Here is a 71641-nt window from a genome sequence, read left to right on the forward strand (position 1 = left end):
TCTGATTTCTGGAAAATAAATAGACTTTATATGGGAAAGGAGTTTATATGGGAAACAGTTGTCTCTGTTACGGCTTCACACATTACAGCCAGCCGACTGCAGTTTAATCTTCCATTTTCACAGGTGTCAAAGACGTTGACGGGCACCAATTGTGGGATAAAATCACTCTCAATAAAGAAACAAAGCAGAGTGTGGTGGGGCATGCCTGTCATCTCAGTAAGTGAGAGACAGAGACAGGAGGATTACAGGTTCGAGGCCATCCTGAGCAACTTAGCAAGGATCTTAGCAACTTAGGTCTCAGCAACTTAGCAAGATCCTGTTTCAAAATAGAAAATTGAAAGGGGCCGGGCGAGTATCTCAGAAGTAGAATGCCCCTGGGTGGCTCAATTCCCAGTCCCACAAAACACAACAAAACAAAATGAAAGAAAAAACAGTAAATAAAGTGTGCTGTCTTTGGTGGAAGTGGGAGTGGGGTGGGTAAAGTTTTTAATGTGTCAGATAAGGTCTTCCTTTGATTTTTTTTTTTTCTTGCTGTGCCAGGGATGGAACCTAGGCCCTTGTGCATGCTAGGCAAGCACTAACCACTGAGCGACAGTCCAACCCTCTCTTTGACTATGACTTCTGCTGCTGCTGCTGTGGCTGCTTCTCCTTCCTCTGGTGGTTTTGAGGCTTGAACTCAGGGACATTCTAGCTTCAAGCTACACCACCAGCCCTAGTATATTTTTTATTTTGAAACAGGGTCTTGCTAAGTTGCTGAGGGTTGCATTAAATAGCTGAGGCTGGCCTTGAACCTATGATCCTCCTGTGTCAACCTCTCCAGAACTAGGATTATAGGTGTGTGCCACCATGCTCAGCTCCTCCCTTTGACTTCTTAATGAAGGAATGTCTTCTTAAATGCCAAACCATTGGCCTAATTCTTAATGAGGGTGTACATTTAATTTACTTTAATGCACCACAGCTCTGAGGCCAATTACTTTTTGACTCACTTTATTTTTCTCAGGGCATAAAGGAGGATAGCTCTCCAGCATGCAGGCCAGGGATATCCCATCCCTCCAAAATGGTTCACCCTAGTCCCACCCTGCCAACCAACCTTCCTCCTCCAGCTCCCAACAGCACTTGGTACTTTTACCAACATTATTTCTATCAGTACAACAAATCTTTAAAGTAATTCTTTTTTGTCTGACAGGTAGGCCCATTCGCTTATAGCAATCCCAGCCATGTTCATGAGCCTGCAAACATGGCGTGTGCTCAGGATGCAGGCTCACAAAGAGGACTTGTGGTGCACTCCTGTAATCCCAGCACCTGGGAGGCTGAGACGGGAGGATTGCACGGTTCATGACCAGCCTCAGCAACTTCGTGAAACTCTCAGACACCTAGTGAGACCCTGTTTCAAAACAACAACAACAAAAATAAATGAGTAAATAAAATGGCTGAGGTTGTTGCTCAGAGACAGAATGCCCCTGAGTTCAGTTCCTAACAACACACACACACACACACACACACACACATACACACACACACACACACACACACACACACACACACACACACACGGGCAGGGGCAAGACTGTAATGAGCAGCAATAGCGTAGAAGCACCGGCCAGGCGCTGGACTAAGGGCTTCCAAGAGGCCTGTATTTGATCTTCAGGCCAACTCTGCAGGGAGGAGGTGGGTTGTTTATTGTGAAACTTGGCACAGCAAGGTTCGCATCCTCGCTCTGTTGCACAGCTGGCTTTGACTGCTCACAGGATTTCTCTGGTTGTTTTCTTGTGCTCTGCTCCGTATCCTGATAATAACCTTGAAATCTATGCCAATCTGATTGCCTGGAGGAAATATCTCTTGAAGATAAAAAAGAATTTTAAAAAGCCCTCTTTCCTATTTTGATGCAATCACAAGAAAGCTTGATTTCTCCTCGTGGGCCGTGTGTCTGGAAAGGGCATGAGGTGCGGGATAACTCCCCCTTCTCCCCCCATGTGACCAGGATGGTGGGGGGCAGAGTGCAAGCCCGCAGCCAGGAAGCAGGATCGGCCTTGGGAACCTCACGAATGCCGTGTAACAGAAAGAATACGCATTTGGGGATTCGACCAGACTCTGAATAGCATCCTGCCGCAGCTGCTGTCACCCTGGGCACATCGCTCTTAGCTTCTGTTACCCTAGGAAAGAAAAAGCAAAAATGGTGGTCAGTGAAATCTCAGCCTGTAAGAAAGCCGGGTCAGAGTCCTACACAGAATGCAAGTCCTTAGAGACTCATCCCTCCGTCCAGCACCAGCACTGCTGGACAGGAGCAGTGGGGTATTTTCTCTCCCGTACATGCTTGCAGCCTATGAAAAGAAGTGGAGGAATTTGCAGCTGGCATCAGGAAATCTGTGCCTGCTGCTCCAGGCCCCACAGTCATTCTGTCCCGGGCACCTGCAGCTTGACTGTGTATGGTCACAAGTTAAATTTTCCTGCCTCCCCAGACTGTGATAGTTTTGAAGACAGAGTGACCCTTGAGTATCAGTGGTGTCCCAAACTAGCAAAACATGCAGTAGGTTTTTCATCTCTGGGTGATTCAGAAAGAAAGGCTAGAGCCTGCTGTGCGCTCCGAGATGTCTGAAGATAACCGGGTGGTTTGTCCATCATTCGTTCCCTGGGGGGCAGGCAGGGAGCGTCCAGTATGTCGGGTCGGCACAGCGGCCACTCACAGTTGTGCTGCGGAAAGCTGACGCCGGGGGCTCGAGGAGCAGACCCTCGGCTCTGACCCTCTCACGTGTGGATCTGCTCTGTCTCCTTCCTGGTTCTTAGGACAATCTGGTTCAGAAAAGAAAAGATGAAACCAAGTTCACAAGAAGTTCGCCGCGCCTGTTGGTGTTTTTCCGTAGAGCTTACGCTTGGCCAGCCTCCAGGGAGGACTTTGGCTGAACCCGTTAACCAGGGGAAAAGAATCACAAATGTCTGGGGTTTGTTGACCAGAAAAATCCCCTGTGGTGACAGATGACCACATCCCGCGTGGCCTTCCTCAGAGAGACACGAAACTCTCCCCCCAGGCCCAGCTGTTGCTTCAGCTCTGTCCACCGTGTGTCCAAGGAATCTGCTTCCTGCCGGCTTCTCAGATTTAATGTAAACGCTAGACTTCCATCTCCAAAACGAGAGAACCAGCACACCCACTCGTTCCCATTCTTCCAGTGGCACTATACAATAATTTTAAGTTATACTTATATTCAAAGTTAACACTGTCCTGAGTACCCTAAACATTTTCCCCAGCTAAGGTTTGCAGTGCACACTGGTAATAGCTCCTTTGTTATATAACTGTTTTACTCCGAGTTGAAAGTGTTGAAAATTATGTTAAGTTTTGACTCCAACTCTTCACCAAAGTTGTTAATCTCCTCTTCAGAGTTAAAACACACCAGGTAGGCTGGGCGTGGTGGCGCACGCTTATATTCCTCGCGTTTGGGAGGCTGAGACAGGAGAATCGCACAGGTTCGAAGCCAGCCTTAGCTACTGAGTGAGGCTCTCAGCAACTCAATGAGACCCTGTTTCCAAATAAAACTATAAAATAGGTCTGGGAGTATAGCCTGAAGGTAGAAAGCCCCTGGGTTCCACCCCCAGTAGCACCAAAAAAACCAAAAAAATAAAACCAAGTAATCTGCTGATTTTATTTTATTTTTTGCCGGTACTGGGGATAGAACCCGGGGGCATTCTACCTCTTAGCTACGTCCCCAGCCCTATTTTTCATTCTGTATTTGGAAACAGGGTCTCACTGAGTTGCAAAGGGCCTCACTAAGTAGCTGAGGCTGTCCTCAAACCCCGATCCTCCAGTCTCAGCCTCCCAAATGCTGGAATGACAAGTGTGCGCCACCATGCCTGGCTGCATGCTTACATTCTATTGAGATCTGTGCTGACATATCTTCTCTCTCTCTTTCTTAATCTGAGAGTTCATTTTTGTTCAATAAATAGGCTGTTGTTTTTCATGGGTGCAGTTATTGGTCTCTTTGAAGATATAAATGATGACTTTCTGGAAGCCTGTCCTGCTGTCTGTGCTGTCTTGGGGTTTCCTCTGCATCCCCAGGTTTGATTCCAGTTCCCAGAAGTTGCTACGAATCAAGTTCAGTTCTCTGGAGAAGAAGCCTCCAGCTTGTTGCCCCGGGGTCTAGGCTGGGCCGCCAGTGCCAGCGGGCGAGCTTGGCTGGAGGTGCCTGCCTGGCGGGGTGGGAGGCACCTAGGACCCCAATCCCTGCAGCGCCAGCCCACCTCCTGCCTCTTCCTGCTGTCCACTCCCGGGCTCTGAGTCAGGTACCACTTCCTGCTGCTGCTTTTCCTGTAGCTGCTGTTTTTATTATTATATTATTTTATTTTAATTTCTTCCTCCCCATCCTTCTCCTTTTTCTCTCTGCCTAGCTCTCTTTCTCTTGCTCTTCTTTTTATTGCTATTTATTTATTTATTTATGGTGCTACTGGGGGGGGGTGGAACCCAGAGGCTTTCTACCTCCAGGCTACACTCCCAGACCTATTTCATATTTTATTTGGAAACAGGGTCTCACTAAGTTGCTGAGAGCCTCACTGAGTAGCTGAGGCTGGCTTCGAACCTGCGCGATCCTCCTGTCTCAGCCTCCCAAGTGTCGCCACCACGCCCAGCTTTTTTTTCTTTGTTGTTGTTGCTTTTTAAAAAGCTTTGCCCTTGAGGTTTGGTTTTCTTGTTTTTGTTTGTTGCCTGTCACAAAATATCTCTGTTGCAGTGAGTCTGGGGGTGGGAGAACGGAGCAAGGTGTCCAGCTCGCCATGTCTGCGTGGGTGGCTACTTCATTTTTCTACGTTTGGTGAAAAGAAGCATTGGGCATAGCTTCTGTGAACTCCCCCTCCTCCTTTTGAATGTTGCGTCTCTGAGGTCAGCTCGTCCACCCCACCGAGCCCGTAAAAGGTAGGTGGTTGTGGAATGTCCACATGAGTAAAGGAAGCCAGGGAGCTCAGAGGAGGGGCCAGCGCATGCGCGCGGCCCGGGGCGCTCCGGAGCAGCGGCTAGTTGCAGATCAGGTTGAGGTTGAGCTCCCATGTTCACAGACTCTTGGGGCCTAAACTCAGAAACTGGGTCTTGAGTCACCGATATTTTAACTAGGCAATGCGTCACCCCTAGCCTTCTGGTTATGTGAGAAAAATACAGCTCTAAAGCATGGTACTGTAGCACAGTATCTGGAGTATGGTACTAGAGTATAGTATCTCTGTTGCTCACAGCTGAAAGTATTCTTCATAGATGTTCGGCTCGTGAGTGGGGGAGGTGCCCACATGGGAGTGTGGCAAACATCAGCCGGGGTCCCCTTGGTGGTGACAGGGTGACTCCTAGCAGCTCCCAGGGCTTTCCCACCCTCCAGAGACCGCCCTTGAACCCCTGGAGGCATGGGGGGGGCGCTATCCGGCAACCTCTGACCTCTCCTCAGCCCCAAACCTCACCTCTCGATTCTCAAGTGCTGTTTGAGGAGCACAGGGTCAGCACAGATGACGGAGGCCCCTTCCGATCCCTCTCCATGGGCTGCCCTCTTCCAGGAAGCGCTTGTCCAGCACAGGAAGTGGACCCACCCCATAGAGTAGCACTCGGTGATCTCTGGATGCATGGTGCACCTCCCTGCCCTGCCGGCAGCAGTGAGTTTACTCCTGACCCTGCTGGGGGTGGAGTGTGGGGACCCCAGAGGCAGACACAGGGGGCTCTGGGAAGCCTACAAGAAGAGCAGAGGGGGCTTTTTCTGGGGAGAGTGGAGTCCCCTGTCACTGGGAGGGACGGAGGGCAGCCTGGTAAAAAAAAGAGCTACCACGCCCTGCAAGCTCGTCCTGCAAACCCCAGCTTTCTAAAGGGCGCAGGAAGGCAAGGGAGTGCCACAGGGCTCCACCAATAAGACGGCTCGTCCCCAGGGTGGGCCCTCCTCCTGACACCTGCTCCTCTGTGCTCGTTTCCCTCAGCGCTTCCCCTCTCATCCCCAGCCTCCTCTCTGCACAAGGTGCCCTTTGGAAGCCCCATGGTGTCTTCCATGCACCTCGCACATGGTGTTATTATTCTGAAGTCCAATATTCAGGCTCCTTGTCCTCTACTGGAACCAGGCTGTGGGTCCTTTTTGAGAGTAGGCCTTGATCTCTGTAGGCCAAGTGTCTAAGAAGGTGAGGAGCCTCGCTAATGTCTGCTGAAGCCATGAACTGCCCTGCACTCATTAGGCCCTGGGGCCTCCTACAACAGCTACCAGGCCAATGACCAATGGCCAAAAGAGGTCATGCTGGCACTTACTGCCAGGTCTCTGAGCCCACAGATGTTCCCCTGGGGACCTGTTAACAACTGGAATCGCCCTACAGCTGATGTCCATCACAGGAGGAGCTCAGCACCCATTGCAGCCACCGGCTCTCAGGGTCCCTTTCTTTCCTCCTACTCTACTCTAGCAGGTGAACGGGCCCATTAATTAGACCCCTTGGGCCCAGCTCCCAAGCCCTGAGTCTCTGCTACTTTACTAGCAGAGAGACCCGGAGAGCAGACCCTGCAGCCTGCTCGCTAGGCCTGGGCTCCACCCACAACAGACCTTCCCCCCTTCCTTACATTTCAACCTCTTCCTCCCGGCTCTCTACACTCAGGCCATAATTAAATGCAAACAACTCTTATTTAACCCACTTCCATTCATTGACCAAAAGCTCCTTTCTAAACATTGTTCTGTATTTTATCATACCCGAATTTTTTTCCCCCTCTCTCTTCCTCTCTTTCTTATCTGTCTTTTTCTTGGTACTGGGATTGAACCCAGGGGCATTCTCCCTCTGAGATATACTCCAAGTCCTTTTAAATTTTTACTTTGAAACAGAGCCTCGTTAAGTTGCTACGGTTGGCTTTGAACCTGTGATCCTCCTGTCTCCACTCCCAAGTACCGGGATCACAAGCGTGCACCACCATGCCTGGCTCATACCCGAGTTTCTCAAAAGGCCTCCCGTGTCTTCTCACCGGATGGAGTCCTCTGCTATCTCCTTTTCCTCTCTCCTATGCTCTGCGTGCGCCTAGCCAGCTGCTCCCCCGGGTGACACATTCTTTCCTAAGAACCTTTCCGAGGTGACATTGTGGCATTCAGTTCTGATACGGTATGTGTTGTTTGGGGGGCAGGCAGTGGATATGGGGGAGATGATTTTGCTTATGAAGATGTTACTCAGGCTACCTGAATGGAGCTGATGCATAGGATGTGGAGACAGAAGGCTGGGTTACCTGGAGCTGAGGACGGACGCGGTGCTTGCTGCTCTCTTCCCGAGCTCTGCCGGCGCCTTTGCATGAGGGCTGGCTGCAGTCAACTTGCTTCCCCAGGAGCAGGAGAAGGATGGGAACGTAAACTGGTTTCCTTGTGCTGAGTTAGGGAGTGGCTGCAGGTCAGCTTTAATAAGAACAATGCTTTGCTGCTCAAAGCAGTATTTGCAGGTGCCAGGAGAGGCTCCTTGCCTTATTTGTAGCCCTTTGTGACCGACCTGCTGGCGCAGAGCATGATTGCTAACCATGTATCCTTCCATTTCTACCAGCAGAGGGCTGTAAATCACCAGCAAACACACCAAGTCCTCTAGGCTCTGACAATGTGAAATGAGCTCCCCCTCCATGCTGTGAAGAGCACACTCAGGTTCCTAAATGTTACCTTTTATATTTATATATTTGTTTTTTTCACTTCCCAAGAAAAAATATTTTTCTTTATTCGGTCAAAGAAAATTGCATGGCACTTGTTTTCTGTTAGGTGTTTGGCTGAAAGTTCTCCTGACTGGCCATGAAGCAATAATGGGACACCCTGTCTCCTTTTTCTGGACTGTTTGATTCTGTTTTCATTTTTTTAGTCCACATATGAAATCTTTAATTTCACAAGTTGTTTTTCTCCTCAAATGCTCATTTAAAAAAAATTTTGTCTGAGTTGAGACATCTGTACATAAGCCAAGGACTATTCCTGTGTATAACAAAATCTCCCCCACCATCACCAAGGAAACAAGCCACATTTCAGCTCCATTTTCAGTGTCCATGGTATTTCTTAGCAGCACCCCAAGCTCACCAGCAAAACTCAGCTCTGCCTCCCACCCCTGCCCGAAGTGCACCTGCTGCGCAGTGCTGCCATCCTGAGAATGGCGTGGGCGAGGTTCTCAGGGTCCAGGAACGTGGAGCTGACCACTGGGCTACCCGAGTGAGCCACAGTGCTGAGCAGGCCAGGCAGGTCCAGAAGAGCATCACTCCTGCTGTACTGGCTTCTAGGGGGAGGGGCAGAACCTGCCTGGGGCACATGATAGAGCTTTTTAAACATTTTTTCTCTTAACTTCTGGGAACACCTTTTGGGGGGGGGGCTAGCTCGGCTTTTTTGTTTTAATTCTTTCTGGTAAAAAAGGTGAGATGGAGTGCTGAGCTACTCTCTACAGTGAGATGACTCTGGAGCTTCGAGCTTGGAGAGTGAGGTCCCAGGAGAGGAGACAGCGAGGAGATGTGAGGGGAGGGAAAGGGGGTCCCAGCCAACGGGACTGAGCATCAGGGCGGCCGGGGAAGGTGCCCAGGGCAGGGGCAGCCAGGACTTTGAAGAACCACCGAGTATGCCCTTTCTGTTCCAGGTTGCCCCACCCCTCCACCTCGGTGATCCCCCAACCTGCAGGGAGCCTTTGCTACATCAGCGAGTTTGTTGAGGTGGGTCTGGTGGTGGAGGAACAGGGACCCCGCTCCACACGGAGGGCAGTGATGTGGGGACACACGGCAGGGAGGGGCCTTGCTGTCCAGAGGCTGTATCCCAGCCAGCCAGGAAAGGGAAGGGACCAGAGACTCTCAGCAACCTAGCAAGACACTGTTTAAAAATAAGGGGGGGGGGCTGGGGGTATAGCTCAGAGGTAGAACGCACAATCCCTAGTACCACAAAAAAAAAAAGAAAGAAAGAAAGAAGGAAAGGAAGAAAGAAAAAAAATAACTATCCTTTGTACCCACTGGTGAGAGGACCTGCCTGGGATGGTGGAAAGGGGGCTGTAGGAGCGTAGTTATGACAACGGGGGGGGGGGTTAGAAGGGGTGCGCAGTGTCATATCTCCATCCTGAGAGAGCCTGTGCTTTTTTCCCCCCCCTGCTCACCCGTTAGGAAGCCGTGGACGCTGTCCCTGCAGGTCGTAGCTGAAGTGAGCAAAACTCTGAAAGCCAATTTTTGATTCCCAATGTTCCCAGTGGACTGGATGGAGCAAAGCAATACAAAAAAGCGGGACCTCCAGCCTTGGGGTTTTATAGTGCCCATAAAACATGCCTTACAGTTCCTGCCCAATTTTATGCTGTTAAGCTAAACATTTGACATCATATGGCACTTTAAACACATTGATTTACGGTATGGCCGCAATTGCATCTGTAATAAAAAGTCCAAAGTATGGGTTTTAAAAGTAATCTACTGTATTTATTATTGACATAAACAGTTACCCGCCGTTCATTTGAACATCATCTTAGATTTAACTCATGTATTAAAGATATTATGTTTCCTACTCAGCAAGGTCACCACCAAGGTGAAAGCTGTTTGTGGTTGAAAATGGAAACGATCTAATGTATAATGATAAATGTTTAAAAATAAATGAAATATAGGGTTTCATCTCTGTATGTTCCTGATTAATAATCATATTCTGTTCATTTTTTTAAAGGTCCACTCGCAATCCCTGCTCTTCAACCTGGCAAGCCACTAATCTATTTTCCATCTCTATAACTTTGTGATTTCAGGAATGCTGTAACTGGAGTCATCAGTTTGCAACCTTTGAGCTGGGCTTTCTCTTCACCCTCCGTCATTTCCCTGAGGTCTGTTTAGCTTTGTGTGGTCTGACTCATGTTTGCTTCACCAGGGTAGTTTCCACTAGGATGGCATAATTCAACTAACTTAAAAATTACTTCAGTATGAACCAAATAGGGAGTCTACGTCCCAAGGAACTTTATAACAGGAGAACATATTTATAATTATATATATATTTATATATATATTTATATATATATTTATATATATGAATATTATATATATTATATATTATATATATTTATATATATTATATATTTATATATATTTATAGTTTATATATATTTATAGTTATAAATTTAAAATTTATTTATATATATTTATAGTATATTTATAGTTATATATTTATTTATAGTTATATATATTTATAGTTATATATATTTATAGTTCATGTCAATGAGTGAGAATTTTTTTTTAAATTTTCAGACAATGGTACAGTAAGTTTGTACAAAAATATACTTTGTTCACCTGTGAGGTAGTTGGTGGCATAATTAAAAAAAAAAAACCCCACCTTGTTTCCCTAATGCTGACTTAAGAGATGTCTTAGTTAAATATTTGTGAGAAAATGATGAAAACTGGGAAAATTATTGTTTTCATTTTACATTGTAGAGTTTGTGTTTTTTTATAAGAATGTGTACATGGCACTCCATGTGTACATGGTAAGCCCAAAATTCATGTGAAAACAAAAAAATCTTCACAGACCAAGCCAGGTGTGGTGGCACACACCTGTAATTCTAGCACTTGGGAGGCTGAGACAGAAGGACTACAGGTTCGAGGCCAACTTCAGAAACTTAGCAAGACCTTGTTTTAAAATTAAAAAAAAAAAAGGGAGTGGGGATATAGCTTGAAGGTAACACACACACACACACACACACACACACACACACACACACACCTCTCTGAAAAATGGAATTGTATTTTCTGTCATTAAGGGAAATATAATGTGGCTTAGGATATTGATGATAATATATGGAATCTCCCCATTAATAAGATGTGTCTTGAGATACTGATGATTATATGTGGAAAATCCCAATTAATTAGATGTTTTAATATTGCTTTAATTTCATCCTTTAAAATTCTCTTTAGGCTGGGCGTGGTGGCGCACGCTTGTAATCCCCGCGCTTGGGAGGCCGAGACAGGAGGATCGCGCAGGTTCAAAGCCAGCCTCAGCTACTTAGTGAGGCTCTCAGCAACTTAGTGAGACCCTGTTTCCAAATAAAATATAAAAAAGGTCTGGGAGTATAGCCCAGAGGTAGAAAGCCTCTGGGTTCTACCCCCAGTACCACCAAAAAAAAAAAAAATTCTCTTTAAAATTTCATCCTTTAAAATCCTTCTTTTATTGGTCATTATGATAGGGTAGTGTTTTTTTTTTTTTTTTTGCTGTCTGTATAGCACTTTGAAACTAAACAAAGGCATAGAGGCTTATGAGCAACCACTGTCTTTGGGTCATAAAATTGTTTTTCTTTTTTCTTGAGCCCAGGGGCATTCTAATTCTGAGCTACACTCCCAGTCCTTTTTTGTTTTTTTAACAGGGGCTTGCTAAATTGCTGAGGCTGATTTCAACTTTGCAATGCCCCATCTCAGCCTCCTAAGCACCAGGATTCCAGGCGTGCACCACCCTATCTGTCTGGGTCATAAAATTTTAATACTGGAAGGAATTATAGGTACTGGGTTAAATGCTTTCATTTTTATAAATTAGGAAGTTAGTCGGGGAGGTGGTTTGTCCTTGGTGATGCAGAAGTTAATGGTGGGGGAAGGCTAGAGCTGGCCGCCTTTGGACAGGGCAGCAGAGGTCAGCAGCCTTCGGGAGGCAGAAGAGCCACTCCTCTTTAGGGGATGGGATGAAGGAGCTGCCTCTCATCCCCTGTGTTCCTCACGAGTCAATGCTTCTAACTTCTCTCTCTCTCTCCTCTTCTTGACTAGGAGGAGAGGGTAGCCACAGCTTCCTCACCTGGACAGGGGTGAGGGGACTTAAGCCCTGTTCCTTCATGGTTGGAACCTCACTTTGGAAGGTACGTAAGACGTTGGCTAGACACTGGTGAGGGTCAGAGTTGCTCGATGCTGTGCTGTTAGTATATACCTGTGTACCATGTTTCTCCTTTCCAAGTAAGAAGGCTGTAGTTGGGGCTTGGAGCCTCAGTGTTGTAATCATCTCTTACATTTTCACAAGGATTCCTCTGTTATAAGGTGTTTTCTTCTATATAGTCTCAATTAGTTATTACTTGAAGCTGCTAAATTTTGTAGCCAGAAATTCCTCCTTCTGGCAGTGTACTGAGGGACAGCTAGGTGCGGTGCAGGCCCTGGGGTGACCCGACTAGACTGCTCTTGGCAGCGTTCTTACATTTCCCAGAAATCTCAGGCTCACAGTTCCTCATTCTATCATTTCCTACCTAAGTAGCTAGAAATTGATCATCTGTCCCGTGGAAGTATTGAGAGTACCTACCTTCCAGTGTTACTGTGAGGATTAAATCAGATAAAGTGCTTAAAACTGGGCAAAAGTGTGCCAGCGCCCGGCACACAGTAGGCACTCAGCAGTGTTACCTGTTATGACCAACTGGGAACAGTTAGTATACATTCACGTATACACACTGTATACATGCGTCAGCCCACTCACTGCAAGACAGCACCAGGCTATAAGAGCAGTAGTTCCTTCAGGACCCTTGCACTGACTTTCAATCTCAGCTTTTGAAAATACTCTTCCTGTCTAACAGTTCTGAGTGACCTGAGCAGCTCCTACCCCAGAGCTCGGCAGACCTAGTGAGCCTGGCGGTAATGATGAGGTGACTCTTCCAAGTTCAGTGTCACCTCTACCATCCATAGAACTTAGTCTCCCCTTTAAAATAGTCCAGAATTGCCGGGCGTGGTGGCGCACGCTTGCAATCCCCGCGCTTGGGAGGCAGAGACAGGAGGATCGCGCAGGTTCGAAGCCAGCCGCGCGCGCTGGCTTAGGAGACCCTGTTTCCAAATAAAAATGTAAAAATAGGTCTGGGAGTGTAGCCCAGAGGTAGAAGGGCTTCCAGGAACCCCAGTACCAAAAAAAAAAAAAAAAAAAAATAGTCCAGAATTTACAGAGAAGACTGTAGAGTCCCTCTGTCTGGAGCAGACAGCCCAAGGACAGAAAGTTAAGAATGCTCAAATTAAAACACACGCACACATGCTATAGGGCCTCACACCCAGAGTCTGGCCAGTCCTGTGGTTACAAGCCATAAGCAGTGCAGTGGAGATTTAGGGAGCCTGGTATGAGGAGAAGGAACTTCCAGGAGCTGCTTCCTGAGCACCTTGGAGCCAGCTCAGGCTGCCTCACAAGGGCCAGGGCAGGGAGTGCAGCCAGACCCTGGGGAGAGCTCCCCAGGGCAGGGAGGAGCCTCAGGGTCTCTTAGCCACACTTGGCCAGGACTGTCGGCAGGACAGGACTCATGTATTCTTCATCAGTTCTACTAATCTTGCTTATGTTTACTAAACGTTGAGCTTATTCAGAGCAGAGTTTGGTTATTCTCCACCAGTATTTAGTGGTCTTTAATAGGAATCTGAGTACTGGGGATAGAACCCATGGATATTCTCACGTTGAGTGGCACCCCAACCTCTTTTAGTTTTTTTTTTTTTAATTTTGAGATGGGATCTTGTTATGTTGCTGAGGCTGGTCTAGAACCTGCCACCCTCCTGCCTCAGTCTCTCAAAGAGCTGTGATTACAGGTCTGCTCCTGGCCTAAAAATCTTTTTAAAATATATCCACAATTTTATTTCTGACACGACTCTACTGATAAAATATATTTAAAAATCTCATCCAGATGACATTTAGTTTTAATAAAAAATGCCGTGCCTGATATTGACAAGTAACTCCCCTGTAATTGGTGGACTTAACTTTTTCTTTCTTTTGGATAGGAAATGTACCTGCTTTTTTGAAATAACAATGACAACTAAAGATGTAGTTTAGTATTCTAGAATTGCTAAGACCTCCCTTTCCCTTGAACCTACAAAGACCCTCCAGGACTTTCTGCTGGAGAATTAAGAGATTCTCTGGCCTGTAAGAGATCTTGAGCTTATCCTGTCAGTGCGCCAGTGCTTTAGGAATTCCTTGGAGGGCCAGCTGTAGTGTTAGGAGGGGGGCTGTGAGGGTACAGATGTTTGCAAGTCATGCTCGAGACTGTTGCAGGTGACAAGCCATCATCTCCGCTGGAGAGGGGTGTGCTCAAGTGTGGACCTGTGCAGACAGCACATCAGAGGACAGACATATTAGTATTTACATTTATTGAAGAGCCACAGGGTTGCATTTTCCTTTCCATTGCTATGACTTGTGCTCTTAATTTAGTCATCAGACCCAAAAACCATCACACACTTTGTTGAAATCAGAACATACTAACTGGTTTCTCTAGTGCTTTAAGAATCTTTCTCCTGTTAAGGATGAGTCTTGGGCTTTTACAAAGGAATGTGACCCTTGGAAAGTCCTGCCTGCAGATTTAATGAACACCCAGGGTGGTGTTTAGAGTTAATGTCCTAAGATATACAAACTGAAGAATGTGCCGGAATGTATCTCATAAAGTAGCCCTAGGGTGACATCCACTGGCCAAACGCCATTAGTGGCTTTGTAGAGAGCTGCGCCCCTGGTGCCAAGTCCGAGGACATTCCGAACAGATCCTCTAAACATCTGAATGCCTCTATGCGACAGTAAATGATTTCTACTTTAAAAAATTTATATCCGTTACTGTAGAAGTATGTTTTGTGCTATTTTTGGAAATCCATACCACAGAAGCCAGTTCAGATTGGCAAATACTCAAAAGCTTGACATTCTTTTGGTAGGGTGTAGAAAAACAGGCTTTTAAAATGCAAAATGCTACAACTCCTATAAAAGGAAATTTGGCAGTACCTAAGAAAGCCACCTACGGATTTACATTTGACTCGGTGATCCCACTTTAGCCTAAAGATTGCTTCCTACAATATAACACACAAGATGAATTATTCACAAGATTGCAAAATTACACATGAGATTAATTGCAGCATGATTTGTAATCATAAAATACTGGAGATTTAGCTGGATGTGGTGGCACACGCTTGTAATCCCAGGACTGGGGAGGCTGAGACAGGATTGCAGGTTCGCGGCCAGCCTCAGCAACTTAGTGAGCTCCTGTTTCAAAGTAAAGAATAAAACAGGGCGGGAGGTGTAGCTCAGAGGTAGAATGCCCCTGGGTTCCATTTCCAGTAACACACACACACATATACACACACACTACTGGAGATTTACTCAATCAAATATAGAAGAGTGGTTGAATAAACTATACACACAGAGTGGTACTATGCAAATATCACAGGGAGGGCTGATATGAGCTGGTAAGAATGAGGGAGATCTATGTGAACGCATATGGAGCAATTCTCAGGATATCTATATCTCTATATAAATGTTTTTGCTGTATTGGGGGCGGAACCCAGGGCCATTCTACCTCTGAGCTACCCTCCCAGCCCTATTTTTTTTTTTATTCTTTATTTTCAAAGAGTCTCACTCAATTGCAGAGCCTCACTAAGTAGCTAAGGCTGTCTGTGAACTGCGATACACCTGCCTTGGCCTCCCAAATGCTGAGATTACAAGCATGTGCCACCATGCCCAGCCTCAGGATATATTATTAGCCAGAGAGAGACAATTTTTAACAACTGACACCATATCAGTGCTGTTTTTGACCTAACAAAGGACATCATTTTTTTTTTTTTCTGTACTGGGGATGGAACCCGGGGCATTCTACCTCCAAGCTATACCCCCAGCCCTATTTTTTATTCATTATTTGGAAACAGGGTCTCACTGGGTTGCACAGGACCTCACTAAGTAGCTGAGGCTGTCTGCGAACCACAATCCTCCAGTATCAACCTCTCAAATGCTGGGATTACAAAGGTGTGCCACCATGCCGGGCTAGACATCATTTAAATTTTAAATGCTTAAAATTTGGGGCGGGTCAGGAATGGTGAGGACAGTAGGAAAGGCATTTCAAGCCAAGCAGGACACCCAGCTCTCCTGGCACAGTCCCTAATGCCATTTATTGGGGGCAGGCTGCTTCTCTTATTGTATAAACATATATAGAGGTCAGCCGGGCGTGGTGGCGCATGCCTGTAATCCCCGCGCTTGGGAGGCTGAGACAGGAGGATTACACAGGTTTGAAGCCAGCCTCAGCTACTTAGTGAGGCTCTCAGCAACTTAGTGAGACCCTGTTTCCAAATAAAATATAAAATAGGTCTGGGAGTATAGCCCAGAAGTAGTCTCTGGGTTCCACCCCCAGTACCACATACACACACACACACACACACACACACAAAAAAAAAAAAAAAAAAAAAAACACCCAAAAACAAAGAAAAACAACAATAACAAAAAACCGTATTTAGAGGTCAAAGCAGATGATAACCATGTGCTTCTGGGCTTGGATAGATGAACTGGACTATGCATCACCCTGCCATGTTGCTCTTTCCACTGCTTGGGTAGCTGGCAGGGGCCAGGCTGGCAAGTTCCTTCCCTCCACGACTTTCTGCTGATCATGACCCGGGTGTGTGTTGGATTTTAATCTCTGCCTCACTTCTAGCAGCTCCTCTTTGTTCTGAGCATGGTGCCAGGTAGAAAAACCCTACTGATTTCCAAACAGTAAAATCTGCTTCTGCAGGGAACTGATCCTTTTTCCTTCCCATCGCCGTCATCCCAAAGGGCTGTGTTTACTGTTCTGTTTTTGGTCCTGTTGTCTTTCATTTCAGATTTCTCTGTATTTTTATAGGGCTAACTTTATATATAATTATTCTATTTAGCTGTGACACTCTTTAATTTTTTCATTTAGTTAAGTACAGCATCTGGGGCAGAAACAGCCCCCGAGCTGCAGGGAGCTGGCCCAGAAACCTCCAGCTGTGTACAGCAAGTACCTTGGTACTGGGGTGGGGTGCGGAATCTTGGTACTGGGGTGGGGTGTGGAATCTTCCTCCAAGGGCATTTCTCCTGTGCCAGCCACTGCTGGAGTTGAAGATGGCACAAGATTTTAGAGGAAAATATTTAAGCTTTCAGTCAGTAACAAGGATGAACTGGGTGCTGAGACAGTAAATCCAAAGCAAAACCCACAAGAAGCCAGGCATGGTGGAGCAAGCCTGTAGCAATTTAGTGAGCCCCTGTTTTAAAATAAAAAATAAAAAAAGGACTGAGGAGCATAGCTCAGAGGTAGCATGCTCCTGGTTCGATCCCCAGTATCCCCCCAAACCCACACAAGGAACACTTACATTTACTTCCTGTTCCTACAACAGTTTAAATTTGCCTTAAAATAGTCCTTCAATCTTTTGTCTTTTTCCTCTTCAATATGTAACTTACATATACATGGGCATTAGTTTTACTCTTAAATTTTATGCCTTCGTTGATTGCTTTGTGTGTAATATGCCAAATAAATTCAACAGTGGAAATAGAAACAGTTAAAGTTGCTCGAAAACAAATGTAGGAGGTTGCTGGAAACTGTGGCCCAGGGTGGCCTTGGACTCCAGGGCTCAATCCAAAGACCTTCCCGGCTGCTGGTAACGGAGGTGCCACCAGGCCCAGGTTTAAGGCTGTGGAAAACCTTCTATGGGGAGCAAACCCCTGAAGTTAGGAATAAAAAGTTTAACACTCAAAAACTATGTTAAAAAAAAACAACACCATAAGCAGAAAAAAAGCTGCAGCTCACATCAGCAACAGAGACAATCTCGTCAATTAGAAAAAATCCCAAAGAGAGAGTGTGTGTGTGTGTAAAGGTCATAAACAGACTTCTTAGGCAAACGTAAATGGCTGCTAAACACCTCGAAAGGCTAGACCTCCTTCAATATAATGGCCATGCAAACTCTTGCTAGCCAATTCTACCGATTGGCTTTTGAAAGACCAAAAGCATAAGCCATGGTGCCGGGCTCTTACCTGCCTTGCCGGCACAAGTGTTAAGTAGAAATAACTTTTAGAAGGAATAACTAGGCACTAACAAAAATTAAATACACTTGTCCTGTAGGCCAGGTTGAACAGTGAACACATGTGCCTCGATCATGGCTGGGAGACTCACTGCATCACTGAGAACAGGGATAAAGTAGCGGAAAGGACCTAAACCCGGCATTGAGCACCCACACGTGGACCCGGGCGGCGCTACAGCACGTTCTCGCGAGAGCGGCGTGTGTGGCCTGAGCGAGCCCGGATGCGAGTTGCCAGGCGTCACGTGACCGCGTCCTCGCGAGAGTTTCCGTTGTCGCGTGAGCGCGACCCGCGACGCCTGTCGAACATCACGTGAGCGCCACGCCCACGTGACCGCAGCCCCGCCCGCGCGGCACACTCGCTTCCTGTTCAGTGGTGGAGGTGCGGCGGCGGCTCGCGGCTCTCACTGATGGAGGAGGAAGACGAGGAGGCGCGGGCGCTGCTGGGCGGCGGCCCGGACGCCCCCCGGCCGCTGCCGGCTCTCTGCGATCCCGGCCACCTGGCGCACCGGCTGGTGGTGCTGCTGCTGATGTGCCTGCTCGGCTTCGGTGAGCGGCGGGCGGGTGCCCCGGGCCTCCCGGCTTCTGCGGCCCACGCCTCCCGGGCCTGTGGGCTGCTGGCTCGAGGCGCCGGAGCCCGGTGGGCTGAGCTGCGAGGGTCCCCCGTGCCCCAGACCGAGATAATGGGCGTCCTCAGATCCTCAGTGTCCTTGATGTTCAGACTGCACCTACCATCCCCGTTCCCCCAAACTCCAGTATCCCCCTTACAAAAATGAATGGTTTCCCAGACAGGCTTGATTTCTCATCCACCTGGAAAGATGTGTTTTGCAGATAATTTCAGGAGGGGGTGTGTTTTCGTCGTCTGCCCTGCCAGACACCCTGGGTGGGACTCTAGGTAGGCTCGCGGTGGTGGTTGGCTTCTCTTACGAAATCAGAGGACTCTGAAAAAAACTTTCTTGAAATAATTTTAAAATGTTCCTTCCAGTGCTACAGTTTCAAATTGTCAGCAACGTTTTAATGTTGATACTAGCTTGGTATGGAAGAACTTGTCTTTCAGGAGGCTAGCTGGAACCTGTGTAATCAGATTTAGAAAGATTGTAATGTAGGAATTTTGTTTTAGCAGGCACCAAGGATGCTTTGGTTTCTTTGTAACCGTTTACTCCTCTTTCTCCCCCTTTTTCTTGAAAGATGATGCCCATCCATGGGATTAAAACATGGCATTGAGCTGGGTATGGGGGCTCACGCCCGTAATCCCAGTACTTGGGAGACTGAGACAGGGGGATCACAGGTTTGAAGCAAGTAGTTAGACTCATCAACCTAGTGAGACCCTGTTTCTAAGTAAGAAATAAAATTGGGCTGGGGTTGTAGCGCGAAGGTAGAATTCCTCAGGGTTCAATCCCCAGTACACAAAAATAAGTAAAAAAATAAAAATATGGCATTGAATCACTTATAAGCGATTAAAGTAGAAACCAGAATTCTGAAGGTTTAGTAACAAAAAACCACCAACAACAGAATTCTATAAAAAATTTTCCTTACTCAAGCAGACTTATTTGTATGCCTACGTTTCAGAAGCCAGATTCATACTTTTCTAATGGCAATTTTTGTTCCTTTGAATTGGTAGTTTTGTATATTTGTAGAGTTAGTGGACAAATGGAGGTAATATTATCTTGGCTTACCAAAGACTGTCAGTTATTCTAGCATTAAATCCCAATGCTTGAATATCAAATCTCTTCCTATTTCTCTTTCTAATCCCATAGGAGACTTTAAATTTTAATTTGATTCTTTAGAACTTAAAGCTTTATTTTTCTCCATTCCTAGCAGTGTATTCATGAAACTATTTGATCTTAGGTATTTTGTTTGTAGAATCAGAATTTATTTCAAATACTGGTTTAGTTAGAATAGGTCAGTATCATTCTGCTCTCAAGATAAGTGCTGGCCTCAGCAAATGTTAGGAAACTGCTGAGGATGGTTGTAAAATTTTTAGTGTTTGTCGATAGCTTCAAGGAAAACAAGTCTGTTTCATAAAGCTTTTAATAAAACTAAATCAGTGAAGAAGGATGAAAGTAAAGTGAAAAACCAAGTGATTGTTGTCTTTTTAATTCAGGCTCCCAGTTTTTGTTCTACATGCACACTACAGAATTGTGGAATTTTTTTTTTCTACAACTTAGAAAATACTGATAATAAGAAAGTGATCCAAAAATATTTCCATAATGTCAGCCCTTGAGCCCATTGTATAGACACTTAAAATCATCTCTGAGTAGTAATTGCAATTTGGAACTTTATGTGGACACTATTACTACTTGTATTTACTTGCTCTTTCCTTCTCTAGGCAGCTATTTTTGCTATGACAATCCTGCTGCCCTTCAGACTCAGGTTAAGCAGGTAAGTTAATCGTTCATCTTTGTGTTTTTTTGCTTTGGAGAGCGGCATGCTCAGGCTTTGGCACTCAGGTGGCCAATGTGAACCAGGCACTGAGTCCGCTGTGACATCTGTAGACACCAAATCCCCAAACCCAAGGAGTATTCTTAACTTGAGATGAATTGCCACAATGAATTACTTTATAGCACTTGTGACGTGACATTATTTCATACCTAGATAAGTAATTATGTGCTATTTCTGTAGTATCGCCCCAAATATTAGTTTTTGTTTGACTTTCCTCTTCTATTGCTTAATCATCTGAATGACAAATGATGTGGGATTGTTTTGCTTTTTTTTTTTTTTTTGTGGTACTGAGACTTGAACCCAGGGGCAGTTTATCTCTGAACTATATCACCAGCCCTATTTTTTATTTTTTTATTTGGAAACAGGATCTCACTAAGTTGCAGAGGGCCTCACTAAGTAGCATTAGAATCTCTGTGAACTTGAGATTCTCCTGTCTCAGTCTCCCAAGTACTGGGATTATAAGTGTGCATGACCACACCCGGCTAGGTTTTGCTTTCTTAAATGTTTTTGTTATTTTTATATATGTGTTTTGTGCATATTAATATTCTTAGTCTGGTTTTGAAATACACATGCGTGCGGGCACACACACACACACACACACACCACTGAGCAAATGAGGAAAATGAATAGATTGGTTGTCTTCTATATGAAAGAGAAAGTGCCTAGGAGTTGGCAGGTATTGGAGCTGGAGAGGTTAGGGTGGATATTTATGGGCTAAGTTTTTTTCTGTTTGAGAGGAGTTTTCAATGCAAGCAATAATGAGGGAATAAGAATATTGGAGATAAAAGCCGACTGAGGGAGTCCTCATAGCAGTGTGTCTGATCCTGGCATCCATGAAGCCCCTTAAATGGCAAGAAGTTCCCAGGTGTGACGTTTTCTGGGGCAGGAGCTGTAACTTTAATGGGATTTTCAAGGAATTGATTAACAGATGGTTAAGAAACAGAAAAATGTAACTATATTTCAGATTGTCATATTTTAATTTGCTACTAAGTGTGTTTGGAAAAAAATAGTTCTGTTTTCTTTCCATTTAGGACATGCAGGTGAATACCACAAAATTCATGCTGCTGTATGCCTGGTATTCTTGGCCCAATGTAGTTTTGTGTTTCTTGGGTGGCTTTTTGATAGACCGAGTATTTGGAATACGGTAAGCTCGAAAATAAAAATTCTCACCTATTGCTAAATCTCGCCTTCTTATTAGGAAAATGCAGGTCTAAGTGAAGGTGTTTCTAGAAAGAACTGAATGAACCTGTGTATTGACTGAATATCTGCATGAGTTTTTAAAAATGATTTTTATATCTCTGGAGTCAGTTTTTGAAGCTCAGTTGATACATCAGTTAAGGTCAGGACTAGTAAATCCTACTAATGGAATAAGGCAGCTCAGTTCTGGAGTTAAATTATGCTGATACTTGAGACAAACCAGGGGCTGAGTCCCTTTGTTGTCACTTGTTCAACTTTGTAACTGTTCTAAGTAATTTGTGAGCTTCAATTTTCTCATTGCTAAAATGTGGGTAATAATTCCTACCTTGCAGGCAGGTCATGAGGGGTAAGTGGGAAATGGGTGTACAGTAGTTGGCCCATAGGTAGTATGTACTTCCCTCAGCTGAGATTTTCTACTTCTGCCTTTCTGTGGCCATCAACTTTTTTGTGGACCGCTTGTATTAGATGCTGAGGAAGGAAGAGCACTAAGCTTTGTCACTTTTCATCCTATGGTTGTGTGTGTTGTTAGTGGACACTTAGAGGTTCACTGAGAATACGTTTGGAAGGTGGGGATGAAGATGATGAAGCGTATTCAAACCATGTCTGATGGGTAACAGTTGAAGAAACTCTTAAATGCTTCGACATGAGGGCTGCTTTTAGAGTTTTTGAGAGGAGTATAAAAGAAGAGCTAAATATATATTTTAGTTAGTGTCAAGTGGTAGAATTAGCTTGAGTACTCCAGAGGAGCAGATGCCCTTAGTGTGTGATGCAGAGCCTGATTAGGGTGACAGGGGCTGATGTCAATTGTCTCGGGATGATAGTGAGTGCTTTGTCCTATAGAATACTCAGAAGCACATGGTATGGCCATTTCGTGAGGCTCTTAAGAGGGGTTTAGGTTTCAGAAATGCATTTTGCTCAGGTGACCTTTAAGGACTCCTCTAATAACATCATTTTATTACTCTGGGGGACATTGATTGTTACTCAGATTGTAGAATTGGACTTGTATTAACATGGTTTAATATTTACCCTTTTAAAAGTAGTTTTTAGGTATGGAAATTATAACCACTTAAAATTACTTACTGTGGATTTCCTTGGAATCAATCTGAGACTCTTAATAGAAATTTTATAAAGAGTTTCTGTTTTTAAATAGTCTTTACCCTGGGAACTTCTTGAAGATTACTTATTAAGTTTTAAGAGATAACAGTGTAAACTAATACATGCCATTAAAGAAGCTTCTGGAATCTTCTCAGCAATGTAGACGTCTGTAAATTTCCATTCAGCCAGGGAAAGTTGCTGACTTCGGAGGCAATTGAGCATTTCCTTTCCTTTCCTTGGAGGGAATGCAGAGTGGACAAAGAAAATGAGAATGAATGATTAGCAAAGGACTTTGTGGTCACTGATAGTAATGTAAGAAGCAACTAAGATGTTTCCCCTTTCTCTCTTTCTCAAACAGATGGGGCACAATTATTTTTAGCTCCTTCGTTTGCATTGGACAGGTAAGGGAAGCCAAAATATATATTATTTAGTAGTGACTTGAATTTTTTTGTAATTAATTTCCTTGGCAAAGGTATGTTTAATGAATGCCATACTTAATTAAGCAGGGCACATACATGCATATGTGGTATAATATAATTAAACTTTGAAATCGTAAGTTATTGTTTATCTTGAGTAACTTGAATTTACTTTGATTTAGTATTAAACTGTTCAATATTAAACATTATAGGTTGTTTTTGCTCTGGGTGCAATATTTAATGCTTTTTGGCTGATGGAATTTGGAAGGTTTGTGTTTGGGTAAGTTCCACATGATTTTATTTATCTTGGTATGTTAGGGATTTTTTGTGGGGGGCAGGTACTGGGGATTGAACTTGGGCCTTACACATGGTAGGCACATAATTTAACAGTTACACCCCTAGCCCTTTAGTAAGGATTAAAAACAAAACACATACATAAATATATGTGTGTGCGCATGCATGTATATATATAAAATCTCTTCTGAGGAATTACTTCAAGTACTTGAAATCTATCTACTATACATATACAACTGTTTCTTAATTTTTCTTTAAAATACACAGTAATTTTGTTCACTGTAGGGTTTGGATAGCAAATTCTTCTCCAGAAATGATATTTCTCCTGGGCTTTTTGCATGTTTAGTTGTATTGGAGACTGACTTAAGCCTCACTCAGAAAAGCACAGACCTTCAGTTTCTAGCTGGGCCATTCATGGGCATCTCCCTCTCCCTTAGGGGTGGTGAGCAGGCCTGTTTGCCCCTGAGCTGGAGTCTTGAGAGGGCACGGTGCCAGTACTGGCCGGCTGCTCTTTGTGAGTCTCACTGTTCACTAAGTCCATCTGAGTCCGGCTGTGGGCTGCCTGCCTTGAGTGTAACAGATGACAGACTCTTTTTAGTCTTTATTCTAAAAACAAAGTATTTAAGCTTTTCACAAGCACCAGAGACATGTAGACATATACGACATACTTCCAAAAGTGCTCAGAGAGAGGAAAAACAAAACGTATATAAAAGCATGAAAAAGACTCAGAGACTAAAACGTGGTCAGTAATGGCCTCATGGATGAGTTGGGCCAATGCAGAAGTGTGGGTTGTGGATTCCTAGAGAAAGAAGCTTTTAGAACCGTTATAGAATGGTGAAGAATACTCATTCTTAGATTGTGGAGGAAGTGAAGTTCCTAACTGGAAGTTTGCAGGTAGCAATGCTAAATATGTGGGACCTAACTGAGGGAAAGTTAAATGCAGGCAGCAGCACAGTGACGAAAACGCAAGGTGGACGTCGGGGGTTGACAGTGGAGATCTGTGTGTGGGGGCCTGAGAAGTGTGAACGTTTGTGTTTACAAGTGTGCACCACTCCCCCACGTTGACGTTGTATAGGGTAGAGGATGATTAGTAACCCAGGCTCCCTCTCTTGCCCGTCATAGTTATTCATACAGCATATAAAATGACTCCAACACACAGCAGTGTAAACCATTTCATGATGCTTGGATTGGACCACATACAGAGCTGTCTGATCTGGTGTCTGGAGCCTCAGCTGCCAAGATTTCTGGAAGCTGAGTCATTGGAAGCCTGTTGCCTCACGTGTCTCATGGCACTTGGGCCGGCACACTGCCAAGAGTGGGGCTGCCGCCTGGCACGCTTACTCATGGCCTCTGTGCGGCTTGCTTCCTCATGACTCGGGTGGTGCCTCCTCATACGGCGGCTCTGAGAGTTTGTGTTGGGATGAAATGACCTGGCTGGGGTGCTGGGCACACACAGCGACACTTCCATCACACACTGAGATTCAGGGGGAGAGGACAGAGACCCACCTCTTGATAGAAGTGTCGCTATTGCTAACTGTGGTGTTTCTTTAAAAGCTGTGACTTTTCCTTTCCCTGTTTTTAGGATTGGTGGGGAGTCCTTGGCAGTTGCCCAGAATACATATGCCGTGAGCTGGTTTAAAGGCAAAGAATTGAACCTGGTGTTTGGACTGCAGCTTAGCATGGCTAGGATTGTAAGTATGAGGGCATGCCTCACAAGGCCCAGTAGGGAGCAACAACAATCTTAGGGTGGTTTCTTTTTTTTTTTTTTTTGTATTTTAATTTTATTTTATTGGTGCACTGTATTCATACATCATAGTGGGATACAAACTTTTGTAGACATACATGCACACATCGCCCAGTCAGCCCCCACCTGATCCCCACCCCATTCTCTCCCTATCCCTCCCTCCCATGCTTGGCTTAGTGGTTGACATCTAGTATTATAGCAATTTATCAAAAATTAAAAATGATAATCTCACTTAACAGTTTCATTTGTCTGAAACCAAGCTTTTGATGACTTAAAGATAACATTTCAATATTTCTTTTTGCTTTCTTTCTTACCAGAGAATCTATTTTTTCTATTTTTTAGATGAAACTATCATATATTTATATATTTATTTTTCAGAAAAAAAAACTATCCTAATATGGAATATGGACTCTAGGTACCCACAACGATCTTGAAAAAGAACAAAGCTAGAAGATGTATATTTTCTGATTTCAAACCATATAAAGCTACAATAATTGAAACAGTGTAGTACTATTCTAAAGGCAGATATATAAACCATTGGAGTTAAATAAAAGCCTAGAGCTAAATTCTTCCCTATATTGTCAAGTTATTTTTGACAAGGTTTCCACGAACATTTGGTGGTGGAAATAATAATATTTTAACTAAATATTGTTGAAACATAATAATTACATGGAAAAGAATAAAATTGGACCCTTACCTAATCCCATATAAAAGTATTAATTCAAAATAGATAAAAGACCTAAATATAAATCTTAAGACTATAAACTTTTAGGAGAAAATCTGGGTCATAAAACCTCACAACATTGAAATTGGCAGTGATTTCTTGGTTATGATTTCAATGGCACAGGCAACAGAAGAATATACAAACTCCCTAAAAAATAAAAAATAAAAATATTGTATATCCAAAGACAATGTAAACAGAGTTAAAAGTTACTAATAGAATTGGATAAAATATTTCCAAATGCTATATCTGAAGGTATATTAATATTCCAACTAGAAATCCTAAAAATTAACAACAATAAAGGCAAACAATACAATTTAGAGATAGGTAAAGACTAACAAAAATAATGAATCTCCACAGATAACCAGTCTTAGTTGTCTGTTGGATGGAAAATCTTGTTTCTCTGGTTCTGGTGAGTGTTACCTATTTCTTCTTTGTAGTTAATCTCTTTGAGTATTTTCTCTAGCGCTGGTTTTGAAGACATAAATTCCTTCAGTTTCTGTTTGTCATGGAAGCTTCTTATTTCTCCATCTAATTTGATAGAAAGTTTTGCTGGATAGGAAATTTTTGGCTGGAAGTTGTTTTCTTTCAGAGTTTGGAATATGTTACTCCAAGCCCTTCTGGCTCTCATGACTTGGTTTGGGAAGTCTGGAGTGATTCTAATTGGTTTGCCTCTGAATGTCACTTGGCCCTTTGCTTTTGTTGCCTTTAAGATTCTCTGCTTGGCTTCCACATTGGTCATTTTGACAATTATGTGGCGTGGGGATCCTCTTCTCAGATCCTGTCTAAAGGGAGTTCTATAAGTTTCCTGGACCTGTGTATCAACCTCTTGCTCTATATTTGGAAAATTTTCTGCTATTACTTCCTTGAAGAGATTGTTGATCCCTTTGGTTTCACTTTCTTTTCCCTCCTCTATTCCAATTATTCTTAGGTTAGCTCTCTTAAGATAGGCTCATATTTCTTCCATGTCAGATTCCTGCTGTTGGATATTTTTTTCTAGATTAGAAACTATGCGTTCATTTTTGGATTGCTCATCTTCTAAGAGCGAGATTCTGTTCTCCATGTGTTCTAATCGGTTGTTTGTGCTTTGAATTGAGGCCTTTACTTCATTAATTGCATCCTTTATCTCTTTTTGGCTCTCTCTGAGTTCTTTTCGAAGCACCTCTATTATTTCTACAGTTATTTTCCTGATTTGATCTTCTAGAAATCTCTGATTTTCTGTTTTATCGGGTTCTGATGTTGTGGGGTTGTGCGCATTCATTACTCCAGTGTTATTCCTCTTTCCCATGATTTCGGAGGTTTGTGCCTTCTCTGGGTTCTTCCCTTGGGTCACTATGGCTTCACTTAAGGTGCTCTGGATCTCGAGTCTGTATTATCTCAGACCCCACTACTCCTTTACTGGGTTGTATCACAGAGTCTCTGACCCAGGGAGTCGATAGAGGCTGCTTTAAACTATGGGGGGTGCCAGGTTGCAAGTTCTCCTATGGTGTGATATCTCTGCTACCACCACTCCCTCACTGGGTCAAGTCCCAGGAGGTACAGTATTGGGATTTCTCCTCTGTGGCCCGCAATTTGACTCACTGTTCTTGAGTACGCAGATGTAGCTGTACTGGACTCGGTGAATTCACTGCTGCTGCCGCCACCCGTGGCAATATGGCGCCTCTGCCACGCCCTCTGCCGTGAGGCTGGCGTATTTTTTCTTCTCTGGTTTTGATTTCCACTCTGAATCCCTGCAGCGTGTGCTGAGCTCGGCCACTGGAAGCTTTAGACGCTCTCTGCGTGGAGAAATCCCGCCTGGCTGTTCCGCAGTGGCTCACCTCGGCTTGCTGTAGCCGTCCGTTGAGTTCGCCGCTGCCGCCGGCAGTATGGCGCTGCTGCCGCGTCCTCAGGCGTGTGTGTCTCCTCTGTGGCCCTGAGCTCTGTTCTCAGTCCACTTTCTCTCTGGAGCCTTGTGGTTTTTTTTTGTTTTTCTGGTGATGGTGTTTTCTGGCTATGAAAGGCGCTGGTTTTGTGGTAATAGAGATTGGTTGTTAGCGGGGCTCTTAAGCCCCGCTTTTCTCGGTCGCCATCTTCCCGCAGAAACCTCCAAGGGTGGTTTCTTAAGATGGAAAATTAGGTGCTGAGTTTTATACATTTCTCTGGAACCAGGTATACATTAAAAGGTATTTCTAACCTTATTTTAGATAGTGAACTGTCTAAAATGACAAAATGAACATTCATTAGCTTATAGACTGAGTGTAGGAGGAATCTTTTGTTTTCTAATTTCTAGCCCATTTTTGGCATCCCTGCAGTGAAGTGTCTGTCCACCTCTGGCTGGCCAGGGTCTGCTTTACATTTCTAGGGATGGAGGCTTTCTCTGTGGTGGGCAGCCCACCTGCTCTCACGAGGCTCAGTAGAGACTCATAGAGATGAAGCCTCCCTTTGCAGGTGGCTCGGGCGGACTGCCCCCTTTGCCCTCTGGAGTTAACGTGTACTCCTCCGCTCTGCAGTGACACTTGATCACTTGAGGACCACGCTGATGTTCTGTGTCAGCGGTGTTCCTTTCCTGTGGTTGTCTAGGCTGTGTGATGTGGGTCCCAGCTACCTCTCTGTGGTGTGACGCATCTTAGCTTACCACTTAGTCTGTACGCTGGTGTCTGGAACCTGGAAATGATCGTGTTTTACATTTGATTTGATGGAGCATACCCAGGGGAACATTGTGCTTTTACTAATGCTTCCTGTGGGGTATTTTGGCAGTCTCAGACCTTACTAGTTTTTTTTTTTTCTCATAAAGTCCGATGAATAGAGCATGAAAAAAATCCTTGCCAGTAAAAATCAAGTATTCAAAGACTGATGGTATGAAAATGTAACATACATATTCTTAGAAAGTCTAGTATAAAAGTTTTTTTGGGGCCAGGTGTGGTGGCGCACACTTGTAATCCCCGTGCTTGGGAGGCAGAGACAGGAGGATTGTGCAGGTTCAAAGCCAGCCGCGCTGGCTTAAGAGACCCTGTTTCTAAATTTAAAAAAAAGTATAAAAATAGGTCTGGGAGTATAGCCCGGAGGTAGAAGGGTTTACCAGGAACGCCAGTACTACCCCCCAAAAAAGTTTTTTTTTGTATATGTGTGTGTGTGTGTGGGGGGGGGGGACTGGGTATTGAACCCAGAAGCACCCTCAGCCTCCTTTTTAAATTTGAAACAGGGTCTTGCTAAGTTACTGCATGCTGGCCCCAAGAGATCATCCTGTCTCAGCCTTCCAGGTACTAGGATTACAGGGGTGTGCAACCACCTGCTTTAAGAACTTCAAATTTTTTTTCATGACTTTCTGTGTTTTGAACATGCTGGGTTTTCCCCCTAATCTTTTTTTTCTTTCTTTTTTTTTTTTTTTGGTGGTACTGGGGTTCCTGGAAGCCCTTCTACCTCTGGGCTACACTCCCAGACCTATTTTTACATTTTCATTTTGGAAACAGGGTCTCCTAAGCCAGCGCGCGTGGCTGGCTTCGAACCTGCGCGATCCTCCTGTCTCTGCCTCCCAAGCGCGGGGATTACAAGCGTGCGCCACCACGCCCGGCAGCCCCCTAATCTTTAGTGATATAATGGTGCCATCTGCTGACATTTTTGCTGTGAAACTTTGCTTCTTTTTGTTTCTTTAGAGGAGGTGTCTGGGAATGGAGTGGTTGCATCAGGGTGTTAGGATTCCTGAGCACCATTTAAATATCTCCACATTATACTTCCAGAGATGTTTACATCCCTGTCTGTGGGTCAGGAGAGGATTCTTTTTCATGTAGCTTTGATAGTATGTGCTGTTATTACTTAAAAAAAGTAATTTTATTATGGATAGGAAACACCTAAAGAGTTTAAATTCATAGTTCTTTGAACTAGCTTAGTTTCTCATGTTTTTTGAATTTTTCCATGAGGACATTCTGAGAGGTTCTGCTTTGTGTCTTGCACAAGTCAGGACATGTCCAGGGATCTGGTGGTTGAGCAACTTCTCCAAGAAGGAAGTGAGACCAGTTGAGCAAGGCTCACTCTTGGTGTCTCTGTGGTGGTCACTTATGACCACCTTTTTGTGTTGTCGTTGTACCTGAGTTACCATGCTGCGTTCTTTGGAGCTCGGGTTCCTAGGAGGGAATCCTGGCTGCCAGGTGCAGGGTGAGGCAGAGGAGCGGCGGGGAGCTGTAGGAGGCTGAGTAAGCCCGGCCCCAGGCCGCCACCCTGCTTCAGCCAGGCCTGCTTGACTTGGCTTGTGTGTTGAGATAAGGTGTTATGGGATGCAAGAGTGTAATGATCTAAAAGTTGGAGAACCATTCCATCCCCGAGTTGCCGGCATGATAATGATTCAGTCTCCTGGTTGTTCTCCTGTTCCCAGCATTCTCTGAAATGATCACAGTGGTGCTGGTTCATCTTGCTGTGGCTCTCCTGTTGCCTGAACACTGAGTGTGTCTGGGTGGAGACACTGGGACTGTTACTGTACAGCTCCTTCAGGCAGTGGACTCTTACTTTTATTTGTTTGAGCTTGGGGTTGGAGGTCAAGCATTCTTTTTTGATTTTCCTTTGTAATTTTTTATTTTTAAGCTTGTTATTTCAACAAGTACTTATTATTTGCTAAGCCAGTATATGTTAGATATTTTAGGATTGATAAGGTAGCATTCCTGTCTTTGAGAAGCCTTAACTTACCATGATATTGGAGAAAATGTCCAGTAGATCGTCATTTGCCTTATTTCCCAGTTCAGCAGTGCCCCTGGCTAGCATTTTGTGAGAAATAGCCACATCAGATTTGTGATTATATTTGTTGTGAGAATATTGTCAAGGTCAGGATCATTTCGAAGTCTTCATTAGTGTCTGACCTATCAGTAGCACTTAACACGGCCTTTCTGTGTGGTTTCTTTCCCTGAGCACGAGGACACGAGGCCAAGGTGATCTCTCTCGCATTTCTGCCTCCTCCTTGCTCTTCCTCTTTTATGGCCCTGGGGCTTGAACCCAGAGGCATTCTACCACCAAACTCTACCCCTTTACAGTTTAAATGGTGCTCAGGGTTCTTTTTCTTACTCAACTAAGTTTGTTGAATAGAAAAATTAAAACTAATAGGCATTTCGGTGCAGCTTTAACAAATCTTTATTACAAAATCAGTAGGAAATAGAAAAGAGAAGGAAAAGCAGCATGCTGGCACGCCTGCTGGAGAGCCTGAAAATGAACTCTGACCCTTTTTCAGGACCCCAGCCTTTAAATAGGTTTTGTATTAGTATTTTTCCTATCAGCGTTACCAAGGCGATGGGCTAGTAACTTATTTCTTAGCCAGATGGTGCCTCTTTGTCCCTGGACAGTGCATTACTAAGTGCAGGGGTCAAGAATCTCCCTGGCCTTTGCCTCTATTGTATTGGGCAGTAGTGGTTGCTCATCAACTATGGGTGCTTTGAAGCAGCACACAGAGTTTACCTTCCCTACACCCAGGCCAGGTCAGAGGAGAGGTGAACAGAGGCACTGATTGCCTCTATATAGTTTTAGGGCTAAAGACTTGGACTGATTCTAAGGCTTTTACCACATAGGTTAATCATTAGAATGAAGGGCAAAGAGAGGGGAACTCTGCATTGTAAGAGCTGCCGCCCCTCACTGCCTGAGTGCCTGGCAGCACCTAGGCCCTGACGACTTTTTACATTTTTGAAATTAGTACCAAAGCAGTGTTCCAATACCTGCACATTCCCAGCCCTTTTTTTATTTTGAAATAGGGCCTCATTAGGTTGCTGAGAACCTCACTTAAGTTGCTGAGGCTGTCCTTGAACCTGCCATCCTCCTCTCGTAGTCCCCCAAGTACTGGGATTGCAGGCATTCCCCACTTCTTTGGGCTTGGTCTTTATACACCCTCTCTTCCAACATGCATAGCCATGGTGATCTTGTGTAGTTTTGTAGATTTATTTATTTTATTTATTATTTATTTGCGGGTCTGGGGATGGAACCCAGGGCCATTCAACCACTGAGCTACACCCCTGGCCTATTTTTTATTCTTTATTCTGAAATGGTCTCACTAAGTTGCAGAGGGCCTAAGTAGCTGAGGCTGTCCGCGAACCACGATACTCCAGTCTCAGCCTGCGCCACCACGCCTGGCTTTAGTTTTGCAGTTTTAAATAGCGTGGCCTGGCTCTTGAGTTTATTCCACTTGTCCAGGCCTTCTCCTGAGCCCATGTAGGCACCTGCCTCCTTAGCATCTCTATGTGGGTGTCTCTGAGGCATATCAGGCTGTACCTCCCCTGCCCCGAGCTGGACGTCCTGTCCACCCTCCTCAGGTCAGCCCCTGCCATCATTTGCTCATCTCAATAAAAGGCAGCTCTTTTTCCTAGTTACTTGGGCAAAACTAGGGTGCCATCCTGAGCTCCATCTTTCTTCTTTCTGTGTTACTAGGGGGTGAACCCAGGGCCTTCTACCTCTAAGCTACACCTCCAGCCCTTTTTATTTATAATTAAAAAAAATTTTGAAATGTTACTGCTAAATTGCTGAGCGTCTTACTAAGAACTTGAGTCTGTCCTCAAATCTGCAATCCTCCTGTCTCAGCCTCACAAGTACTAGGATTCCCAGTGTGTACCATTGAACCTGGCTTGACCTCCACCTTTCTGTCTCCCCACAGCAACCTATATTTTGTTAGCAGATCCTGCTAGTTGTACCATCAAGATACAGTTCATTTTCTGACTGAGCCTCACCGTGCCCACTGCCTGTCTCCCAGGTCTCAGACCCTTGTTGTTGTGCTCTGGGTCACTGTGGCCTTCCCTGACTGCTTCCATGCTCCGGCCTCCTCAGCCTGTTTGTTTTGCATCTGCAGCCAGACCGAGTCCCTCAGCACACACGTGGAGCCTGCCCTTGTCTGCTCAAGACCCAGTGGCCCCAGTGACTTCCCAACTCACATGAGGAAAAGCCAGGGGCCTATCATCTAAAGCACCCCTCCACCTCTTCTCTCCTGGGACCGCGTCTCCTCACCCCCCTCACTCAGCACCCTGCAGCCTCTGCCCGCCTTCCCCTTCCTCGCCTATGCCAGGCAGGCTTCTTCGCCTGTGCCTGTCGCCGGCCTTCCCGGGCTGCTGTTCCCAGGGGTCCCTGCACTCCCCAAGGCCATGTTCTCCCTGAGGTCTCTTTCCCAATCTTACATTCTTCTTCCCTGCTTTATTTATTTCTTTAAGCCCATGTCTCTATTTAATATACTACATTTTGAACCCCATTAAAATGTAAGCTTCATGAAGATTAGTTATTTTTCTGTCATTATTAAGTTCTGAAACAATAATTGACCTGTAATAGGAGCTTAATAATTACTGAATGAATAAATAGATGAGGATATTATCTACTCTAATTTTTATTGTTCATTCAAAGGAAGAATATATTTTTAGGTTTCAGTACCACAAATGTATGCTTTTTCTGAGCTACTAGGATTTTTTTAGGAACTCTATGGATTTTATAACTTTTATTTCATTTTTGCTTTGGCTTCTAGGAAGTCATATTTTGAATATAGCTTTCAATATTTTTGAATACTAGTATTTTCTAATAAATTGATGTATGTGTGTGTGTAGTAACTATTCATAGCTTTATCTTAATTAGTTTTTCCTTAGAGTCCCCCCCCCCCCCCTTTGGTGGCACTGAGGATTAAACCCCAGGGCATTCAGTCTCTAAGATACACCCCAGTCCTTATATTTTTTAATTTTTATTTATTTATTGTTTGCAGTACTGGGGATAGAACCCAGGGGCATTGTACCTCCAAACTACGCCCCCAGCCCTATTTTTTATTTTTTGAAACAGGGTCTCACTGAGTTGCAAAGGGCCTCACTAAGTAGCTGAGGCTGTCTGTGAACTGTGGTCCTCTGGTCTCTGCCTACTGAATGCTGGGATTACAAGCATGCGCCACCACGCCTGGTTTATTTATTATTTTTCAAAGGGGTCTCCTTAGGTTACTGAGAGGCTCCGTTAGTTGCTGAGACTGGTGTTAAACCTGCAATCCTCCTGTCTCAGCCTTCCAAGTACTGGGATTACAGGCATATATCACCATACTTGCCTTTCTCCCATCCAAGTGCTAACCAGGCCTGACCCTGATCAGACGAGATTGGGCATGATAAGGGTGCTATGGCTATACACCCATGCCTGGCTTCTTACAGTTTTTAATTTTAAAAAGCTTACCTCCTGTATAATCTGGATGCTAATTATACTTATTTCTCTAAGTTCATCAGGTTTTCTTCTTTTAATTTAAACAAGGCAGAAGTTTAAATAACTGGCAATTCCATTGACTTTTCTTCTTTAGGGCAGTACGGTGAACATGAACCTCATGGGATGGCTGTATTCTAAGATTGAAGCGTCCCTGGGTTCTGCTGGCCACATGACCCTCGGGGTCACATTCATGATTGGTGAGTGAATCTTGCCATCCCACAGCTTATCTCTTCTTGGTGTTCTGAACGCATGTCTTAGGAGGTCTCGTGGCCAGAGGAAAGGACACCAGGGTCAGTGTCAGGCGGCTTTGGCTATGCTTTTGCTCTGCTGTTTGCTATTTCTTGGACCTGCCTAGAACTAGCCAGTCATGTGCCCTGCTTGTATTTGAGTTCTCACTTTCTTAAATGGAGGCTCTTCTTCCTTGTCTCTTCCAATGTTCTCATTTGTATCATTAATTCAAAGAGATTGTGTATGTAAAAACTGAGAGCAGTCAAGATTTATTCATGTAATAAGTTTATAGCAGGAACAGTTGTTTTCTTTTAATCAAATTCAGTCATTATGCCTAGAGAGCTTGAATTTCATGGGAGACAAACCTGATAGGCTATGGTTGAATATCTGCTGAGCTGGGAGGCACAGCCCCAAGTTCTAGTGCTGGGTCTACCTAGTTCAGTCATCTTGAATGAGAAAACTAATCATCTATATCGTCTATATCTGTTTCCCTTTTGTAAGATTGTGAGTCTTTGACCAAAGCTGCATAAGTCACTCTCACCCCTAAGTTTTCTTAGCCAAGGCATCATTGTGCTGGCTGCTGGTGGAACAGGAGAAGTATATGAAGTTCTTTGGATTTACCTGTGCTTTTCCTGCGAGCGCCATAGTGCGTACACGCCTGCTTGCAGTGCTCAAGAGACCTGTGGGTGGGTAGGGTAGAAGTCTTGTGCCCAAGGTTTGCATATTTTTATTCCTTATACTTCCTTGGTACTTGTAGCCTGATAAAAAGAGGACAGTGGAGAGGTAATCCTAACAGGCAAAGGTATCTAAAGACGTTCCAGGCCCTCCTCTCAAGCTCTTAGCTGTGATGAAAGCTCCTTTCTTACTCTGGATGCTCTTCAGCATTCCATCTCATTTCTCCATAGTGGAGAATTATAGGCTTTTAGAGCCAGAAAAGACCTGTGCCATCATCTCGGCGAAGCCTCTTGTTTTGCCTATGGGGAACTGAAGCCCAGAGAGCTTTGTGTCCAGGACTAATCAGCTGCTAGTGCCAGCAGTTGAATCTCTATTTACTGACTGTCACTTTAACTGCTACTCGACTAGGCCAACCTGTGTCAGCCAATTAAAGGTTAAAAATTAAAGATACTAAAGATACGCTGGGTGTGGTGACGCACGCTTGTAATCCTAGTACTTAGGAGGCTGAGACAGGAGGATCACAGGTTCGCAGCCGGCCTTTTCTACTTTGTTGAGGCCATCTGCAACTTAGACCCTTTTTCAAACTAAAGAATAAAACATAGGGCTGGGGTATAGCTTCAGAGGTGGAATGCCCTTTGGTTTAATCCCCAGTATTGCCAAAAAAAACAAACAAACCAGTATTGCCAAAAAATAAAAAAGATCCATTTATTTTACTAAGCTTTTTTCTAAAATTCTTGAAGTAAAACTTAATGCACTCTTTGTATTGATGTGTTTTGATGCTATGAGGTCAGCATTCGTAGAAATGCTGAACTCCCACGAAGGAGAGCCTGAGAGAGCTGAGCTTCAGGAGCACTGCCTGCGGGCACCAGAGACCAGGGAACCGACCTGAGAAGGAGCATGGGAAGGAGGATGAGCAGCTCCTCCCTCATCTGTCAGCCATTGGTGTTTAGGCAGAATTAAATGAGGACTAATTTGCCCGCTGGTCATCAGCTTGCCCCAGTCTGTATCGTGCTTTATAAGACTAGACTAGTTTGCTGGTTGTTGATTTTTTTTTTTTTTTTTTTTTTGCCGGTGTCTTTTCCTTCTAGCCTCCAAACTTGTGTGTTGAGGCTCTACCACTGTGCTTCCTCCTGTGGTATTACATGTGATAACCGAGGGCTCTCCTGATTTTGAGCTTCCCTTTCAGGTGCTCTTTCTGCTGCTTATTTAATGTGCTGCCTTTCTGGAACTCCAGTCTACTTCTCTTTAAAAATCTCTTTTTATTTTTATTATGTAGGGGGTGTAACGTGTATTCTCTCACTAATCAGTGCATTGGTCCTTGCCTACTTGGATCAGAGAGCTGAGAGAATTCTTCATAAAGAACAAGGAAAAACAGGTAAACCTAAATGAAAAAAGTGGGGCTTTGGGGATTTATGGCTTTTTAAAAGACAATGAAATTAGTGCCCAGTGCATGCTGAAAACCCAGTAGAACTAAATATTTTCATTTTATTTTTTATTTTTAAATTTATTTCCTCTTGTTTCATCTTTGGATTTGTGGATTTTTGAAGACAATGAAATTAGTGCCCCGTGTAGTGTTGAAAACCCAGTGTAACTAAATATTTTTATTTTTTATTTTAAAATCTATTTTTACTTTTTTTTTTTTGGTGGTACTGGGGTTCCTGGAAGCCCTTCTACCTCCGGGCTACACTCCCAGACCTATTTTTACATTTTTATTTGGAAACAGGGTCTCCTAAGCCAGCACGCGCGGCTGGCTTCGAACCTGCGCGATCCTCCTGTCTCTGCCTCCCAAGCACGGGGGTTACAAGCGTGCGCCACCATGCCCGGCTATTTTTACTTTTTGAATATGTATTTTTCCATTAAACATTTTGGCAGAATTTACATTCCCAGTTATAATTTGTGGATTTTCAAAAGTTATTATTCCCAGAAGGGGGGAGGAGGAAGTAGGTGCCAGCCTCAGGTTTTGCTTTTTCTTAGTTCTTTGTAAGTGATCCCAGAGATGATAATTTGTGTAGTTTTCTAGAAAAGGATTTTTTTTTTTGCGGGTCTGGGGATGGAACCCAGGGACACTCTGCCTCCGAGCTATGCCCCCTGTCCTATTTTTTATTCTTTATTTTGAAACAGGGTCTCACTAATTTGCGGAGGAGGGCCTCACTAAGTAGCTGAGGCTGTCCGCGAACCAAGATCCTCTGGTCTCAGCCTCCCAAATGCTGGGATTACAAGAGTGCAACACACCTGGCCTAGAAAAGGATTTTTAAAACTGAATTGCAAAGGTGAATCACACGATTAAAAAGATCTTGACTATAGATGAAGACTCTCTAGATATTGAAACTTATGCTGACAGTCTCTCTCTCCCCTTTCTTCTTAAAGGTGAAGTTATTAAATTGACTGATATAAAGGACTTCTCCTTACCCCTATGGCTGATCTTCATCATCTGTGTCTGCTATTATGTTGCGGTGTTCCCTTTTATTGGACTTGGGAAGTGAGTATTCTCTAGGATTCCATTTTTTCTTGGTTAAATTTTAATGAGACCTCAGCCATACAGATACAGTGATTTTCGCAGTACATCTTGATCTTTTCTATTATAGTTTATTTATATTCATGGAGAAATTGTTTTATATCCTGGATGGATACAAAGGATTTTCTTAGTGTAAGATTTAGTATCGATTTGATATTTTCATTATTCTTTTGAAGAAATACCTTATAACAGCTTTTGATTCATGATGCCCGTTTTGATACATTATTTTGGGCTCCTGTTCTTTTTTGTTTCTCCTCTATTTCTTGGTTAGGAGGCCTCTTATGAGCATGAAGACCATGTATTAGTGTGCTATGACTGGTGTGTCTCCATTTGCTGAGACTGTAATTCTGCCATACTTACTCTTTATCTTCTACTTCTCTCTCTTTTTCATTGGCAGCTGCCTAAACAGTAATGTGGGGGTGTGAATGTGTCTGTAGGAATCTGTCACTTTTAAACTCACACTTTGTTTTAATATAATTTGAGACATGAACCATATTCATTATTTAGCAAAGAGCCTATCCAGTACGGCTTTAAGGAAAAGAAGCAGCCTTAATTCATTGTAGCAGTATATTTGGGTTTCTGAAAATTTGTACTGCTTACTGTATATGTAAAAGTGGAAAAATAGGCATCATTTTTTACAGTGAAGTATTTATATAAATGTTTAAGTTTTAGTAGACTGCTTGAAAATTAAGGTAAGAAAACCATATTGAAAAAGAAAAGTTTATTAAAGTTGAGTTTTTGTCTTTATTTTTAAAAAACAGTAGTTTTCTTTAATGTACTTATTTTTCTTTTTTTTTAATTTTAGGGTTTTCTTTACAGAAAAATTTGGATTTTCTTCCCAGGTAGCAAGTGCAATTAACAGGTATTTTCTTAATTCTGTAAGCTCTTACTGTATGCGAGGCATGGATCTTTATAACCAAATGTTATAAGAGGCAAAAATGATGAATGCAACCTAACATCACCAGTGTAAAACTAAGACCCCATTGTGGGTTTGGTCCTCGATGGCCATCTTTGTATTGATGGAAAACCAAAGAAGTTTTAGATTGCTCTTTGTGTGTGTGTGTGTGGTACTGGGGATTGGACCCAGGGACATTTTACCTCTGAGTTATACCCATAGCCCTATATTTTATTCTTTATTTTGAAACAGGGTCTCACTAAGTTGCAAAGGCCTTCGCTAAGTAGTTGAGGCTGACTGCGAACCTTGCGATCCTCCTGTCTCAGCCTCCCAAGTACTAGCTTTATAGACGTGGACCACCACACGCAGTGTGCTCTTTTTGTTCTATTTTCTGATGGCCATGTTAGAAGAATGCCAAGTTAAATGATTAGCATGTGCTTATTTTAGGGGCTTTCTGATGTTTATCTTCAGCCGTGTTGCCTTTTACTGACAGTCGTGTTGTTCTTTGGGCAGCATCGTATATGTCATATCAGCTCCCATGTCCCCCATATTTGGGCTCATGGTGGATAAAACAGGGAGGAACATCTTCTGGGTTCTGTGTGCGGTAGCCACCACCCTCGTGTCTCACATGATGCTGGCCTTTACGATGTGGAACCCTTGGATTGCTATGGTAACGGTGCCTGGGGGTTGGGCTTCTGTGAAGAGTCCAGGTCCAGTCAGGAGGCTCATGAGCCCAGGTGGCGTGCCTGTGACAGTGGGGAATGATGTCTTCAGTTCTTGCAAAATAATTATTCTTTAAAGTATAATTTCCTCATAGGTTTCTTTCATTTCATTGAGATTATTTTATAGAGTAATCTCAAAACGGAAGTGGAATTTGAAATAGAATAGCCTTATAAAGGCTAAAATGCTTACTACTTTTTTTTCTGAACATCATCTAAAGTGGCAAAGAATTCATTAGCCCAGTGTCTTGGTCAGTGTTCGCACTGCTATAATACAAAACAACTGACTATACAACTTAGAAGAAGGGGGATTTATTCACTCACAGTAATTTTCTTTTATTGCCGATGTCAGAGTTTCAGTCCATGTTAGGCTGGGTTTGGAGCTCAGGGCATGGCAGTGGGAAGCAGGGAGTGAGCAAAAGGCTCTGCTTTCACTTCATGGAGGCCAGAAGCAACGAAAGCAAAGAAGCAGTGAGATTCAGAGACCCAGGCGTGTCCCCACGGCCACGTTCCAGCGACCCACCTTCTCTGGCCCCACCCCACCAGCATAGGTTACGATGGGCCTGTCCACTGAGACTACAAACCCATGACTTAATTATATCAACTCTGAGTATTAATACAGGAGCTTTTGAGGGGACATTCTATATCTAACACCCAGTATCCAGTCTGTCTTTCATTGTTGGTAGGTGAAAAATAATCATAAATTCATCAGGGGTTTTGTTGCTCTTTTTCACAGTGTCATTTTTAGACCACAGCGTGCTGCATTTCTTATCTGATTGTAAAATGACCTTTATTCACTTTTGAGAATTTCTGTAGAAGGATTCCTGCAGGGACTGCTCAGGTTCATAGGAGCAGAAATACTAGCAGAAGCTTTGTGCAGTTAGCCTCTTGACAGATGCTCTTGAAGCGTCTCTAGTATCTTGCTGTCCGTTTACACTTTTACACCTTCACCAGTAATGTACAGGCTGTCTGTTTTCCTTGCCAGTGTGAAGAATAAAAGCCTTATTTTAATGTTTGCCTGTCTGATGGGTACAGATAATACTTAATTAAATTTAAACCATAAAGTTCTTTTTCTTATTTGGGAAGAATTCAACATTAAGTGATGCCTAGTGACAGTGGCTGGGGTTGGTGGGTCTCAGCTCTGCTTGAGTTGAGGGTTGATGACCCCAGAGTCAAGGTAGTGCCCTGTTGGTGTTGCCCTGGTCTCTTATTTTGCAGTCCCTAATAAATATGTAGTATGGATTGAACCCAGGAGTGTTATACCTCTGAGCTATATTCCCAACCCTATTTTATTTTTTTAATTTTGAAATACGGTCTCGCTAAGTTGCTGAGGCTGGCTTTAAACCTATGATCCTCCTATCTTAACCTCTCAAGAACTGGAATTACTAGCATGTCCCACCATGCCTGGCTCTGAACTGTTTTCACACTGGCTTTATTTTCTCTTGGGGTCCTTGACTGCATCCCGGGTGCCAGCCGGTTCTGTGTGCACATCCTAGGATGATAAGTGAAAAAGGTGGAGGTGGCACCTATTTAGTCACTGGAGGGATGTAGGTGGCGGTGGGGAGCTGTCAGGACTTCTTTGTGTATTTTGAGTGAGTTTCAGATTAGTCAAAGTAGGATTTGCCTGAATAGTTGTATATTGTGTCATGCAAGTTTTTTGGCTGATAGAGGACTGTCTCTCCATCTGTTTGCAGTGTCTGCTGGGACTCTCTTACTCATTACTGGCTTGTGCATTGTGGCCAATGGTGGCATTTGTAGTTCCTGAACATCAGCTGGGAACTGCATATGGCTTGTAAGTATAGTTTTTCACTCAGTGAATCAGTTTCATTATCACATAACCCCAGGATTTCTGAATCAAGTCGTCTTCCGGCTTCTGTGGGAACTCTAAAGCTGGCGAGAACTGGAGAGGTCAGTTACCCTGTTTATGATACTGTTGTGGCAGCAGGTGCTCCAGGCCTCCAGCAGGAGGCAGGAGTGAGCTGACCTGTGAAGGGGAGTTGCTGATCCTGCCATCTTGCCTGCTATCTGAGGGCCTCACGTGAGAACCTGAGTACATTCCTGCCCAGGAGGCAGAGGCAGCCACCAGGCTGGCTCCATTCACGCCGCCCTTTCTCCCTCCTGCTGCAAGGAGGATGGAAGGGCTGAGTGCTGCCTGCTCAGGGGCAGCTCCCTTACCTTTGAGCAGATGGCTTTGTACCAGAAATAGGGGAGAGAAAGTGAGGTCCTCCTAAGTTGCCCCAGGTTGAAATAATACATGCTTTACAGGTGCTAATAGTAATAATGAAGTGTTAGTCTGTGTGTGAAGACTTTTGAAAATGAAATGTGCCTTTGTATTTCTTTAACCATAGCATGCAGTCCATTCAGAATCTCGGCTTGGCGGTTGTTTCCATCATTGCTGGCATGATACTGGATACTCGGGGCTATTTGTTTCTAGAAGTTTTCTTCATTGCCTGTGTTTCTTGTGAGTATGCCATGTGGCAGCATGCGGTTCCATTTATTTATTTATTTATTTATTTATTTATTTATTTATTTATTGCGCTACTAAGGGTGGAACCCAGGAGCATTCAACCTCCGAGCTGTACCCCAGCCCTATTTTTTATTATTTTGAAACCAGGTCTCACTGAGTTGCAAAGGGCCTCACAAAGTAGTTGAGGCTGTCCACAAACTGTTGCACCGCCATTCCTGGCTTTGTAGTTCCTTTTAATATATAGCAAAACTTGCTCATTTTTGCCTGCAGGTTTCATTGTTACTGTTCTTTTTTCCCTTCCAAAACCAAATCCCTAATATGTATCACTCAGATTTGCCTAATTCTTAGTTGGTGTATGCATACTAGAATTTTCACAGCTGGTTTCTGTTTGGTCAGCCCCCTAAAGATTCACAGTAGTTTTCAGGAGATTCTATAAAGTTGGCAGTGGAATCATTCTTATATTCTGTTTAAAATATTCATAGTTTAAAAAATATTTCTCCCTTTGATGTTGGAGAGTTTGTAAGGTCCTAGCTGTGTCCCTAGTGTTAATATGTGAGATTTAGGTGTGAATATTCATGGTTTATTCAGTAGGCAGTTGTGAATTGCTTTTAGTTTTAGTCTGTTATTTAATGTTTAATTTGTAATGGCTCACTGGTTAAAATAGGAAGCATTAGGAAACTGTTGAAAAACGTTTTTTTTATTTGCAGTTCTGGGGGTGGAACCCAGGGGCACTCTACCTCCAAGCCACACCCCCAGTCCTATTTTCAATTTTTTATTTTGAAACAGGGCCTCACTAAGTAGCTGAGGCTGTCGGCGAACTGCAATCCTCCTGTCTCAGTCTTCCAGATGCTGGGATTACAAGTGTGCACCACCACTACCGGCTGAAAAACTTTAATAATAATTTTTCCAGTCTTTACCATACATATGAATTGTATTTATCTGAAGATATATTTCTCTAAAACCTACCAAGATGTCTTTTACACTACTGACACATGACTAAAATGACAAGCCATAGTAATGATTTAGCAAACTTTGTTTACATAAGAAGGGAGTAAAGACTATATTTAAAATTTTTTGGTTTTGGTACTGGGAATTAAATCCAGGGGCACTCTACCTCTGAGCTAAAATATTTTTAAACAGAGTCTTGCTAGGTTGCTGAGGCTAACCTCAAACCTGTGATTCTGCTGTCTCTACCTCCCAGGTATTGGGATGACAGGTGTGTGCCACTGTATCCAGCTAAGACTATCTATACTCCAAGTGTGGTATTTGTAGATATTTGCTTATGAGAAGCCTTGAATTCATTTTATTATCACATAATTTTAGAAATAAGTATGTCCAATTTTAAAAACATTTGTTGTTAATGAAAGTAGGTCATTTAAGAATTTATAATATTCGGCCAAGAAGTATTTTCTGTTTTTAACATTGCAACATGCAACCTAATTTTAACATATATTTGGTTCTCAAACCAAACAGTATGCCATTTTAAAATGTCTTTTTTTGTCATATCAGGGGCATTCTACTTCCGAGCTACACCCCCAGCCCTATTTTTTTATTCTTTATTTTGAAACGGTCTTACTGAGTTGCAAAGGGCCTCACTAAGTAGCTGAGTCTGTCCAAGAACTGTGATCCTCCTGGCTCAGCCTCCTAAATGCTGGGATTATAAGTGTGCGCCACCACGCCTGGCTTCTTTTATCATATTAATTTAAAGGAGAAGTGAAGGCCTGACTTTGAGATCTTTACTGGCTGTGGGCTTGTAGGAGTCTGATGACTACATTTCAGTATTTGATTATTTTATTTGTAAAATGAACATGATATTTTTAGACTTTAAATCCCCAACGACTACTTCTGTTGAAATTCTGTAGGATGTTAAGCAGTCTAGGGCTGGCAGGAGCTCTGGGGAGGTGCTAGGAAGGACCAGTGCTTACACATGGAGGGAAAAGAGGCTTGGGGATGGCCTGGGGTTGGCCCTTTTCCTGTGGGGGTTTAAAAATGCTACTCTTTGGACGGGCGTGGTAGTGCACGCTTATAATCCCTGCTCTTGGGAGGCTGAGACAGGAGGGTCACGCAGGTTCGAAGCCAGCCTCCACTGGCTTAAGAGACCCTGTTTCCAAATAAAATACAAAATAGGTCTGGGAGTGTAGCCTGGAGGTAGAAGGCCCCTGGGTTCCATCCCCAGTACCACCAAAAAGAAAAGCTTGTCTTTCTAGCCTTGCTGTCGGTCTGTGGCTGCGTAGTGGCCATTTCTTGTGGAGGGAATGCTGTGTAACTTTCTTTTAGTCCCGGAAAACAAAATAATGTGACTGGTATTTTTACTTTTAAATGACAATAAATGTTTGATTGTGTATTTGTGATCGTGATTACATAGAAATCATTGAGAATAAATACATATTTTTAAAGGCTCCCCTTTTTTTTTATCCCCAGTGTCACTTTCCTCTGTGGTCTTTCTTTATTTGGTGAATCGTGCCCGAGGTAAGAAGTTCTATTTTCTTCTCCAAGTCCAGTGAATCCTCTTGTGGGGCTCCTGGGTCATCTGCACTTGGAGCACCAGTGTTTCAGTTCATGTAATAGTGTCTTTCTGTAGCGATAGAAACACATTTAATTATTTAGTACTTACTGTGTTATATGCTCACATGTAATATGTAATTATGTATTCTGAGACTTCACAGTTATTAAAATTGCGGTCATGGGTTTTTGTCTTCTAGCCAGATCAGTTTATATGTTGTAATAAAATCTTAAATGTTATTATATGAATGTAACAAAGTATGTGCAATAACTTAAAGCCTTCATGTGTTAATATCTTATTTTTTTAATAAATGAGAAATATGCAAATTTGTAGTTATAGTTTGCTTTTTAAGGTGAGAGTTTTGGGTTTAGATTTAGAAATCAAAGATTTTTTTTTTTTGTGTGTGATACTGGGTATTGAACCCAGGGGTATTCTACCTCTAAGCTACACCTCCAGACCAGTTTTATTCTTTTATTTTGAAACAGGGTCTCTCTAAGTTGTGGAGGGCTTCAGAAAATAGCTGAGGCTGGCCGCGAACCCAAGAACTGGGATTACAAGCTTGGATTTTTTTTTTTTTTTTTTTTTTTTTTTTTTTTACTAATATGCAGTAGTATATGCATTAGTCTATGTTGAAAATCTCTATAAAATTTTGATGTGGCCCTTATGCCTATAGGGTCTTATATACTTAGCAGAATGCAATACATATGTTACTTAGATAATTTTAGGTAATTTCCTTTAATTTCTCTTAATTTGTACCATTACTGAATATTGATAAAATATTCTAATCAATAAACAGTTGAAGCAATACATAACTCCAAATTTAAAAATAGAAAGCTAAAGCCGGGTGTGGTGGCGCACGCTTGGAATCCCCGTGCTTGGGAGGTGGAGACAGGATGATCGTGCAGGTTTGAAGCCAGCCGCGCTGGCTTAGGAGACCCTGTTTCCAAAAAAAGTATAAAATAGGTCTGGGAGTGTAGCCCGGAGGTAGAAGGGCTTCCAGGAACCCCAGTACCACCACCAAAAAAAAAAAAAAGAAAGCCAAGGTAAGGAGCGACTATTATCACATAAGAAAGAATTCTGTTTTCTCATCTTTCATGCTTTTTCTATTACTTAAATTATATGTATGTGAATATTTATATGTGTATATGATTGAATTTTAGAATACTTGGAATCAAAAGATTCTATGTTTATTTGCATTTTAGGTGGTAACCTAAATTATTCTGCAAGACAAAGGGAAGAAATAAAACTTTCTCATACTGAGTAAGTATTAAAAGGGAAAGAGTTGTCATTAATTTTGAAAATTTTAAATATTAGCATTTTTTTCTTATTACTGGGTTTGAAATTGTAAGAAATTTGCCTTTTTCTTGAGTTTTAAGAGCTAATGATTATATCTGAAACTATTATAGCAAAAATTCTTGTTTGTTTCAGAAAATTTAAAAAGAAGAATATCAAAGCTTAAAAATGTAAGAATAAATAGGAATTGTGGCTCCACTGCCTTCCCATCCAGGAAGTCCCATAGTACTCGCTGAGTGAAGGGAAGGCCTTTGCCCCCAGCCCCTTTCCTGGGCTGGGCTGGGCTGGGCTGGCTCTTCCATTCTTTCAGTTATCTCCCTTTAAGTAATTGAGGTGGTTTTTATCTTGTTTTCTACCAGCCTACTGTTCCATGTTCTCTGGCTCTTGTGGAATGAAGTGTGTATAGCATGGATTATAAGCTAATTTTTTTTAAGTGTTTGGTAGAACAATAGTAATTCTGGTTCCTGTTATTTAAAAAAATTTAAAATATTGACTTTTTTATTTAAAAATTTATTTGTAAATATCTATATCATATGATGATGAGATTTGTGACTTGAATAGTTTCAAGTTTGGTAGAACAGACTTTGCTTTTTAGGGTAAGGTGGTGAGTTTGGCCCTATCAAATTCACTAATTAGCATGGTGATTACTTCTAGAAATACGTCTTAGGAAAATAATCAGAAGTATTATGAATTTTAAAAGTCATTATTAGTCTTATTTATTGTGCAAAAAGTTAGAAATGACATAATTGTCCCAGAGTAGGAAAGTGGTTAACTGTATCACAACACATCCAGAGGATATGTTGTCAAAAATCATGTTTAGCCAGGTACAGTGGCGCATGCTTGTGATCCCAGTACTTGGTAGGCTGAGACAAAGGATCGCAAGTTCATAGCCAGCCTCAAATTAGTGAGGCCCTCCGCAACTTAGCCCCTGTTTCAGAATAAGGAATAAGCTGGGCGTGGGGGCGCACGCTTGTAATCCCAGTACTTGGGAGGCTGGGCCAGGAGGAGCCTCAGCTACTTAGTGAGGCTCTCAGCAACATAGTGAGACTCTGTTTCTTTTTCTTTTTTTTTTTTTTTTGTGGGGGGGGGTTTGGGGATGGAACCCAGGGGCATTTGACCTCCGATCTACATCCCCTGCCCCATTTTTTATCTTTATTTTGAAACCGGGTCTCACTGAGTTGCAGAGGGCCTCACTAAGTAGCTGAGGCTGTCCGCGAACCACGATCCTCCAGTCTCAGCCTCCCAAATGCTAGGATTACAAGCGTGCGCCACCACGCTCGGCTACCCTGTTTCTAACTAAAATATAAAATAAGTCTAGGAGTGTAGCCAGAGGTAGAAGGCCCCTGGATTCCATCCCCAGTAACCCCCCCTTCCCCCCCCCACACACACAAAAAAAAAAGAAATAAAAAATAGGACTGTAGTTTGGAGGTAGAATGCTCTGAGTTCAATCCCCAGTCCCCCCAAAAAATTATGTTTTAGAAGGATTTTTAACATCATAGATACTTAATGTGCCATATGTTAAGTAAACAAAAATGAAAATGAAATATCTTAAAATTGAGAAGTGTACAGGGATGAGCATTTCATAAACCCAACTACTTGTATATTAATAGAAAAAAAACACTAAGAAGTAACCTCAAATTAATAACAGTTCCATGTGAAGGCAGGGTTAGAAGGGTTGGTTTTTTTTTCTGCTTTTCTAGATTTTCTAGAATTGATCATTTGTTATTTTATAATCAAGAAGAATTACAAGATTATCTAGAAAAATGCGTAACTTAGAAAATTTGACACTCCAATCCATATAATGTTAAGGTTTTCATCTTGTAAACTAGATGGGCTTCCTGGTTTTTCTTCTTTTTGATGATTTATTTTGTGTTTTACAGGTGAGAAGTTTAAATGACTGTGTCATGAAAATGTTCTACACAAACCATTGATTTGGGAACCTCCACATATATATATTTTTTTAAATTTAGAGTTTAGTCATTAGGAAAAATAATGGAGCAGAAAGTCATATTTATATTTCGGACATGACTATATCAGAGTGTGTTTGCGAGGACTGTGTTAGCCTGTGTCTTTTGTATTGTGTGGATAAAAGCCCTGGACCACCGCGGTGAACCTCAGGAAAGACAGTTAGTAGTGGAAAACATTGGCTCTTGTGTAGAGATGATTTTCACTTAGTCCATCTTGGGGATGTGACCTGGAGCTTTTTATACAGAATAAGTGATGGCCTTGGAGTCGGAGTCCTTCGTCCCGTCCACACTGGCAGGTGATGTTGTGCCGCCTTTGGGAGTGAGTTCACCTCTCTGTGACTGAGGACTTGAATCCTAGGGACATAATTTTGTAGTACAAACTTTCTGTACAGTTTTTTCTTATAAAACAGTTAATAATTAAAAAGTTTTCAACTTAGGATGATAATTATCCATATCGAGAAATAAAAACACTGTAAAAGGGATACTCGATCTCGTCTTTTGATATCTAAAAAATGTTAAGCCACTGATTTTAACTTTTATTCATGTGGAAGCTGTGTGTGTGTATGTCACCATCTGTGAACTATGTATGATCTGAGACTAATGCACCAATAAAAGTATAAATTAAAAAATTAAGTTGGAATAAAGAACCTATGCTCAGTTCCAATCTTGGAGAGTTTATGGGAGTAGCTTTTCTTCAGGGTAAGGCTTTATGTGGGGTCTGTGTGTTCTTGGTGGCTTCTCACCATTCTCACGCCTGGGGGCCTGACCTGCTTACCCACCCGCTCCCCACGTATTGGCTGGATGCCAGTTGTGCAGTGGAGATCACGGGCCGCAGGGCATCTCCGTGGGACCGCCTTGTTCTGCAGGGGCTTCTTTCCGAACACTGTCACGTTGGTGCCTGTCTCCCCAGTTTTACCAAGTAGCAGCTTTCTGTGCTTCCATTTCCTGATTAGCATAATAGATCACTAGAGTTCTAGCACTCTAATTTTTTTTTTTTTTTTTTTTTGCTGTAAGCTTAAGCAATTTTATTATTACAAAGATGGAGAGATAGAAACAGATATTAAAGCCCTACACCCAAAAGGGGGTGGACGGGAGTAACTTGAAAATAAGCTACTGAAGTTTTTGGATAGAGAATAGCTTTTATAAAGATACATTATCCTTTTCTTGCTCAACCAATAATCTTCTGACCTAGATCCGCCCTTCTTTGGGCAGGTCTTTTGATGTGGGGATTCCTTCCCGTAGGTCTGCTCTGTCTTCTATACAGACCCCACGCCTTTTGTTATGCCCCAAAATGTGTTAAATAGTCATCACAAGCAGAGATCTCTTGAAAACTTGTGGCATCCTCCCACATCCTTGGGGAATTTTTAGCATTCCCATTTTTTATATTCCATTCCAGATTATTATTATTATTTGTATTATTTTTTGTGGCCCTGGGGATGGAACCCAGGGGTATTCTATCTCTGAGCTACATGTGTACTCCAGCCCTATTTTTTATTCTTTATTCTGAAACAGGGTCTCACTGAGTTGCTGAGGGCGTAAGTAGCAGAGGCTGGCTGCAAGCCTGCGATTCTCCTATTTCAGCCTCCCAAGTACTGGGATTACAAGTGTATGCCGTCCACACCAGGCCTTGTTTTACTTTTAATTATAAAAAATTGTGCATATTTAGGCCGGGCATGGTGGTGCACACTTGTAATCCCAGCATTCGGGAGGCAGAGATGGGAGGATCACGGTTCACGGACAGCCTCAGCTGCTTAGTGAGGTCCTTCCCAACTCAGTGAGACCCTGTTTCAAACATAAAAAGGACTAAAAAATAGGGCTGGGGGTGTAGCTTGGAAGAGCCCCTGGGTTTCATCCCCAGTAGCACATACACACACAAAAATGTGCATGTTTCTGGGGCACTATATGATACTTTGATTCATGTACACATTCTGTAATATTCAAATCAGTAAAAATATCTTTCTCAAACATTACTTCTTTGTGGCGAAACATTCAAATTCTTTTGTGTGTGGTACTAAGGATTGAACCAAGAAAGGCCTCTGAGCTATACTCCTAGCCCTTTTTACTTTTTAGTTTGAAACAGGGCCTCACTCAGTTGCTGGGGCTGACCTTGAACCTGTGATCCTCCTGTCTCAGCCTCCCAATGCTGGGATTACAGGCCTGTGCCACCACGCCTGGCTGCTTCTAGCATTTTTGAGAGATGTATGTTATTATCTATAGTCACTGTACCGTGCAGTTTAATACCAGAACTCATTTCTTCCAACTATAGCTTTTTACTCATGGAGCAACCTCCTCTATCTATCCCTCCCTGAGACTCCCTCTGCAGCTTCAGGTCACCACTATTCCACCCTCAGTTTCTATGAGATCTTTTTTTTTTAGGTCTGGGGATGAAACCCAGGGACATCTGACTTCCGAGCTACACCCCCCGTCCTGGTTTTTTTTTTTTTTTAAATTTTGAAACAGGGTCTCACTAACTTGAGGAGGGTCTTACTAAGTAGCTGAAGCTGTCTGCAAACGGATCCTCCAGTCTCAGCCTCCCAAGTACTGGGATTACAAGCGTGCACCACCACGCCCGGCTGAGATCACCTTTTTAAAGATTCTGCAGAGGTAAGGTCGTGAGGTACTTGCCTTCCTATGCCTGGCTTATTTCACTTAATGACCCGAGTTCCATTCATGTCACAAATGGCAGGAATTCATTCTTTTTTGTGCCTGAATAGTATTCCATCACGTGTATTCATCAACCGATGGACATCGTTGTTTCCACTTCTTGGCTGATGTGAATACTGCAGCAGTCAACATGGGTCTCATTGATTCTTAACCGATGAAACAAGGATATGGCTAATTACCACTGTCTAGGGAAATCTCTTTATCTTGTGTTTAGTTGACAGGTGGGAAAGCTGGGCCCTGGAAAACTCCCATTTCTTATTCCTTTGGGCATTCTGCCCAAAGAAGGAAACAGGATCCCTCTGGGGTTTCTAGGTCACAGTAGTTGTACCCAGACGACCGGAAGTGTGGGCTAATGGCACCTGGAAGCTTCTTGCAAGGTTCGCCTTCTCGAAGTATTGAGAAGACGTTTTCCAAGGGAGATATGCTGATTATTTAGGAGTTCTGTGTTTTACTATAAATTTCAGCAATTTTTTTTTTTTTTTTTGTACTGGGGATTGAATCCAGGGACATTCTATCTCTGAACTACACCCCCAGCCCTTTTTAGTTTTTATTTTGAAACAGCATTTCACTAAGCTGATGAGGCTTGGCCTCAAAATTACAATCCTCCTGTCTCAGCCTTTCAAGTATTGGGATTACAGGTGTGCACCACCAGGGCTTCGGGCAGTTTTTAACCGTTTGTAGCAGCCCATCTGCCAGGGAAAAAGGTGAGTTAACATTCCAGGACAAAGGGAAACTCCTCACCTGACACCACCACCACCCCATACTCCCCCCCCCCCTCCCAGTAGAGTGGGTCCTGCGGGGTTGAGCGGGTGAGTGATATCCTGCAGGGGGCGCGACAGGGAGGTGGAAGCTGCAGGGAAACAGGGCCCAAGTCAGCAGGAGCTGGCAGGAGGACAAGGAGGGAGTGGCATCTTAGCCTTCTCACTCACTGCCATCATCCAAAAGACCTGACCATGCAACTTAGAGGAAGGAAGGTTTATTCGCTCACAGTTTCCTTGCAAATTCTGCGTTCAGTCCACGTGAGGCTGGCATCGGGATCCCAGGGCGTGGTGGCAGGGAGCAGAGAGAGGGAAAGTGCAGGGCTCTGTGCACATGGCCGAGGCCGAGGCCGGGAGCAGAGTACAGTGCCAAGGAGGGGAGGAGGAATTAGAACCCCAAGGCTATAACCCCAGGGACCCACCTCCAGCTGCACCCTGCGGCCCTGGCCACCACTCACGTAACTCCGTTACCTGTCAACCCTGAGGCGCTGCATCTAACCAGGACAAGCCAGCTGGCGGGCTTAGCCGATGTCACCCATGAGTCAGATGTCACCTGGGAGAGGACACCTGAGGGTCCTCGGGGTTCTGCTGGGGCCTGTGAAGGTGAAGGGTGGAGCGTGCGGGGAATGGGCCTAAGAGAATTGTTACATTTAATGAACATTTTAAAATGATTTCCATGACTCCATTTTTTTCATAATTCTACAAGTTTGAATAGCTGCAGATTGGTGTCGTAGCCACCACAGTCAGGACGCAGAGCCAGCGCTTCCTTGATGAGCTGCTCAAAGGGAAGTGCTGGGATTGCTTCTTAAGATAACGTGTACGTATTCCCTTCACATGGAAATATTATCTTAGCATTTCAGTTTATTTTCCAGCACTTAGCTTCTTAAATAATGCTTTTCTAGTCTAATGAGTACATAAAGCTTTTATGATCGTGCCACTTAAGGTTTCATATTCCATAGACTCCAACGTTTCATCTTTTAGTGTCTCTGAAATTGGGGTGTCTTTTCTTTGATGGCATCTTATGATTCAGGATGAGAAGCTGGGGGGAAACCGAGAGCGGAACTTGAGTGCAGAGCTGCTGCTGGCGTGAGAAGTGGCTTGCCTTCACTGGCTGTTCTGAGCTGTGGAGATGGCCGCGTGCTCAAAGGCTGCAGTGATGGGCGTGGGGAGATGAGGGTCACAGCTCAGGGCTGTGGTGCCCTGGGTGGGGCTGCCACAGAGAAGGTCAAGGTCATGGTGCGGAGGTCACAGGGGCTTCCCAGGGGAGAGGGCCTCTGGGCTCTCTCGTGCAGAGGAGTGGGGAGGAGAGGACCCGCCTGAGCGCTGTGCTGGCCTGCAGCTCCTGACGAAGGAGCAGAGGCAGCTGGTGCAGCCGAGGTTGCCAGTGACGTGCGAGGCAGACGGTCCACTCTGCAGTCAGGACCGTGATCCCAACCCTTTGAGCTTCTGGAAGATGTCAGTGTTGGGGACTGTCAAACTGGGTTTGCAGTCTAGAGAGATGGCTGCAGGGCAGTGGGTGAGGGCAGAGGGAACATGTCTGGGGCAGGAGTGCCATGATGCGTTGGAGCACTGATGCTGGAGAAACGATGTCCCTGGACGGAGACCAGGCTGCAGCCTAGCCATTTGCTGGACTCGAGGTGGGGAGAGGCCAGAGGTCAGCTCCCGGGGTGCGGTGTGAGTGGATGGCAGTGCAGTTGGCGAGAAAGCAGGGCAAGAATCTACAGGTTCAGGAGGAAAGTGGATTCAATTGTCTCTATGGGGTTTAAGAGGCTTGTATATCCTCACCCATGAATGGAGAAATGTGCTCGGCATTCAGGAGAGGATAGCCCTGGGGAGAGTGGGTGGTCGTTGGGAGGTCAGTGAGCTGGCCTGGAAGGAGGTGAGGCGAGCAGAGAAGAGAGCCTCCGGAAGTCCTGGGACGGCCCCGGTGGGGAGCAGGAAAGGGCAACATGTCCACTCACTGTGACTGGCAAGTCCGTGTGTGGTCTTCAGAGCCATTCCAGTGGAGTGGGTGGTGGGGTGGGCAGCGGCCAGGTCATAATAATCTGGAGCACGCGTTGAAGGTAGAAATTGCAGTTAAAAGTGTAGCCTGCGCTGGTGAGGAACTAGGCTTTCAAAGAAGTGGGTGGGAGGGCCGTGAGTGGTGGCCGCCTTGTTAGGACCGTCTTTATAAAGGCCTCTCGGCGAATGTTTTTCTACTCAGAGTGGAACATTCTCAGACTCTGCGGTTCTTTAATTTTCTTGAAGTGGCACCTTTTGCTTCATGTGTGTGATTTAAGCGCCATAAAAACTCCCGGTTACGGCTCACTAGGAGAACGTAAGTTCTGCTTGTTATCATGGAATTCTTAAAGCCATTACCTTTAAGGTGCTTGATATGTTTTAGAAAAACCCTCTACAAAACAAAGAGTTGGGGAGTTGAAATGCTAAAGAAACGTAGCTCACTTATGAGAAAGTAGGAGATAATGAGAATACACAGCTGTATACGCTCAGGTGACGCTCAGCTGCAGTTCGTTCTGTGGAGAACTTCTCTTTACTGTTTTGGAATACAGGCTGAAAAGAAAAAGGAAAATGCTTGCAGGCAGCGTGTGTTCTGGAATTGCTTTGAAGTTAGTGGGTGTTAGAACACAAAAGCCCAAACAACTTGTGACTGAGTCTGGTAGGCACACATTCATACATGAATCTGGCTGTAATCCTGGAGCACGCACAGGAGAGCCCTGTATAGGTCCGGCTGTTTCGTTGACACACTGTTGGATGTGTGAGCCTTTGCTGGATGCGGGCGGTGGGTGGGAGGGTCTGGGTGCTGCCTCTCACAAGGGGCAGAGGGGGAATAAGAGGGGCGTGGATGCTGAGGCAGAGAAGGGAGAGGCCTGTGTGGGGCCGGGGCTTCTCAGGAGAGGGTGCTTGAGCTCTCTGCCTGGCGATGCCCTACGCTGCTCTCTTCCTGGACACCGCTTCTCTCCCTCCCGTGTGCTCTGGGCCAGTGCTTTTCGTGGTTCCCGTGTATGCTGAGTCTTCTGTTCTCTTATTCAGAGGTATCGTTTGCCGTGTGGTTTTGAATATTAGCCTGCGCAGGCTTTGCATATCGTTTGCCGTGTGGTTTTGAATATCAGGCTTGACACCTGAGCTGGAGTCTGAGCTGCCTCTGACTCCAGCAGGCCCCTCCAGCGCGAGGTCCAGCCAGCGCCCATCGGCTTGTCTGAATCTGAGCTGCCACCTGCACAGCCCCTCTGTCCAGTGCCCGCTGCGGGCTGGTTATCATCGTTTCCATCCCAGGCGTGGCTTCCTTCTGTGTCTCCCCACCAGCCTTTCTGAACTGTTGTTTTATCTCCCGTCTCAGTCCCGCTCATGCCCGCTTTGCCCTGTATCTTCTGTGGCCTCAGATGGCCGGTGGGGGGGGGGTAGGGTGGGTCTTCTCAGCCCGTGTCAGCTGGGACAGCATTGTGAGTGAGGCCTGTGTGTTTATAGCGTGAAGGAGTGAGATAGAGGCCATCGCAGGGAGAGCCGGGCAGGTCCTGCTTTCCGGCCTTCACACTTAGGGACTCTGCAGGCATCTGGCCTTGAGGTTTCTTTCTTTCCTCCAGTTTACTCAAGTCGCAGGGGCTGGCAGGTTGTTTCCAGACCACAGCTTTGACGGTTCTCTGCTCAGCCACTGGCTGTGGCTCGGCGTCCTATGGCAGCCGCCTCCCAGCATGGCTCCATCTTTCCCTCCAGAGTCAACAGGAGACCCTCACACAACCTACTCCAGGGCGCCCTTCCTCCTCTGCACGGCTGGGGATTCCCTTGACCACAGGGCCTTGAGCAAACCCACCGCCCCCTGGTGGCCTGAGCACTCTCTCTCCCCCAGTGTCTGATTCTGACCACCCCCCCTTGCTCATTTTGATAATCAGGCTGACACGGTTTCTCCTGCAGCAGCTTGAACGGTGAGTACCCAAGCTGTTATTTGTGCGCTTCTGATTTTGTTTCCCAAGGCCCTGTGGCCTGAAGGTGGGTACTGTCTGGTGCTTGGCTGGTGGCTGTAGCCCTGTGTTTTTATCCATTATGGCTCCAGCCATGGTATTTGGAACATGATAATATCTGTTGACCTTCAGTTTTGTTTTTACTGGTCCAAACAACCAGAGAGATTATAGAAGATCGTGGAGTCCGAGAGAGAGAACAGATTTGAGGATTCCTGCTTTCCCTATAGTGGTAGATTGAGAGGGCACCTTAAGGAATACTTTTTTTTTTTTTCCTGGTTTCCTTGTCCCTTGGGCAGGTGGAATTTTGCTAGTTACAAAGAAGATTGGAACTATCCTCTTCACTTGTGTAGGGCTGTGGATTCCCAGCTATACCCACAGTGGGGCCATTTCCCCAAAGGGAATGGTCTAGTTTGATTCTAGTATTTTGAGACACCTGTCCGTGAAAACCTAGGATACTATGCCAAGTACATTAAACTCTTGTTGACCCCCAACTTTCCAGAAGTTAAAAATAAATGCTTGTATTTTGCAGTTAAGCAGGTTAGAAAAACAAAAACAAAACCTCCACAGGAGCAAAGGTAACCTCATCTGGATCAGAAGGATACTTGAGATCAAGTTCATTAGCCCAGCTTAAAGGGGATGGAGCCCAGGGGCACTCTACCTCCGAGCTACAGCCCCGGCCCTATTTTTTATTCTTTATTTGAAACAGGGTCTCACTGAGTTGCAGAGGGCCTCACTAAGTAGCTGAGGCTGTCCCCGAACCACGATCCTCCTGTCTCAGCCTCCCGAATGCTGGGATTACAAGTGTGCGCCACCACATCCAGCTCAAGCACTCTTTAGAGTCTGAGAAAGGGTCTAGGACATAGGATGGTCCCAGACTTTTATTTGGTACACCGATTCTCCAGTAACGTGAAACCTTATTAATAAGCAAGGTGTGATAAGTGGAACTATAAAGTTGGCTGGAATCTATCTATATGCCATACAAAGACAGGAACAGGAACCAATACTACAAGCACGAGAGCTGAGTGAATATTCAGAAGAGCAAGTGATTTTAAGCTCTCAGCTACTATAGAAATATTTATGTGGAAAAAATGGACCTGCTAATTAAAAAACATCATTCCCTATTCATTAAAGCAATTTTCTTGAGGAATTCTATTAGGTAACACTTAGTCTAGTTCTAATTGTTGTGTGGCCTTGAAAGCAATAAACTGTACTTTATTTATTTATTTATTTATTTATTTTTGGTGGTACTGGGGTTCCTGGAAGCCCTTCTACCTCCGGGCTACACTCCCAGACCTATTTTTTATACTTTTTTATTTGGAAACAGGGTCTCCTAAGCCAGCACGCGCGGCTGGCTTTGAACCTGCGCGATCCTCCTGTCTCTGCCTCCCAAGCGCGGGTATTACAAGCGTGCGCCACCACGCCCGGCTTATTTATTTATTTTTGAGGTACTGGAGATTGAACCCAGGGGTATTCTACCTCTGAGCTACATCCCCAGCCCGAGTTTTTATTCTTTAGTTGTAAAAGGGTCTCACTAAGTTGCAGAGGGCCTCACTAAGTAGCTGAGGCTGGCCGTGAATTTATATCCTCCTGTCTCAGCCTCCCACGTACTGGGATTACAAGTGAGCACCACCATGCCCCGCCTAAACTGTACTTTTAGAATAAAATCTTAGAAGTATAAAATCTTAGCAATAAAAACTTAGAAGTGTGCATGGTTTACTCAGACATTTTCAGTAATTAAGATGAGACAGTGATGAGGGATCACACTCTTCATAGAAAACAATGAATTGTTTGGTGATAGATATTTATATCTGGGAAGTCTTTGGAGATCATTATTGTTTAAATATGAAGAATTTTATGCTGGTCGTGGTGGCGCATGCTTGTAATCCCCGCTCTTGGGAGGCGGAGACAGGAGGATCGCGCAGGTTCGAAGCCATCCGCGCTGGCGTAAGAGACCCTGTTTCAAAAATATAAAATAGGTCTGGGAGTGTAGCCCGGAGGTAGAAGGGCTTCCAGGAACCCCAGTACCACCAAAAAAAAAAAAAAAAAAGATAACCTTAAAATTCTTCATATATATATATTTATATATTTTGGTGGTACTGGGGTTCCTGGAAGCCCTTCTACCTCCGGGCTACACTGCCAGACCTATTTTTACATTTTTATTTGGAAACAGGGTCTCTTAAGCCAGTGCACGCGGCTGGCTTTAAACCTGCGCGATCCTCCCGTCTCTGCCTCCCAAGCACGGGGGTTACAAGCGTGCGCCACCACGCCCAGCTAAGGTTATCTTTTTTGATTGCTTTGGCTTAAATGGTTTTTAAAAAATTCTCATTTAGGGAATGCAAATGTGGTTAACCTTTTTTAAGTTGTTGTAAATTGAGACATCACGTTTAAGTAAAAAGAAGGCGAGTCATTTTGACTCTGCGTCTCTCTGTGGCCGCAGAGCTTTTCTTGACTAGAGCCCCAGTTGAGCACCGCATGGAGGAGCACTCGCATTGGGCCTCTGTGTAGGGAGCAGGCTGGCCTCCTGCCCGGGTGTGGCTGGGGCCCGAGCATCACTGTGCGAGGCCTCCAGCTGGGCGGGCAGGTTACCTACGGCCCTGCACTTCAGCTTCCTTCTCTGTAAATCGGGATGACGCCAGCACTGGGAGGAGGGCTACATGAGTTACTCCACGGGAGGTCTCCCGCGGGGGCTTCCTTGGCTCTTCCAGCCCCCCTGTCGTGGACCTACTCTGTGCTCGGCCCTGCTAAGAAGCCGTGTCGGGGTTCAGCAGTAAGACACGGTCCTTGTTCTATTGGAACCTGTGTGTCAGTGGGAAGAGATGGGTTGGGAGTGAGTAACAAATCAACAGTCCAGGCAATGACGAGAGTCACAGTAGCAGTGACGAGAGTCACAGAGACAGCAGACCGAGGAACTCAGGGGAGTAGCAGGATGACGGGAGCCGTGCAGGGGTGGCTTTTGAGATGAGTGGAGACTTGAGTGATGAGATGTAAGTGTCAGCTCTCTTTACACCACGGACATCACGTCTTTGTCCGCAGGACTCCAGAGGGGGTCTGGACACCTCCCCAGCCCTCTCAGCCCTCGTCAGGGTCCAGCGCGTCCCTGCAGCAGCGGAGCTCCCGTCGCCAGCCTTCACTTTGGCACCGCCCAGACCTGCCCGGCCCCGGCCACCTGCTCACCCCCTTTGTCCTGTCGCAGTCTCTGGAGAAGCCTGGCCGCCCTGTTGCCCCCTGACAGGAAGTACAGGACGGGGTTGAGGCAGCTGCTCAAACTCACCAGCGGCCTCCAGATCTTGGAGGCCACGCTGGCCGCCATGAGGAGCCGGCAGTCCTGTGAGCTGAGGAAGCGTGCGGCAAGGTAGGAGAAGCGGGCGACGTGGAAGGGCACGAAGCAGAGGGCGAAGAGGCCACACACCAGTAGGATGGTCCGGGCGGACTTGGCGCGGGCTGCGTGGCCGGTCCTCCCCAGCGTCTCCTCTGGCTTGGTCAGACTCCTGACCATCAGCGAGTAGCACACCAGGATGACAAGGGAGGGGAGGAGGAAGCCAGACAGCGTCAGCACCGCGCTGTAGGCGAAGTACTGACCGAAGTTCTCGGGGTTGGTGGTGTCGTAGCAGATGGTCCGGCCACCAGCGTGCCCTGTGTGGGAGAAGGCCAGCGTGGGCAGAAGCTGTAGGACCACCAGTGTCCAGGTGGCGGTGGTGCCCAGCCAGGCGTGCCGGCGCGTCCGGTAGGGCAGCGAGCGCAGCGGGTGGCACACGCCTAGGAAGCGGTGTACGGAGATGCAGGTGAGCAGCAGGATGCTGCTATAAATGTTGGTGTAGAACAGGAAGCGCACCAGCCTGCAGAGCAGCTCCCCAAAGGGCCAGGTGTCACCCAGCCAGTAGGTGGTGACCAGGAAGGGCAGCGTCAGCACATACAGCAGGTCAGCCACCATCAGGTTCACCACGTAGATGGTGGCACAGCTCCAGGGCTTGGCTTGGCTCCAGGAGAGCCATAGCACGGTGCCGTTCAGGGGCAGCCCCAGGACGAAGATGGCGCTGTAGGCCAGGGAGAGGTACACCTGCTTGTACTTCTCTGAGAACCAGCAGAGACCCTGCTCCTTCGAGGCGTTGGTGTCCAGCTCCTCCATCCCTGGAAGATGTTCCCAGGAGCAGAGCTCTGTGTCCCTGGGAGGAAAGAAAATGGGCAGCAGAGCATCATGACCTCCGCCGGGTGTGGGCCTTTGTCCCACCTGGTCTTGACTGCTCCTCAAGTCTAGCCATCGTCCTTGTTGGGGTGTAGTCGGCTCCAGGAGCACAGTGAGGTCCAGGGGCACGGCCACTGTCACAAGGCGGGCCTCTAGACTCACCAGGTCCAGGGGGGGCTTCCCTCGTGGCCGCACTCGGCTCTCTGCTGGGTTCTGATAGGAAGGGGGAGTAGCATGGGGCCTGGGAGCTGCTGTTATTTAAACAGGGCATACAAGGCTGTGTGCTCAGGGATTACTCCTCTCGCTAGAATCCTTTGCATAGGGTCAGGAAGTCTCCTGGGGAGTGTTCCCAGGGGGATGTGAGGCAGCCCACACTTGGGCTGGACCCCTGGGGGTGGAAATTGATCCTTGTAGTTCAGGGAGGGTTAGGGAAAGTGAGGATTTTGCCTATGGGCTCTGCTGGAGGATTTAATTTGTAGCTCTTTCAGGATTTATTAACTGTATTTGAATACCGAGGCTGATTTGCTTATTAACCATCTCAGCCTCTCGAACCTCTATGGAAACAAACTTGAGCCATGAAAACAGGTGCAGCCTGAACCTTATCCCCATCCCGCTGACAGAGCAGGTCCAGTGGGTGGCCCAGGCACAGCAGCAGTTGTGTGGGGACCCACCCGGAGGGTCCAGTTATCTTAGGGAAGTCAGCAGGGAACAAGAATTTCTGGCCATATTAGGGTCGCCAATAAGCATGGAGCCCAGGGAGGAAAAAGAAGTTTAATTTTAGGACTTATTATTGGGGACTTAACATTTAGAAAGAGGAGAAGGTGGGGACAGCATAGGCAGGAGGATCACACAGCCCAGGAGTTCCAGGCCAGCCCGGCTAGGGCAGTAAGATCCTGTCTCAAAGCCAACAAACAACAGTAACAACAAACAAACAAAAACAAGGGAAGAGAGAGAGAGGGGTGAAAGGTAGGTAATTTGGGGAGAAATCAAGTGTTGACTGTGAACTACAGCAGAAATAACGGAGACTCATGCCCTCTGCCAGTCACTGAACATTTGTTTAGTCATCTGCTGGGGACACGAAGGCAAACTGATCACAGCTCTGCTCTCCAGCACCTCGCAGTGTGGTGGGGAGAGATGTGTGTGAAGAGTGGTCAGTAAAATGCCGTGGCAGGGGCCGGGCGTGGTGGCACATCCTTGTACTCTCAGCATTCAGGAGGTGGAGACCGGAGGATCCGGAGGATCGTGGTTCACGGACAGCCTCAGCTACTGAGTGAGGCCCTTTGCAACTCAGTGAGACCCTGTTTCAAAAAAATAAGAAGACTAAAAGAACATCAGGGTAGAATGCCCCTGGGTTCCATCCCCAGTACGCAAAAAAGGAAAAGCCGTGGAAATCAGGATGCAGCCAGTCTCCCTGAGGCAATGAAGAGAAGGCTTCTTGGAAGGTGATATTTGAGCTCCTGGAGGACAAGCAGGAACAGCTAGGCAGAGGAGGATGGAGACTGTGGACTGGGTAGGGGAGGTACATAGGAGGGAATGCAGCGAGAGGGTGGTGGGAGTCAGGAAGGGAGGCCTCACACCGGGAGGCAGCCAGATGAAGCTGGTGACGGTCTATGTCAGGACAGCAGTGCCTAGGCGACACCACAGTGGCTGGACCTTGTTTCTGGGTATGTCTCTGAGGGCTTTTCCAGAAGAGACTGTCCTGTCTTACCCAATATGGGTGGCACCATCAGATCAGCGGGGGTCAGGTAGAACAGAGAGTACTAGAGCTAGGATGCCTTCCACCTGAGGACAGCCGTGTCCCAGATGCTGTGGCCCTCAAGGTCAGGACTCGCTCCAGCGGCTCCGATCCTTGGGTCCCAGGACTCCTAACCGTGCCCTCAGTGTTTCTGGTCCCCAGCCTACAGTCATCTCTTTCAACAAGCCCCTCTCATCTCTCTGGCTTGCTGTTCTGGATAACCCTGGCCAGCGTAGCTGCGTCAAAGGAGGTAGCAGCTGGGACCTGGGCCTGCGGCAGGGGGTGGGTCAGTGGGGCTGTTACCAAGTGCACAGGTGAGTCCTCAGACCCAAGCAGGGCAACTGGGTGGATGCAGAATGGACCGGGCCTCACTGGATGTGGGGCATTGGTAGAGGAGGAGCAGAGGGCACCCCGAGCTCTCCAGCCCCGGCCAGTGTGTGGCTATAGCTGAGAGCTGGCGCTCTGAGGTGTGGGCAGGGGCCCCGGTATCTCAGCCTGCTGGGCTCAGCACCTCAGACTGGCTTTAAAATCCACCTGCCGCAGGAAGCAGGGTTTGGGCCTGGGAGAGGAAAGTGAATATGGTTTTTCACTCATTTTAATCCCTGTAATCTTTCATGCTGTGGCTGGTAAGTGCTTGGTTATTCCCAGTGTTGCTGCCTTCTGCACTGGGGATGGCTCGCAGAGGGAGCCGAGCAGCACTCTGCAATGGCACACATGCAAATAAATGGATTGATTTTAACATTTAATATTGTACTTTGTATCTGAAGTTTTTTGGGGGGAAGGGTAGGCTTGGGATTCATCCTGGGATTTTGTGCATGCTAAGCACATGCTCTGCACTGAGCTACAACCCGGCGCAGGAACAATTTCTTTAACAAATGAAGCCATTTGGTAGAGTCTCTTAGTAAACATTTGTTTTCACAAGTTTTTATTGTGCATAAACTATTAATATATGTTTATCTCTATTTATACATTTATTTGTTTATACAGTTATATATACATTTATCTGTTGATATTCATTTGTTATAGCACAATTGTTTGATTTTTATTGGGTCTCCTTAAATATAGGAGCCCAGGTACATTTTGTTAGGTGGTGGATTCATTAGGATTAATTTTTTTTTTCAATTTAAATCTGCAAGATAACTTGATGCTGTTTAGTTTGCTGACCACTGGGTGGTGATAAAGACCACAGACAGGCTGCAGGCCTCTTGCCTACAGAAATGGAATTGAGTCTGACTTGAGCTCCTGGCCAGGCACAGCAACTATGGATGAGGAATAATTCATTGAGTATGTACAGAAAACCCCACTAACCGTGCATCTCTTGTTTGTCACTTACGTTACACAAAGAAATGGTGTTAGTTGGCTGAGAGCTGCCTGTCTTGTGGTTGTTCTTCAGAAGTAAACCAAACTACCAAACTAATGCATGTGTATCTATGTTCACAGCTGCACAATTCACCATAGCCAAACTATGGAACCAGCCAAGATGCCCATCAACAGATGAATGGATTACAAAACTGTGGGATATGTACACAATGGACTTTTACTCAGCCATAAAGAAAAACACAATTACATCATTTACAGGGAATGGATAGAACTGGAGGACATTATGCTAAGTGAGATTAGTCAGTCACAAAAAAAAAAAAAAAAAGAAATTGGATGCTCTCCCTAATATGTGGAAGCTTGGGAGAAAATGGGTTATAGGAGGAACTCTAGACAAAGAAGGAGATACTGTAGATGAACAAATAAGGCGACCTAGCTTATGGGATGGGAGGGGGGAAGAGGGAAATTCTCTAATGTACATCATGTACTTTAACAAATATATCAATATCTATCACTAAGCCAAACATGAGAAGGAGGGAGGGGATGGGAATGGGGCTGGAATTGGGTAAGGGCTAATTGGGTGTTGTATGCATGTATGTCTCCACCATCTTGTACCCCATTAAGATGTATGACTACAATCCACCAAGAGAAAATTAAAAAAAAAAAGAAGTGAGATAGGTGCGGACATTACTTCATTTCATAGTTGAGAAATGGAGGGGCAGGGGAAGGCAGGTATTGAATAACCAAGAAAAGTCTGGACTTCTTTTACAAAATAGAAACTCAGCAAATTACCACATTTCCAGGTAACGTTTTCTTACCTACCTATCCCCAACCACCACCCAAAAATTGAAGATGTAGAAACAAAAGAGGAAGTCATCCCTGGAATCACTAACCATGCTTACTGCCTTTGTTACAGATGAAAAATCCCTACTCAAAGCCATGACCTGGAGACTAGGGTACAATGAGAGATACCAGGATGCGGTAGTGACCCCCTCGACCTTGGTTTTGCTTCTTGAGTTGTCAGTTACCTGTGGCCAGCCTTCATTTAAAAATATTAAGTGAAAAATCCCAGCGATAAGCAGTTGATAAGTTTTAAGCTGTGTGCTGTTCTGAGTGGCCCGATGAGACTCCATCTGTCTCGCTCCATCCCTGGGTCCATGGCTCACCTCTTGTCAGGGGCAGCCTCGCTGCCAGCAGTAACTGCCTGTTGGTCATTTGGTGGCCATCAAGGTTGTTGATTGAATATCATTGTATCATAGTGGTTGTGTGCAGGAACTCTTATTTTTAGTTAATAATGCCCCCAAAGTACAAACTTTCATAATGGTATATTATTATAAATTTCTATTTTGTTTTTATTGTTGTCAATCTCTTTCCATGTCTGATTTATAAATTAAGCTTTATCCTAGGTATATGTGTATAGGAAAAAGCATAGTGTTCATAGGGTTGGATGCTCACCACGGATTCAGGGGGTCTTGAAACACATTGCACGGATAAAGGGGCCTACTGAATAGAGAATAAAACTCTGCTAAGAACAAGACTGACATAGCAACATCTGCCCAGTTTGAAAGTTTTCGTGGAGTCTTAGCACTGGAGTTAGCTTTTTAGTGGTTCTGCAGTCTGCTTTTGCAGTGTGGTTCGCACCTGCTCCCCTTGAGCCCTCCTCTCATGAGTTGTCCTGAAATGTGGGGGCTGAAAGGCTTCTATTTTTTCACAGTGAAAGCAAATTGAACCCTTGAAATAATTTGGAAGACTGTCTGGAGACACAGAGCACTAATTTCAGTAATTAACCTACAGAGCGGCATCTCTGTTGGCACAAATCTGACACAAGAAGCAGCTGCAGCTCTGTAAACAGGGGCACGAGTGGGAAACACGGCTTTGTCACAACAGAGGAGGCCCGCGGCCCACGATACTCTGGGATAAACCTGGCAGGCATCACACTCATTAATCCTTCTGAGCGAATGTGCAACCCCTCCTAACGGACACTGAACTCAGAAGCTTTAACTTCCATCAATTGTGTAGTAAAAATAACTGCTGCTATGGATGGGGGCCCCTCCGCCATGGCTGGGCTCAGGCCCCTGGGCAGCGATCTTGGAGTACATTTTCTCCTCTTCCTTTCAGTTAGCATCAGGAATCTTAAATGCATCAAGACCAAGTCTTTGCCCACGTGCTGAGCGTGAAGAAGTGAGGATGTTGCTTGGTGAAGGGCAGGAGGGGACGCCAGTGGTGGAGCCTGGGCCTCGAGAGCAGTGGGGAAGTGGCTGAGGTGTCCACAGAGAGAGGGCTCTGCCCCCAGGACCTCTGTGTTTGTCCTCAGGCTGCGGTTCCTCTCACAGCCTTCCCTAAAGTGCGGCTGGCCTCTGGTGGGCTGTGCCCCACCAGAGCTGTGCTGTTGCTAGGAGGTTGCTAGGGAGGGGCCTGGTGATGGGAAGACTCTTCAGCACAGCAGGAGGAGGGAGGATGGGATCTTAGCCCAAGTCATCCTGAAGGCAGAGCCCTGCTAAACGTGCTACCACTTTATTCTGTGTGTGAGCTCAGGGGGCAGGAGTGACCTGCCGATGGAGCGGGACTGACCTGAGCATCTGAGATGTGCTGTTGATTGACCTGCAAAGGTGACCGCTCCACCCTAAGAGACTGTCCTCTGAGCACTGGGAATCTGAAGGACTCGGCATATCCCCTCCGGGAGCCCGGGGGAGGCTTTGACCCGCCTGCTCCCATCCAGGAGGCCAGGCCCACAGTCCGTGGAGGACACCTAGGGCCGCTCTTCCTGCGGGGGCTTTGAGGAGCACAGTTCTCTCAGGGGTTGCATGGAGGGTCCTGAGGACAGAAGAGAATGGAAGGACATGGGTCCCCATGTTCCGCTGCACAGAGCCCCCTTCATTTCTGTCCTAAGACGTGCACCCCCTCCTCCCACACGGCCTGGCTCCCGCCTGGGGGCAGAGGGCTCCTGTGGTACCTGGACCTGGGTCCCTGCGTGAAGTGGACCCTACAGTGTCTGTTCACTCATCCTTCCCGTTGCGTCATTTGTCTCATGGTTATTGATGTCTAGGGGTTCTTTGACATATTCGGTGTCTCATGGTTATTGATGTCTAGGGGTTCTTTGACATATTCGGGGTCGAAGTCTTTTCAGTTACTTGTGTTACAAATATTTTATTCTATTCTGGCCTTTCTTCCTGGCTTCCTGGTATATATCCATATTTAACTTTTCTGAGAAAGAAAAACTCTTAATTTTTTTTTTTTTTGGTGGTATTAGGGGTGGAACCCAGGGGCTTTTTCTACCTCCAGGCTATACTCCCAGACTTATACTTTATTTGTAAACAGGGCCTCACTAAGTAGCTGAGGCTGGCTTTGAATCTGCAATCCTCCTCTCTCAGCCTCCCAAGCACTGGGATTACAAGCATGTGCCACCATGCCTGGCTAAAAAGCTCTTAATTTTAATATAGTCCCAATTATTAATTTTTATTTTATGGGTTGTGGTTTTAGTATCTGGGTCAAGAATCTTTTTCTACCTCGAGGCTATATAGATATTCTTCTTTATTTTCCTCTTCAGATCAAATTTATTTTATCCCATGAAAGAGTTTAATGTTTGCATGTGTGTCTCACTAGCACTCTCTGTGCATATGTAAGGAACACAGAGAAACAGGATCAAATTTGCATTTTGAAAGATAACTGTGCTTGGTGTTTGGAGAGCAGGGGCGAGGCTCCTGAGAGATTGGTTAGGAGGCCTTCACTCTGGTCTAGAGAGAGATGAGCGACGGATGGCTTCTTGGATGTGCAAGTGGCAAAGGACTGTCACTTGGCAATGAATTAAATATGGCCAGGAAGTGTGGTGCACGCTTATAATCCCAGCATTTGGGAAGCCAAGACAGGAGGATTGCAGTTTGCCACCAACCTCAGCTAATTAGTAAGGCCTTCTGCAACTCACTGAGACCTTGTTTCAAAGTAAAGAAAAAAAAATAGGGTTGGGGGTATAGCTCTAGGTAGAATGCCCTGGGTTCCATCCCTAATACATATATATAATATATTATATATATATATTATATATATATATATACATATATGGTATATATATGTATATAGCCAGGAGACCTCGCTCACCCTTCTTCCTGTCCCTCCCGACCAATGCCTGTGCCTTTTTCTACTTGGTTGCTTCTCTGTGTTCAGTTTTGCTTCCCCTCCCCTACCTCAGTCCTTTCCCTATGGCCATCCTTTGGATTCTGCTCTTGTTACTGATTTCTAACTCTGTACACAAAGCCAAAGGAATTCCCTGAGACACCATGACTGGCTCAGGTCCTCACCATTGCTGGTGTTTGGGTAGGATGGTGGCAGGCGGGCCTCTTGTGGGTTGTGGGCCAGCACGCATGTTGGCGGGTTTGCTGACCCAGGTGAGGGGGCCTGGGGCTGGTGTGATGGGGCCCATGGTGTTAGGAGCAGGTCTCTATAGAATCTTCTAGAAACATGGTTTCCTCAGAAGGGATCTGCTGTGAGCAGCTATGCGCTGTGTATTCTGTGAGGTCAGGGAGAGCATCAGAAAGAGAAACATTTTGCCGGGTGTGGTGGCGCACGCTTGTAATCCCTGCACTTGGGAGGCGGAGACAGGAGGATCGTGCAGGTTTGAAGCCATCTGTGCTGGCTTAAGAAACCCTATTTCCAAATAAAAAAGTATAGAAGGGTTTCCAGGAACCCAAGTACCACCACCAAAAAAAAAAAAAAAAAAAAAAAAAAAACATTTTTGAGAACAAGTTTATTTTGCCCCATTTTTCTTTAATAATTCCTAAATTATGAGCCTGCTTTCTAAAACATTTACTTACAGTAGAAATTCTCATGAAAGTGAAACAGATGTAGATAGCAAATATAATACTAGAAGCTGACTGTCAATAGCATTTCACTTACTAACAGTATACCAGCCAGTGCCTCAGGACAGAGGGCACAGTGCAGATGCTGTCGGTGTGGGTGGCCACAGAGAGACTGGGTTGCCAGAGGCAAGGCTCTTCAGCCCCATTCTGCCCAGGCTGGCCACAGAGGCCTCCTGGCATCCCGTGAGATGGTTACTAAGAAATAAAAATCGAGCCAAAGGAAATTTAATTCAGCAGTGAAGGAGAGAATGCTAATGACAGCAACTGGCTTCTCCTTCCACTGTGTTTCAGAACAGTGCAAGCTTGCTGAACAGAGCAAAACACTGAGAATTCCAGAGCCACAGGGCTTCTGGGTGCCAGGGAGGTGTCTTTACATGATAGAAATAGAAACCATTCCACGCTGATAACGCGACCCATAGTCACAGTCGCCTGGTGAATGCCTCTCTGTGTCTAGAATCCAGATCTCGGGTCCTCATCCAGGACTCTTTCTATTCTGCACAGTCGACTGAAAGCCATGCTAGAAACACATACATGGAGGGTATTCCATGGGACCCAGCACAGCACTGCGGTGGCCTCTGCAGAGTCCACACCTGTGGGAGCTCCACTCTGTGGACTCTATTTAGCTTGTAGCAGGCACATGGCACAGGGGAGTAGCCTTGAAGTATCCGCTGCTTTCTCCATTGGTTTAAGAACTCCATTGGTTGGCTCCATTCTCACACACTCCCTCTTTCCTCTTGTAGTGATAGGATGGCTGCCACAGCCCCCAGTCTTTGATTAACTCATGTTCAAACTGAAAGGTTGAACTGGGGGTGTTGGGGCTTAGGGAGACCGCAAAGGAGGCAAAGCACCCACCGAGGTAACAAAAATCTGCTTTAATCTAAAAGAACTTGGCACCTTCAGGGTTCCGGGGCGAGATCAGCGGGTCAGGGGAAGGGACCGGCGGGCCATCTGCCTGGAGAGTCCTGCCGTGTAGTCCAGATCAGCCCGCTGAGTTGCCCACGGGGTGGAGCAGAAGTACTTCTGCTTTTAAGCTAGTATTTTGGGGGGTGGGACTAAGCATGGGAATGCTGATTCTCTTGCGACATCTGTAGTCTTGCAACCTCTGGAGTATGTCTCGCGGCACCTGGGGTCTCACGATATCTCCCTTCTAGGGTTCCACTTCCTGTCCCCGCCACGAGATCACATGGGGGAGAGGAGGGACCCCACTTATCACAAACCTAGCAAGAAAGATTGTGTCTCCACCAGGAAGCCACAGGATTTGTACCTATTGGTCCCGTTATCTTCTCCTGAGCTCTGTGTCCATCCCTGGAGTGACCACCATGGCTAAGGGTGAAGTGCATAGATTGGCCAAGGCTTCAGTTGACTGTCCCCACCTCAAGACCTGAGGGAGAATTGGTTTTGCCAAATCCCATGCATTTAGAGAAGAGAGGAGAAGGCAATTTCATCTAATACATATCACCTAAAACATTTGGGAGTTTGTTGCCAAAAGAAAGGGATTGAATAGTGGGCTGCAGGACCAGCCGATGCACACATCCAGCTCCTCTGACATCCCACTTTCCTACCATGTCTCCCAAGACCACTCTTTTGTCTTGCTGGGCCACCACACTCCCAAACTTAGCCTCTGACCCTGGGTTTCCGCAGGGCCCAGCTCCAGGACCTCTTCGCTTCTTATAGAAACTGGCTTCCAAGGTGACTCTACGCAGTGCATTTTGAGAGGGGAAGATTTTCACAGTCTAGAGCACTTTGAGTGAGTCTTGGCCAACATCCTGGTTGGGATTGTAGGCCACAGAATTTAATGAGAAGTAGTATTTGATGGGAAATCTTGAGAAGAAGGGAGACTGTTGACCCAAGTGCATTTGAGGATGCAAAGCTCTGAGCTACTCCTTATCCTGTGTTTCAAAGGGAAGGGAAGGTTGAAGAACATCTACAAACAGTGACACAAAAGCACAAAGAATGCAGTGTATTTACCGGGTGAGCTGAAAGTCTTGTTAAGGTTAGATCTCCATATACTTGATCTTCTCATTGTGAAATTAAAGTTCTGGCTGGTTTTTTTTGCCAGCAATCAATTCTCCTGAGATAGTTCTCTTCTTTCCTGCTGAGGCTTACTGTAATCATCTGTGGAGTATATTCATTAACCTGGAGGCTCTGGCTATTGCACAGGTCGTGTTGCATATTTATTGTGGGGAAGTGTGGTTATGCAGTCTGCGTGTTTTAAGAAATTGTACATGTTAGAATATGTCTGGAGTAGGAGACTGGATTTATGTACTCAAGCTGTCACGTGCCCACCAGTATTCTTAATGACCTTGCTGGCTTTATTCCATAACTTCTTTACCATATAAATTCATAAACTCAATTTCTACTGAGAAACCACTAGGGCTCTTTGTCTTAGATTTCTTATTATAGGTTTGTTTAAGAAAATATTCTTGTGATTCTAGAATAATAATTTCTAAACAGTAGGTCTATTCTTCACACTGTATGTTTTGAGAACCCTCAATTCACATCCATAGGTCAACAGTTCTGTCCTCCAAGCTGTAGACTCTTACAATGCTTAGACTCTTACAACTCTTACAGACTCTCAGACTCTTACTTTGGGCATGTTGCCGACCTAATGCAGCCAAAAGTGAACTCCTAATCTCTTTTACCTCTTGCCAAATCGACTCTCAGCATTGGCATCCCTTATCATTTCAGTAAATGGCACGCTCCTGTGCCTGGTTGTCCTTGGCAGTCATTTCCCATTTTTCTTTTCCTTTTTCCCACTTGAGTCAATTCTAATGTGGCCTCATTTTCAAAAATAATGTGTGAGGTTTATCTCTTTACTCATGATTTACGTGACTTGTTTTATGATGGCTAATCAAACATTTTGTTTTTATTGCTGCTGCTTGTTGGGAACTCTATCAGTCTGCTTTTTACTAGGTTATGCTGCAATAACAAAGAGGCCTGAATTTTTAATGGGTTCATGGCAGCAAAGGTTTCTCATTCTCAATTTGCCAATTGTGACTAAGTTTCAGCTCTTTTTCCATATTTCTTCTTCATTCTAGAATTCAGGTGGAAGGAATAGTTCTTGTCTGGGGCATTCTTATCTCAGCCAAGGGAGAAAGAGGGACAGAGGAAATATGCAATGGCTTCTCAAGCTTGGGTTAGAAGTGGCATGTTTCGGAAGATGGCGACCAAGAAAAGCGGGGCTTAAGAGCCCCGCTAACAACAAATCTCCATTACCACAAAATCAGCGCCTTTCAAAGCCAGAAAACAACATCACCAGAGAAACAAAAAAAATCACCAGGCTCCAGAGAGAAAGTGGACTGAAACAGAGCCACAGAGGAGATCCTCACGCCCGAGGATGCGGCAGCAGTGCCATACTGCTGGCGGCACCGGTGAGTTCACGGGACGGCCACAGCAAGCCGAGGGGAGCCGCTGCGGAACAGCCAGGCGGGATTTCTCAGCTCAGAGGGCATCTAAAGCTCCCAGTGGCTGAGCTCAGCACACGCTGCAGGGATTCAGAGTGGAAATCAAAACCAAGAAAAAAAAACGCCAGCCCCACAGCCGAGGGCGTAGCAGCGGCGCCATATTGTCACCAGCGGCAGCAGCACCGAATTCACCGAATTCAGTACAGCTACATCTGCGTACTCAAGAACAGTGAGTCAAATTGCGGGCCACAGCGGAGAAATCCCAGTACTGTACTCCCTGGGACTTGACCCAGTGGGAGGGGGGCGGTGGCAGTGATATCACACCATAGGAGAACGTGCAACCTGGCACCCCCACAGTCTAAAGCAGCCTCTATCGACTCTCTGGGTCGGAGACTCTGTGATACAACCCAGTAAAGGAGTAGTGGGGTCTGAGATACTACTGACTCGAGATCCAGAGCACCTTAAGTGAAGTCATAGTGACCCAAGGGAAGAACCCAGAGAAGGCACAAACTTCCGAAATCATGAGAAAGAGGAATAATACTGGAGCAATGAATGCTCACAACCCCACAACATCAGAACCCGATAAAACAGAAAATCAGAGATTTCTAGAAGATCAAATCAGGAAAATAACTGTAGAAATAATAGAGGTGCTTCGAAAAGAACTCAGAGAGAGCCAAAAAGAGATAAAGGATGCAATTAATGAAGTAAAGGCCTCAATTCAAAGCACAAACAACCGATTAGAACACATGGAGAACAGAATCTCGATCTTAGAAGATGATCATTCCAAAAATGAACGCATAGTTTCTAATCTAGAAAAAAATATCCAACAGCAGGAATCTGATATTGAAGAAATATGGGCCCATTTTAAGAGAGCTAACCTAAGAATAATTGGAATAGAGGAGGGAAAAGAAAGTGAAACCAAAGGGATCAACAATCTCTTCAAGGAAGTAATAGCAGAAAATTTTCCAGACATAGAGCAAGAGGTTGATACGCAGGTCCAGGAAACGTATAGAACTCCCTTTAGACAGGATCAGAGAAGAGGATCCCCACGCCACATAATTGTCAAAATGACCAATGTGGAAGCCAAGCAGAGAATCTTAAAGGCAACAAAAGCAAAGGGCCAAGTGACATTCAGAGGCAAACGAATTAGAATCACTCCAGACTTCCCAAACCAAGTTATGAGAGCCAGAAGGGCTTGGAGTAACATATTCCCAATTTTGAAAGAAAACAACTTCCAGCCAAAAATTTCCTACCCAGCAAAACTTTCTATCAAATTAGATGGAGAAATAAGAAGCTTCCATGACAAACAGAAACTGAAGGAATTTATGTCTCCAAAACGAGCACTAGAGAAAATACTCAAAGAGATTAACTACAAAGAAGAAATAGGTAACACACATCAGAACTAGAGAAACAAGATTTTCCATCCAACAGACAACTAAGATTGGTTATCTGTGGAGATTCATTATTTATGTTAGTCTTTTACCTATCTCTAAAGGGTACTGTTTGCCTTTATTGTTGTTAATTTTTAGGATTTCTAGTTGGAATATTAATATACCTTCAGATATAGCATTTGGAAATATTTTATCCCATTCTATTAGTAACTGTTAACTCTGTTTACATTGTCTTTGGATATACAATATTTTTTTTATTTTTTAGGGAGTTTGTATACTCTTCTGTTGCCTGTGCCATTGAAATCATAACCAAGAAATCACTGCCAATTTCAATGTTGTGAGGTTTTATGACCCAGATTTTCT

At 45.0% G+C, this 71641-nt stretch overlaps 1 protein-coding gene across 2 annotated transcripts; it reads left to right on the forward strand.

Annotated features, from left to right (window-relative positions):
• Nucleotides 1-18099: 18099 nt before the first annotated feature.
• On the forward strand, nt 18100-45021 carry MFSD1 (major facilitator superfamily domain containing 1; the record flags this gene model as incomplete). 2 transcript variants are annotated; one of them, XM_080696326.1, is made up of 15 exons in its annotated part: nt 18100-18238; nt 20019-20071; nt 21163-21275; nt 22782-22824; nt 23052-23119; nt 24716-24824; nt 33850-33952; nt 35935-36033; nt 37026-37137; nt 37979-38035; nt 38582-38738; nt 40482-40579; nt 41136-41248; nt 43676-43723; nt 44960-45021. In XM_080696326.1, 15 exons carry the CDS (start codon nt 18100-18102, stop codon nt 45019-45021), a joined length of 1374 nt encoding a protein of 457 aa, XP_080552452.1. The 2 variants fall into 2 exon arrangements, with proteins under 2 accessions (XP_080552452.1, XP_080552453.1); XM_080696327.1 differs by lacking the exon at nt 21163-21275 and having other exon boundaries at nt 20023-20071.
• Nucleotides 45022-71641: the final 26620 nt, after the last annotated feature.

Source organism: Muscardinus avellanarius (assembly GCF_963383645.1).
Source record: "Muscardinus avellanarius genome assembly, chromosome: 5".
NCBI lineage: Eukaryota > Metazoa > Chordata > Mammalia > Rodentia > Gliridae > Muscardinus > Muscardinus avellanarius.